The 72,089-nt window shown below is 33.5% G+C and overlaps 1 protein-coding gene across 1 annotated transcript; it reads left to right on the top strand.

Annotated features, from left to right (window-relative positions):
• The first annotated feature begins 16,538 nt into the window (after positions 1-16,538).
• LOC116337828 lies at positions 16,539-17,480 on the top strand. The gene is made up of 2 exons (XM_031762755.1): positions 16,539-16,672; positions 16,731-17,480. The coding sequence occupies exons 1-2, from the start codon at positions 16,625-16,627 to the stop codon at positions 17,208-17,210; spliced, it is 528 nt and encodes a 175-aa protein (XP_031618615.1). The 5' UTR covers positions 16,539-16,624; the 3' UTR covers positions 17,211-17,480.
• Positions 17,481-72,089: the final 54,609 nt, after the last annotated feature.

Raw genomic sequence — 72,089 nt, 5'->3', positions numbered from 1 at the left:
ACATATTGTGCCTCGTTGCATTCATCTGCTCCTAAGGATTCACTTCCAGAACAAGCTATCTAAATGAGCTGGAAGTTCATCCTGTGGAGCAGGTGGATCCGACCTGGCCCAAAGTGTTCTGGAAGTTGAGTAATCAAGGAGTGCAAAATTTCGTTATTTTTGCTATATTTCCATCGGAAATGCGTGAAAAATCTATCGGGAGATATTTTGTGATTTTGCCCTCTCTTTCTGCTGATATATGGCACGCTTATATGAAACTCTCGGAGACTCGGTATGATGCATGCAAAATTTTGTTGTGTATGAGAATTGAGTCTATACCTTATCTCTTTCTGTTCAATTTTTCTTTTTCAGTTAATAACAAAAATAATAAAAGATTTAATAACTTTCGGTTTTACTAGTTAGTAACATTCTAATAACAAATCTAATAAAATCTCGGTTTTATTAAATAGTAAAATAATAACCCTTTATTAGTTACTAAATAATAATTATTATTTATTGATATTTTATTAGTTAGTAATTATTAGATTTTTAATAAGTTGAAATTTTACTAAAATGCTGAAATAATAACAGTTTTAATAAATATTAGAAATTTTCCTATCTATGTACAAAAATGTGGAAAATCCTGATTTAACAGCGAGCGATAGATGTAATTGCTAAACTCATCCCTAAAAATAAAACTGTAACATGCACATAAATGTATCGCAATTACTGACATTGAATGAAAATAATTCTTCACTGCGAAATGAGATCACATGCTTCCACATTACATGAAAAAAAGTGAAACGAAAGCGGATAGATCGACTCACAACGGTGTGCATTCAATTGACCTCCTACATGAAAAGCTCTTTCGATAACAGCTCTTCATTATACATTCATTCAATTATTGGTTTTCACTTTTGATATCTTATCCATGCAAACAGTTTTGTTTAAGTTTTTCAAGACACATATAAATGAAATAGTAAAATCAAAAAGCAAAGGGAGAGAATTTCAAATCCAATTCTTGTTATCACTAGCTGGAAAGCTTGACTGCATTTCATAAAATATCAAAAGTAGAATGGCTAATCTACGATAAGATATTTCAATTTTGTAATTTGTCTGAATTTAAAAAATTAGCAAATGAAATATTGAATAATCTCACAATATATTTGTCAAAAGCACCAAAAAGAGTTTTCAATGAAAATGAAAAACAAAAATTTTTGGAATTTTTCCATAATGACAGTCTCTTTGGAGGACACTCAGGAAAAAAACGAATGTATTATTTTATGCTAAAATTAGGGATGAATATTATTGGCGAAACATGTCAACAAATTGTGTCAAATTAAAACGAAAGTGAGGTTATGTCAACCACCTCATTTTTTATTAATTTAATATTTTTGAATATTGTGCAGTAAATCTCACGAAACTACCGGAAACTACAAAACAAAACAAAGAATTTTTATTTTTAAAAATGTAAAAAATGAATATATTTTTATTTCTACTGTTTTAATAATTATTTAATCGGTTTATCACGATTGTGACACGAAAGTGAGGTTATGTCAACCAATTCATTTTTATTGATTTAATATTTTAGAATATTGTGGACAGAAATTCTCACAAAATTAAAAAACAAAAGATTTTTTATTTTCAAAAATGTAAAAAATTAAAATCTATTTATTTCTACTGTTTTAATTTAACAGTTTAACGCAATTTAATCGATTCATTATGATTTTGCCAAAATGTGACGGCCATATTGGCACAAACTTCGATTAGTATTCGGAATAGGCATAAGAGGTGTTGTTAGTTACGGGCATGATCAGGCTTCGTGACAAATTAAGACAAACTTTAGAGGGTCCATTTATTTTCACTGAAGATAGACACCCTAATGCATTATCAGATTTAGGGAATGGCAAATTCTACGAAATACACAAAAATAGAACATTGTCATATTAAGTATATTTTAATCATTTTCTTTTATCCTATCAATCATTTGATTATTACAATCATTTATATTACATATTTGTAACAAGAGAATAAAATAACATAAAAGAAAAAAAAAACTGTAAAAGAAAATAACAAAAAAATAGTAAAACTTAAAATTGGGGCAAAAAAATGTCTTATTTTAACAATTTTTCTTAAAAAGAAGGAATGCTAGCCCCTTTGATTTAATGAAGTAATTTTTGAAACGACGCATTTTTGAAGTTAAGAGGAAAATTAGAATATAAGAGAAAATTGTTAAAAATAAAGAAGGAAGGTGTAAGCGCACGTAATGACGTTAAGCGCATGTTAAACGCACGTCAACACGGCCGTATAGAACGGAACCGAACTTAATTCATATCTAATAAAGTCATAGATTCTGGACTTGAAATTTGAAGGGGGGGTAATTTGGGAAAATATGAAGGGGGTATTTTGAAAGTCCATTCTATCCAGTGTAAATCTTTTCATGTTGTCCTTCCCCGGGGGGGGGGGGGTATCTCAGTGAATCTGGCTCGAAAATCCCTAGCAAATCGAAAGATTTTCCTCTCGTTGCCCAAAACCTTAGCAAATTAAAAGAATTCTTTGAAGGACCCCCTAGTCAGAATCTATGAATAAAGTACATGCATGTCATAATTATATCGCCCATACACCTGTGTAGTCAATTTCCAAATTAATACGCAAAAATCCAAATAAATTTCAAAACTTTGACTTTTCACTATTGATACTTTTTCATTTATTTATCAAGCATTTTTTTTTTCTCGTTTAGTTGGATCACAATGAATTTTTGATTAACGAAACGTTATTTGAATTCTCAAAATAAGAACAAAGAGAAAAATGAATACGGAGAGAATTTCTTGATGATTGCTCATAATCAAAAGTTTCAATATGAAAAGAATTGAGATAAAACTGAGTCCATGAAAATTAAGAGCTTCTTCTGCCAAAGTGGTAAGCGGCGACATAGTACAAAATGAAAGAGCAAAAATACCATATTTATATATCTGGGTTAGGATAAGATCAACCAAACTTATGTGTTTTTGTATGTGTATGTGTGTGAATGGACCTATTATTGTATTACCTGTTAGCAGTTTTGTACATGCCACATCGGAATGGAATACTGTTCAAATGAGCATTAATTTACAAATTGCTTGCAATTATGCACAGAATGACAGTTGAGAGAGGTGATGAGGTCTATGTAAAGTTAAATTTTTGTGGATCAAATTGTATCGATAAAGATGCGCAAGCGAGAATAATGTATTTGAAGTGATTCACGGACGACACGAAGTCTGTTGAACATTGGCGTTATGCTTGTTTTCGTTGTTTTTTTTTCACATTCATCTCAAACCATTTGAGCTTTTTCGGATTTGGTGCGTTCCCTGTCTGCAATGCCGGTTGTAATGAACGGCACCGCCAAACAATGCACTGGTCTGTAAATAAGCGAACTCCAAACGAGCAAAGTTTTGCTCCCATGAATTTTTCGATGGGAATTAAGCTTCAAGTCTGGTATTAATAGATCAATAAAAAAAAGAGATGTATATCTGGCGAACATTATAATTATGCCCTTTTTGCGCACGGCGACCACTTTTATTTACTTGCGTGTTCCTCTACCTCGCTCTCTCTCTCTCTTTCTGTCAGAAGAGTGTCTCGATGCTAAAAAAAAATTCGACTTAAGGATTCTATGCGATCACTAATTGTAAAACGGTATTAAACTTTTCCAATTGAAGTTTCAACCTTTCTCCTTTTCGTTCGGCGAGCATTTCCCTTTGTATTTGCATTCCTCATGCTGCGGTCGATATTTATTCGTTGGTTGGTTCGTCCGCTTTTTTGTTGTTGTTGTCTATTGGTTTGTTTGGACAATTGCCCATTCAAACATTTTCAAAGTACTCTAATAGTTTCCTCGAGATGGTTTTTCAACTTAATTCAACTATTTGATATCGTAAATTATTATGTGAACTTTCTTCATGCACTTTGAATACATTAATTAAATTTATTTGATTCTTTGTCCGAACCAAGCAATGTCATTTTGTTTTTCACTTTTGGCCCAGCATACGGCAATGATATAAATACAATTTTTGCAACAAGAACTTTGCAATATTTATTTATACTTACTATAGAGTTGAAAACTCTCTTGAAAATTGTTTCTTATTGACAAAGTTGTTGAACGCGCGACACACATTTTTCCATCCACTTCGACTTTATATATATTGACTTTAAACTTTATTGATCATCAAGAAAAAGAAAAATTCAGATGCAAAAAGTTTAATAAGATGACGAAAAATCAATATTTCCCATTAAAATTGCTTTTATTGGACACACATAGTGCAAAGCAAAAGTCTTTCTTGTTATGTTTAAAAATGAAAAAACTCATCATATTGTGCATTTTTAAAGAAACATATGATCAAATACGTATGTATAGTTTTAAATAATTGTTTAGACTAGGTTCAAATAATTGTACCAAAAATGTACCCCCCGTGAATTTTGAAGGACATGCTCTGCAGAAGAACACCATCGAAGTAATGACTTTATGATGATGTTATTTTGACGGTACATTTTAGGTACAATTATTATCAGCCATAAAAATTCAAAAAATATCTTTGAGTTTTATTTTGGCTAGTTGACCGGCAAATTGAAGTGCCCCGAAATTTGAACCTCAAATATTAGCCAAACGAGTAAGGTACAATTAAGTACATTTTTGGTACAATTATTTAAACCTAGTCCCAAGTTTCGACTTTCACATGTGCGGACATTCGACTATACATCCAAAGGACTACTTGTGGGTAAAAAATATATCGATGTATGCATTTTGCGAACTCAATACCTTTTCCGTTGATTGATAAAGATGGATGCAGCAAATAAAAAGAAATCATCCATATTTTGCAAATTTTCACAAATAAATTATTATAATTGTAACGTAAGTAAGTGTAATGTAAGTATTCCATGAAATTAAGAAACTAATCGCAACGCAGCGATGCCGCATTATTTGTATTTCGTAATGCTCTGGTCTACAAACATTGTAAACTAGATCGAATTCCGTTTTACTTTTTGATTATGTGTTGTGTTTGTCCATGTAATCATTGCTGGGAGTATTATTTGTGAACATTTTCAATTCGTATATAGTATTTCACTTCACGTTGTCATGCATCATTTTTTTCTCTCGTTTAATTTTATTATTTACTACAAAAGTACAATGTAAAAACAAAATAAACATTTTATTTGTTGAAACGAGTGGAAAAAAGTGTACACAAGGAAAACGCTAACCTAACTGTGCGACCGGAAAAATGCTATGCAAAATATTTACTAGGGGCAACTCATTTCCCTGAATAAAATGTGTTTAAATTATGCTGAATTACGGAAGAAATAAATTCAGATTAAAATTATATGTGGATTTAGTTCTATGGGGTAGACACCACCACCTCGTACATATTTTAGATCTTTATGAATCCTTTTAGATCCAAAATTCCTGAAGATCTTCCATCACATTCTTGATAAAATTGGATCTTTGTGAATCTTTCAGTGTCAGAAAAAATCAAAATGGCGGAATCTGATAGTTCAAAACAACAAATTGTTAAAATATAGTCGAATCAATGTAACTTATTCTGAAACAATTTAGATCTTTTCAAATCTCTGTAGATCTTTGTAACTCTGAATAATTTTGTAGCAATATTTTGAATCTTTGTATGTCATTAAATCGTGTCTACCGCCTAGATTTAGTTTCATTTTCAAGGTACTCCGAGGATTTCCGACGAATTTGAGCTTCAATTTGCATGAGATTTTACGAATGTGATTCGCGACAACCGTCAAGCCCCTCGGAATATTTAATCGAGAGAAATCGTGCAAATTGAATTTTGAAAAGAAGAGAAACAAATGATAGCGGCGGATAAAACGCTATGGATAAAAAAACGCTATAACGCTATGGATAAAAAACGTATGTATATAAGAGAGAGAGAGAGAGAGAGAGAGAGAGAGAGGGATGGAAATGTGTTGGTGAAGACAAAAATCGACACAGTATTTTGCATTTGACATTCAAAACCAGAGTCCATTTAAAAGATAGCATCGAATGGCTACTCGTTTGATTTTACCTTTTTTTGTCCATCTTTTTCATTTACTACCATCAAAACAAAAAGCCAAAATCGGGATCATTTTAATTTGGACGAATAAAAAAAGAGAGCCAAATGCAACATTCATCCTTATGCAAGCGACAGATGTGACTAAAAAAATCGCATTGATGCGATGTGAATCAAGTCAAAAGCACATTCCGATACAATGTCATAAAATGAAAAGTTTTTTAACGATTGAGTTGCTTGCAATTGGCTTTGGGTGGTCATTCGCATATGTTTATTGCATTGTCTGTGTGTGTATGCACGCTTGTTTGTTCATTTGCTTGCACCCACATTCATGCCAAGGTTCAATGCATTCGAATCTCACTGATTGTTTTATCTTCAATAACGATCCATTAACCTTTATTGAGATTACAAACGACATTTAGTTTGCGTCGATACAACCCTTTTATAATTACTCATTCATTCAAATGATTTCCACTAAATTCTATTTGTTATATATACAAAATATTTTTCCGGTCGATTTAGAAACCGGTTTTTATACCGCTTTTTGTCCCGCTCTCGTTCACTCGAAATTGCAATCAGAAATTAATCCGTATAATTTAACCAAAAATCGTTTACGATTTTCATATAATATATGTATGCAGGCTGTTTGTAACGAAAGAATGCAAACGATCAATTTTTTGCTGGATATTTCAAGTGACATGTACTTCAAATATTTATTCGTTGAATTTTCTGGCATTTTAGAATACCAAAAGAGATATATATTTATGCTTGAAGAAGGAAAAAAAACCGCAGAGTTGAAATATATTAAACTCATTCATTTTCAGTAATTAAACAAATATTTTGAATTCCTCGTTCATAATAATTAAACAACGTTGCAATAAATGTACAAGCACAATCAAAATTATAAATTATAATATGACGTAGAACACTTTATAGTGGATAATAAAGCGTTTATGAATTTTGAATGAACGAAAATTCATAGTCGAGATGTGGGGTGACGTTTTGTGTGGGGGGATGGAGGGAGGTGGAGTGTATGCGTATTGAATGTGTTTTGTGCCCGGTTCGAATGCTTTCATCAATCGACGAATCAGTCGAGCTTAATTCCCGGAATTGCTGACTCAAAAAGCAATACATATACGCCATCGAGCATTTTCATTTGCATTTTACGTAAACATCATTGCCGTTTGCATTTTATTTGTTTTTGCGTTATTTGCTGTTGCTGCTTTTGCTTACTCATTCTCCATCCCGCTCCATCCAGTACATTGCATTTGATCGCAACGATTTTTAAAATCAATTTTCTCTTCGTTTGCCACAGAGTGAATTGCAATTCTTGCCAAAATTGTGTGTGTGAATGAGATTCGTTCGTAAAGGAGGTGAATTTTATACGTTCGTTTTCATTTATTATTGAATCGGTAAAGTTATTATTATTGTAAAGGTAGTGTGTGTGTGTGTGTATAGTCACAGCCCATAATTATAAAAATGGTTAGTGCTTTTACTTGTTGATTTCATCGTACGTTTTGATTTCGAGAATTTGACTGACTCTCAATGGTATTTAAATTTACAAGATTAATTTTTCCCCCACAAAACTTTTTGCCCGAAAATAAATTATTCAATGTGCATAAAGATTGAAAGGCACAGAGCTTTGGAGAGTTTTTGGTTCGGTTTTTACTTATGCTTTTGTTCTTGTTCGCAATCTAACCGAAACTTTGGTGAACACACACCATGCACCGGTACATCGTCGAAAAACCACAATAATATCCAATAAATAAATCTAAATAAAGTGAGAACTTACACGCTTTTTACGGAGCAACATGCCAAAGAACGAACGAAGATGGGAGAAAAAAAAGAGAGAAATAGATTGGTACTGGGATTGAAAAGTTATGACACTGACTGTGGCATTGTATAGTTCAGAGTCGTCAGCGAACAAGTCGAGAGAAAAGATAGATAATTCTTCAGGCAAAATTTCATTAAACACATAACAAAGTTATTGAGAAGTTTCTTTCCATTTCGACCATTTGTGAATATGGCCATGGATGCGAAAGTACATTGAATGATGAGCACAACCAAGTGCAAACGAGAAGAGCACCGGCTTAGACATTAAGACAGAGGAGAACGGCAGATAGTGAGACAGAGAACGAACGATAGCGATAAAGTGTTGAGAAAGAGACGCAAGCGAAGTGAAAAAGAGAGAAAACTATTTTATAGAAAATACGCGTGTGAGACAGCGACTATATCTTTCAATTGCAATTTTAGTGAATTCAATGAAAAGTTTCTTTCGCAAAATTCCCTTTATTCTATCAACTGTAATTCAAGCTGAAAGCAAGCTGCCCCACCATGTGAGTGTATGCATTTACGTATATGTTGGAATGAATAGTTTTTAAGTTTTCTCGGCCAAGTTTTGCCATTTTGTTGTTATTCTTATAAGCTGGCATTGCACACTAAAAGTTATGTTGACTACATTTTGTTCGTACAATGCTCGTTGCCGGTTTTTCACGAAAACAATGCACGAGAATGAAAATCATAAAGTTATTGTTTCATAAAAGCTCGTAGACATATGTACGTGCATAAATCACGTTTCATTACAATTTGTTTTTGGTGATGTTAGTATATATGTGAGTGCTCATCATATTTACGAAAAAAAATACACTTCATTTTATAGTGTTGAATTAATTTTCGAAAATCATGCGAAAAAAGGTAAGACAATTCGAGGAAATGTCTGCTTGAAAGCACCGAACTCGTTATGTCAGTGCCTTTCTTTTGAAAACCAACCAATTTTGAAGCTAGTAGCAAATTTCCATTCGCAAATAATTAATATTCGCAGCATATTCACAATTTTCATTCAGTTTCGGGGCAAAAGGAGGGCAGCTGACCCAATATTTTTGATCCGACGAAGTTTTGCAAAAAAGAGTGCCCTTCTGCTCTCAATTTCTAAAAGGGGAAACTTTTATTCAGAAACTTATTGTTTCTGCACTTTATATCGATCTGTATAGGTAAATTCAAAAAAAATATATGACAGACCCAGACTGGGTCACCCAGTAAACTATAAGAAAACTAATTATGAATGAGAGTTATTGTGACTAGAGGTTAGTTAAATGTTTTCTAATAATGAATTCACACTCGTACACGGTGAATTAAATGCTTGAATGATGAAAATATGACATTTTTATGCTATGTTTTACGTCTTGGTCACATCAGTTTTGTTAGAGTCTGATACTCACAATTTGCTAAACAAAGAATGGTACTTTATTCAAATAAATTCTCTGCTTTTATACAATTTCAATGGCATTACTAGCTACAGAACTGTGAAAAATTAAGTTGTTACAATATCAATTGAAAAAAAAAACTGTCATACGTTACAATAAAAATAATATTAATAATGAATAATAATAATAATAAAAATAATATTGATTAAATTCAGTATTGATCCGATAACTGGAGTAAAAATCTTACAAATTTTAACGTTTCAAAATTTAGTTCCCCAAATGATTGTTAAAGAGACCGCATTCTGAAGTACGAGAAGCATATGTAGCACATCCTTTTGATCATCTTTTGGTAAAAGATACCATTTAAAGCCGTATAAAGCTCTGAGTAAACGATCATTCTATGCCATTTAAAAAGTATTAGAATAGAATAAAATTATATATTCTGATAGAATTTGCATCCAACAACAATGCATTCGTCCGTTACATATTCTATCCGAAATATTCTGTCCCATATAACACATGACAGCCATTTGAATGTACGAAACTATCCGCAATCCATATCCAGCCGGATAGCCCATCATCAGATAGTTTGTATGATCAAACAATCTTGTTTTGTGCAATTTTGAGCAGAAAAAGTTCTATCAAAATTAACATTTTGACAATAAATCGATATGGCAATTAAAATAGTAAACGGCGGTGGGGTCAAAAAGTGTCTGCAATACATAATTTTTCCATGAGATTTGATGCATCTAGATGTAGAAGGTGTTTATAAAATAATAGTAATCGTTTGAAAACAATAAATACGACTTGCTGAGAATAAAAGTGAGATGATCTTACTCATTATTGTATGCGATTTTCATGTAGATATTCTTCAGTTTTTCACGTGATTTATGAATGGTTTCCGATTCATTTTCGAGACAATCTGACATTTCATCGAATTCCAATTTACACAGATTCGATGAAACGGTAACGGTGTCATCGATCAAAGTGAGTGTACCTTCCATAAGAAAGAGTCCAAAACATAGCAATCGTTTGCCATATTGAATTTATCATAAATTCCGTGTGCAAATCATTGTGAAGGTAAGGCAATTTCACAGAATAGAGCATAACCAATTTTCCATCGTCAAAATAACGATAAAATGTTCCAATGAATGAAATGATAATTACCGTCATCCTTATGACGTACACTTCAATAGAATGGCCAATGCTTTCCTCACAAATTCGACTGTAGTTTGTTGGTTGCCGATTATCACGGTAAACGTATTTTCTGGAAATATTAAGCAATCCGTGCCATTCATATATGGTATCCGTCAAAGTGACCAAATAAAGTGCATATGACTTTCAAAAAGAAAAAAATCATTTAATTTGACTGTGTAATAACACACGGTATAAATCAGCAAATTGCGGAAAAAAGTGGAAAATATCTAATGATGAAATTGTAAAAGTTGGACCATTTTTGTAGAGGTGTTTTGTATTTTCATGACATTTTTATGTCTTTAAATGAAAAATAAATCATAATAATTTTTGTTTGTTAAAGCGATTGTACGCGAGGAATAACTGAAATCAGCTGAATGATTAGAAACTTGAAAATGCTTGAAAAAGCACAATATTTTATTTTTCTCTGAATACGAAATTAAATGTGCAATCCGTTCTAATTGTCTGCAATTTCCGTTCAATTTTAATTGGTATTGTGCAACAATAAGATGCTTTATTTATATAGAAAAAAAATGATGTAGAAAATGGTCTAATTATCTACCTATTGTTTTTGTAATAAAATTGATATCAATACGAGCCCAAGACAAGAACTAAACAAGAACAAGAACGAAAAAAATATTCAATTTTCAATATGCTAAATTCAGCATTGTAATTGTCATTTTTATTTATTGAATGAACCACCAGCAAATTCCAATTGACTGAATAAATGCCCATCGAATATGCAAAGAAAGCTGACATTTTCCTTGTGAATTTCATTACGTTCAAAGTATTTTTTCAACGAACCCTTCGACCCAGTACGTTTACAGTACCGTTTAGGAAATGAACTAATTTCTCTGTTTTCATTAAAACTACATCTAGTAATTTAAAATGAAAACTTTTGTTTGACCATCATAATTATGAGCGAAAACGAATTTAAAGAAAAAAAGAGTGGAAAAGTCGATGTTTATACAGAAACTTTGAATAAAAATCAGTAAAAAAGTTCGCCAAGCGTAACATTCAACATAATTGAGTTGTTTAATGTAATTATGTGCTCTTTTTCTGCTCACATGCCAATGCTTTGATGGAAATTCGTGCATGTAGTTTAATGTATATATAAAATTATTGATGAAATTATTTCATGGGTGAACCTTTCGTTCAATTCAATTTTATTTTCCGGAAATGAATTTCATTTTATTTCACATTCATTTTTTATTGGATATCCAACTGAATAATAAATTATTTTTTTTAAACAATATCATTTATATCATCGAATTTTATCGAGAGAAAAAATCAACAAATAAACCAACAAGTCAGTACTCAACATTTGTTGCTGTGAGCGGTGCTGGATTTTTAACATGCATACGAGTGAAAATAAAAATTGTGTGAAAATCACCTTTTGATTGAATTTTGAATAAAATTTGTATCAATGGTGTTATTTGACCGTAATGCATCTGAAAACCGCTTAAGAACTCATCAATATGAGCAGCAAGAAATTGTTTTGTTCGGCCCGGAAAACAGTAACAAAGGTAAATTTCAATTTTATAACCAGATTTCAATAGCTTGAACGCATAAACGATTGCATACCAGAAAATCATTAAAAAACCGACAACAACTGCAGCAACATCATTTCATTACGTATTCAAATTCACATTTGCCACTAGCTCATAATGATTTAATTGAAAACAATCTACACAAAATAATAATTACATAAATAACACAGTCATTTTTCATGTACGTGTGTGTGTGTTCTTGTTGAATGCGCTTTGTGCTTTTTTATTGGTATGCTTTTGCATGCGGGAAAGGGGTGAACAAGCGCGATCACGGGTTGCCGCCGCTTTCTTGCCATGTGAACAGTGAAATTTACGCGATTGGAGATAAATATGCTGAAATAAATCATGTTAGTCAATTTGCTGCACTGTTAAAATTTTAAACAGCGAATGCAAAATGTTAATAACCATATTATAAGCAAATGGCACAGTGAGAATGGATAAAACACCGTTGGTCCCCTCAATGCCAATAACCATTTTGTGAATCATAATAATAATGTTAATGTATATGCGCCACGCTCAATCCATGAACTGTTACTCGCTGTTTATTCTTTAATATTCGTCAAACCACCAACCTTCTCTGCCCGAAACATACAAACGCATGCATGCATATGCATACATTTGGCATTTTGTGTGCACTTTTCCGATAAATTAATACGTTTACATGGTATCCCCAAAATGCCGACCATAAATATCACGATTCATGATAACCAGCACCAAATGTTATGTTGAATTTCATTTTCAGGAAATTAGAAAATAAAAATAGCATTCGGAATTTGACTTTATTACATTGTTTCAATTGTAATTGTTGGAATTTTGCAATTGGATCTATCTCTCACAGGCACACAGACGGCATACACAAATGGTAAATCACTATTGCCTAGTTTAATTAAGTGCAAAACCACACAGGAAAAAAAAAATCCCCTACACTCAAAAAGTTTACAAAGTTTTATGCCGGAAAAATCAATATTGGTATTCAACTCATTTTGCTGCGTGGGGTTGCGAACCACACACACACACTCTGGTCTGGCATTTCAATATGGAAATGATTATCGCTTGGTGTAAAAATCGGCAATTGTGCAATCGTGCGCGTACGTTTAATTAAGATAAAATGAAAATTAATTTTAACTTTTTTTTCCATTAATTAATTCGTATATAAAGAAAGCTCTATCACGATTACAGGGTAACAATCAATGGATTTGATGAGAATACAAGGAGCGACAATGAAAATTATGTAAAATACTTTTCACATTTTATTTTTCTTTTAAATTTCGATCGGAAATATAAATACCAAGCAACAACGGCACAGAACCAAAATAATTGATTGAAAAATCTAGCAAATGTTGTGGATGGGCCTGCATGAAACTAATGACTATCATATTGATTTTTCAATGTTCATCACAAAATCGTTTTTTTTTTTTTTAACAAAAGAATTGCGATCAACAAACAACGTTGCCCACATATATGCAATTTTTTGTGTTATTCTTTTTTTTTTACAATAACCATTGGCAATTATTATCATAAGTGATAATTTATTCGTGGACTAATAATCTGATGTAATTAGTCTCGCGATGAAATGAACTGTGCATAACGATTTTATATTTTTCGGGTGTTGTTTCAGTTTTTTTTTTTTAAATTCGCAAACAAAAGGGCGATAACCAAAAAACCAAACAATCGTATGAATGCCATAATCGAAAAACGACAAATATGTTCCATCCATTTAGTTTTGTTGCATCATGCAGTAGTACATTTTTCATTTGACAAATAATTTTAATTGAGCTAATTATTTGTCATTGTTATGCCAAATATGCTATATTACGTATTTACCGAGCAAAAGATGAGTAAAGTGTTTGCGGAAAATGTCTTATTTGTGTATGATTGCCAATGGCACCGAATTTTATCAAGTTGGTTTTGGTCCAGAACATGATGATAGTACTGTCCAACGCAGTGCGCATTACAATTATAATAATTAAGTGACACGATGAAACCTGTATGAACGTCAATTTGTATATCATTAAATTATTAATTATTTCAACGATTAAAAAAAGCATTTCATAAACACGAATGCACTGAACACAAGCACACGAAAAAAAAGCAGGAAAAAAACGAACACCCATACGATATATTGTATAAATAGAGATTTATGGATTAAATATAGCCCAGATGAGGCGTATGCACGCATATACATAAAATGAAAGTCGAACATATTTTCATGTGGTTTTTTCTCGGTGATGGAAACAAAAAAAAAAAACCTTTTTATCCATATTTTAATCCGTCTTCCTGGAATTTTTTTAAATGGACAATTGTATAAAGAATGAGCAATGTGTCACAAAATGACAACAATAATTTGAGCACAAACGAAAAAGGGAAAATTTAACCGTGAAAATAAAAACATTGTTGATCGACACACAAACATAACCCGATAAAGAGGGCACACAATTTCTTTGGCGTGTGTGTTTTTTTTTCACACGCGATACACGTATGAAACTGACCACATATGTATAGTGTATACACACTGTGTGGCCCATAAATGATGGCATGCTATTGCTATGGGTCTGCAGTGCATATACCGCATGTTTTACATAAAATTTGTTTAATTTTGCGTATGCAATTTTCGAAGTCAACCACATTCATCACAACCATAATAATATGTCGCTGTCATGTTGTTCCCTATTTACATTACAAATCTGAACATTTTGCACAAGCTTTCTCTATCACAACACTTCTTTGTTTTTGTCGCGTCCGTGTGTCGATACAAAAACCAATTCGAATGCAAAATATGGACCACATCATTCGAATAAGTGTGTGTTTGCTCGTCTTTTTTTCATTCACTGATTCGGAAAATTTACGATGAAATTATAACATTAACATGCGCTGATGAAATTAAGCGACTATAAAATTATCGAGGGAAACATACACATAAACACACAAACCCAAAGAAACAAAAACAAGACGTCATTGCGCTCAGCACAGAGATGCACACACACTAATGGAAGAATGATAGAGTTTTAAGTTTCTATACTCGGTCATAAAGTTTATTTAACATTAAATTAACATAAAATTACCATTAAACCATGATACGATGGCGATGGCCAGCAAGTGTTTTTGTATTGGTGCTAAAATCAAAAACTCATTCTCACCACTTGCACATTTTTTTTTTCTGCACTTGAATCGTTCAATGGCCAGGATAAATGTTTAGTTTATGACAATATTGACAGTATCTGGCTTTCTAAACGATGTGGCGTTTTTTGTTCACATTTATGCTCAATATTGAGTTAATGTTTCGAAGAAGTATTCCCAAAAAAAAATTGTAATGTGCCTGTTACATCAATAAATGACTTTTATTTAGCGCGTTTCCTGTTTTCTTAGCTGTGTTCGTTTTTTATTTGTAATGCCATCTTTACAAGCAATCATCTAAAGCAATTATTTGAAAAAAAACTCTCACCGGAGCACACGGCATTACGGTTGTACCTTGTCAATTAATACCTCCACGCCAAAGTGAGAACCAATGAAAGAAACAAGAGCTCGGGAGTGAGAACCACTGCAGAAAATAATATCAAGAATGGATATTGCCCATGCATGCAGAGCTGCATAAAAATTGAGACGCATTGTCAATTTCAGACCGATGTCAAAGTTCGAAAAATTGTTTATAAAATGTGCAACTATGTATAGCAATTATCATGAATATTTAGTATGTACATTAACATTTCTCTGCAATGTGCCTTTGAAAACATGGTGAAATAAATTTCAGGAAAAAATTTACAATCAAGCATATTTTTTTATACTATTCGAGCGAGACACGAATAAAGTACTTGAAGGTGACCCTCATTCATGACGGTTCAATTATCATTTCATCACTTCTGTTGATGGTAAATATATTAACATTCATTTATGTTGAAAAGTTTGATTGCGACAAAATTTTGAATAATCAGCCAAAATACCAATAATAATAAAATCGTTAATTACGTTTAAAATATCAGAGAAAAACAATAAACCATTGAAATCTCGTAACGAAAAATAAGTTTTGCAATTTTCGATTGTATTTTTTTTGATCGATGTGGAAATGGTTTTTTCCGTCCAGTAACAAACAAATTGGGCATTCAAAATTAAATTTCATGTCGAAATGAACAAAATAACAGATTTTGATAAAAAAAAATCCGAAATGTGTTGATTATTTTGAAATGTAAAGCAGACATGAAGTAATAAGAAATGTAAATGAATGATGGTATTCACTTGGAATGTAAATGAACTGGAATCAAATAATCACCTTGAGCTGAAACAGATCGCAGAGGAAAAAAGTAGAAAGAATATCATTACAACTTTATTGACCTAAAAAAACTTATTTATTACAGAATTTTATACAAAATTCTACAGTCTTGAATGAATATAGGGAAATTTGAAAAAGGTGTGCAACAGATTACAACAGTATCCACAAAGCAAATAAAATATTTCATACATTACGACTCAAATAAAGGTGTTTTAATGAATGCGTCTTGCAATCAATGTATAAAGATGTACAATCACACGTTGAATAAAAAAAATCAAAAAAATCTCTCATTTAAATTCATTACAACTGTTTTCGAATGAATAAAAACAGAACAATCGATTCGTTTGTAAAATCAGAATTAAACTCTTTTTAACTTGGCCGCTCCAGCTCATACGAACAATGATTCGCTTTATATTGATTTTAACGTCTTTGGCTGCCTTGAATAATGTAAGTGAATTTTTTGAGTTGAAATTTTTAATTAATTTCATCCTCCTTCTATCAATAGGTATTTGGTCAAGATAAAATGGTTGTAGATCAACCAATAAGAGAGAGCGAAGAAGCAAAATGTAACTCGGTCCAATGCGATGACAAAACTGACGACAAATTAAATAAATTGATTCTAGAAGTGGCAGCATCGTGCAATTGTTGTTATGGATGCAAAAGTAAAGTTTATTATGATTTATGCAAACTTTGTGAAGATTATCGGAACTATGATCCAAAAACAAGTGGACTCAATCAATGCATTATAAACAAATTATCAAATCCTTGTTACAAATATTACAAATCATTCCAACAAATTTTGAATAGTGGATGTGGCAATTTATGTCATAAAAGTAATTTCAACATTTATACATTCCTCTATGATGTCTGCTATGGATGTAATGGATGCCTTTGGCGTTGTTATATTCAAAACGGTGATACAATCCACTTTGATCAGCCGTATGCTGCAAAAGCCGGACCCACAATGACTTCAACATTAGCATAGGCGTATATAACCTGGTTTCCGCATCCAGCTTCCAAATCAATATCTCAAATATAAAAAAAATCAATATCTGATCGATAAATGCAAACTTTTACCTCTAATTGTTTATCAAATGAAGGTTCGGTTCATACTCGTAATAAATGGTTATCGTTTTACCACCCGATTTAGATTGAGTCGAGCTCATAAATAAAATTCAACTAGCATTTAATTTTATGATACTAAATACTTTCTGAAATCACAGCAATAATAAAAATTTACATTTTGCAGCATGAAGATTTTTAATTTTTTTCCAATTTTAAATTTCGATTATATTTCGGATGAATTTTTGTTCGAAAACTGATTTCGCTTTTTTCGGGATTTTTTTTAGTTCAATAAACGTAAATTCGACCGAAAATTGACTACTCATATAATAATTGTGTATAGTGTTTATAAATTAGCATTGCATAATGCAATTTTTCTCATTTGCTACTTATATTGTACGGTATTATGTGAAAACAACAGCAAAAACGATCCAACAATAGCAAAAGTATAAAAGCAATAACAACATGAATTGCTAATAGCAATATTAAATCCACTGGCAGATATTCGTGCCTGTGTGTTTGAATGCATACATAACAGCGGCAACTTTGTTGTATATATTGCTCAATGCTTATTCGATCACTGCAAAATATCCGGTTGCGATTGCAATACGTTACACTATCTGTTCGTCGGGCTTGTCAAATGATTTAAAAATTTCAGCTGTGAAAAATGGAATTTCTATGTCCATATTTTAAAACCTGAAATGTGTATTCGGTTATAGGGTTGGCCAAGTGAGTTAAAAAAGAGAGACTAAATATAGAACGAGGTTCAAATTTAAGTTAGTACTCACCGGCTCAACTCGGTTCCGAACAGTTTCTGGCCAGCCTTATTCTGGTGTGACATTACATACAAACCGAGAGAGACCGACTTATTCGTGTAATTTTTTGCACTTCGTAAAATTCCATTTTTTCCCCGTCCATTCGATGTAAAATACATATGGAAGTATTCATGAGGGAAAAAAAATCAACATAGGATATACACAGGAACAGGAAGTGAGTGTATATGAATTAATTCTTATTGAAAAAACACATGTTCACTACATATTGATCCGTTGATTTCTCTCAAAGTGAGCTTTTTGTTTTCACCAGTCATACACGAAAACTATTTTAGCACGAAATCACCTCTTTTGTTCCCATTCGTTCTAATATATGATTGCGTTCATACATGAAAGGCGTAATTTTTTTTATTGTTGTTGAATATTTTGCGACGGCTTTATTTTAAGTTGAAATGCATGCTTCGGAAATTTAAATATATAATGCTTAGCTTAGCTTCTGAAGTGGCGATTCAAGAAGGGTCATTTCAAAATGGTCAAATAGTTTAGGGGGTAATTTAATCGTCGAAAAATGTGTAACATTTCAATAGAGATATGTATAAAATATTCGAAAAATAAATTTACTTAAGAATAAAAAACTTTTTTTGTATTTTCCATGAATTTTTGTTTGAAACCCCCTAGGAAGCCAAACTCATTCGTTTAAAAAGAGATAATTTCACAATTAATTCTCCAGGGGGAGATGGATAATCTGACCACTTGGACCCCTGGTCTCTAGCTACGGTGCTTACCCGCCAAAACATAGAATTTTCTTGTGGTATAGAGTCAGGACGGGAGGGGAAAAAGCAAATATTTTAATGATTTTATTTTATTTTCCATTAATGCTTCCACCGCAATTAATATTATTACTAAGCAAAAGTTTCACACGCTACGTTGAAATTAACCGCACCAATTACAAACGAAACATGAATATATCCTTAAGATCATTTTTAAACGTTATAGAGTTTATAATATAAAACATACAATGTAAAATTATTCAAACTCATGAATTTATTTAAAAAAAATATCAGGATAGTTAACTCTTTCAAAAGAATAAAATTTGAACTATTTGATACAATGTAATGAAACGACAACAACAATAACACGCATTTTTTGTTAACAAAATGTCCATTCTAGATCGCCACGACATTGGTGTTTGTAGTTTGAACACCATCATCTAGTAGGCCGAAATTTGCATGGTAAGATGTATAGAATCGAAAGTACGTACAAAAAGAATGCATAAAACCATCAATGTACATTATAATAGACACTAGAATATTTTCTCAATGTCCATCATAATGTACCCGACTTACTTTCAAACAACCACTATCAGTGTCATGGCAATCTAACTCGTCAGTATGGGTTTCATTATTTTGATTTGATACAAATTGATTGAACTTAAACTCCGATGAAAATTTTCGAAAAAATACGTCAAATTCAATCGAAAATAAATATTCAGTTCGATGTGCAATGTGCATATAACTGGCCAATACAGTGTTGTGGTTGGGGGAAGACACCTATTTCTCCTAATTTTCCATTAATATTCTCTAATATCTTCTAGTTTTTTCTAATACAGTGTACAAATACATTGATGTTTTGCTAATGAAGTTCTGTTTTGCATTGGTGTTATTTTGTTTTTCAGTGGCTTCAAATTTTTATTGAAAAATAAAACAAAAAATGTATAAAAAATGGTTTGTGCACTGTAATAAGTTCAAAAATTTCCTAGTAAATCTAAATTTTAAATTCGTGTTGTGTAGTGTACTCGGCAAAGTGTCAGATTTTATTAAAATCTCAAACATTGCTGAAGACAATTTTCAATTATCTAAACCGTTCTTATAAACATTTAACAAGTCCCAAAATTCAACATTGAGAATTTCCGTTTGATGTTTTACATAAATTCAATCATTTTCAGTCAGGTAGCGAGTACAAAAAAGACTCAACGCTAGACGGTGTGCTCGAAAAGCGATTTTCAAACTTAATACACTCAAAGGTACCATCTCAAGTATATGCATATATATACATATAAAATTTAATATCCGTTTAATATTTGTTTAAATCGAGCATTTATTAGTTATGTTTCGAGCATATGTAAATGTATGCTTGATTTGGCATGTTATGTTGTTATAGTTTCCGTTAAAAAAAAGTTTATTTACCCAGAAAAGTTGTTCGTTCTCGTTGGGGTAAAATTCAATAATCACTTGAAATGAAAAAGTTGTCGGATGAAGGCGACATTTGACATTTGCCAGGTGAACTGAAAATTCATTTCACTATAAAATAATGTCGATATGCATATTGGTTTTTCGCTTGCGTTTACATGCTCCATGCATATTCAGGTGCTTACTACAATTGGGTATTTAATTTTTATTGAACATAAAGAAAATTATGCGATGGCGCATGGCAAATGGCTTTTTCATCTTCACCTCATTTTCTTTTCATTTTCCCTCGCTCGATCCCGTTCTCTCATTCACCTTAACACTGTTTCACATTGTGTGTACCTGTTATTTTCAAGCTTTTCATGAAAAAATCATTAAGCTACTTCATGTGATGTGTTCGAGGGATTCGGCTCGTTTATGCCACCATATCAGAGGCGGATGGCGGAAAGGATGAATTGTTCCCCGAAGAAAATATGTTCACATTCGCATATCCACATGCCCATATTATAGATCCAAAGAGGAAGAGTGTGAGATGGGGGCGCACCGATCTAAATGACCATTATATTATGTGTGTGTGTCTGTGTATGTTGTCGCCAGCAAAATTTCCAAAAACATAATCAAAATCAAAGAGCCATCGTTTCGGTATAAATCTATGATATGTAGGATTTACGGAAATTGTCTCCCTTTGTCTCGTTTTCTCTTTAGCTGTTCGACACACGGGGACCAGGTAATAATAGGATCAAAATATTTCGATGGATTCACTTTGTGAGACCGATTCATTGCACTAAAGCACGGGGCCCGAAAAGCACTCAGCTTTGGGACAATCGTATTTTGTAGAGTAAGCCATTGATTTATAAAATGTGCTACATATAAAGCGCAATCTGTTTATTTCTTATTCTTAATAGCTCAAAACGACGAACCAAAAAAGAAGAAAAAAAAATATTGCATATATGGTCTTTTTCGGTTGGTTCTCTCTCATTTGCAGGATACACACATGTGTGGGTACCGTATATTGAAGAGGAAAATGCTGTGCTCAATTTCCCTTGTCGTCTCATTTCTCGCTTCAATCCAATGGAATGCAATAACTTTGTTCGTTTTACGCAAAACACGCACACACACACCATCACAAAAGTTGATTTAACATCAACCTTATCCACTTGGCCTTATTACGCGCTAGTGATGGCCCCTTTTGTTCCCGGGTTATTTCATCTAAGAGCTGTTGAAACGTTGCACAAAAACCCAAACGAAAAGCGAAACAATAAACACAAACTGGTGTGTGAGCGCACCCGCGCATCTTTTTTTTTATGTTTGTATAGTAAATGTTATCACAATATTGTCGCGGTGAATAGTGAAATGACCTGTTTTCCTCTTCAGAAAATTAAGAAAGAAAAGGTTTCTCAATTTATTATGAATGATATCTTATATGATTCTTTTTTTTCTACACATACACAACTTCCTTTGTATCAGATAAATGGCAGCAAAGCACATAATAACATTTTGACAACATCCCTACTCAACGAATTTATTATGAAATCCTTACTTCTTTTTCTACTACTACAACTGCGGCCCACATTCACTTCAGTCAACCGAATTAAAAATAAATACAACCAGCAAAATGATGGTAGAAAGTCATAAAACCGAAGAAATAAGAAGAAAAATCGTCGTCGACAATTGCAATAGAAAAGACACAAAATAACTAAAAAAAAAAACACCCGAGAAGATGTGTTGTCGATTCAAAGTCAGCGGAAATATTCTATTGATAATCACAATGTTGATATACTGATAAAAATGAAAGAAAGAAAGTAACACTCATGACCATCTCAATGCTGTGCCAGCGGCACGTCTATAAAAATTGGCTGCGAACTAACAACTAATTCGAAATTGCACCGTTTGAACATATTTGAACACACATCACGTCGGATCACGTCATTGAGATCACGTTCAAATGAGTACCACGAAGTATCCGTTTTTGTTTGTATTTTTCTTATTGCATGAAAAATTTAGAAAGCCATTCGTGCCATTTTTTACATCATGCCATTTTCAGAACATTTAATAAAAAGGCTTAAATCACTACGGTACCGTATATACGCAAAATCTGTTGACTGTGAATTATAGAAGTTTGTGTTAACTGTTGTGGCGACAATACTGACATATACGTGTTCATACTGTCCACAAAAATATCGAGCTACAACAGCATTACATTTTTCGAATGGGTAAAATGTCATAACGGCGCCAAAACTCATTTTGTATATATTGCACTCTCTCTCAGTCCTTGGTTTTAGTGAACTATTTTATTTGAAATGTTACCCCTTCACACTGTGTTTTTCTCAAATTAATCAATATGTGTTGTTCATAAGTTGAATGTTTATTTAAAATTAAATCGAACCTCCTTTGATAAAATTGGGCAGAGAACAGTCCATCAACTTAAATAGAATAATTACGTCTTATGTTTTTGACACATCTTCACTTAAGTTTACTAGTTACATCGTCACTAGATTGAATACATACACCTTGATGGCATTGAAACTGTTTTTTATTTTGAAATCATTCATTGCAAGAAGACGACGAAGTCATACATGTGCATCCCTACTATCTTTTTTTGTGTGATATAAAGCTCAGTGTATTTGAGTGTATGCATTGTATGTGCGCCTAAGCATTTCATTTCGTAGTTATGTGCTGGTTGACATTGTTTAAAAGATTGGAGCATCATGTAAACGATATGATTTTCCATGACTTTCGCATCACTAGCATTGACGATCATTAAAAACAGATAAATCCTTATCGCATCTTATACACTTTAGCTTCGGGCATACTGCGTGTGTGTGTTTTTTTCCTTCAACTCCTTTACATCTAACATCTTAAATGGGCTTTTCTCTCCCTTTTGGTTGCATTCTTCGTATATTCAGTTCATGGCATGGAACAATATTATCTCTCGTTTTCTATTTGCGTTGAAACAATAAACACATTGAATATAATGTTGCTTTTATGTTGATAGAATTTGAAATTGCTTGTTGCTCGCTCACCAACCAACACAAGAAATGTCTACTGAACCATATAGAAATCGATAATGCGATATGAACATTATCGATAATGATCTAATGTTTGCGTTTTAGTTGACGTTCACTTGGAATGCGATGCTCATATTGGTGTTATGCGTTTTACCATCATCTTGTTGTATGATGAGAAAAGACCCATTCTTAACAAAGAAAAAAAAATACCGAGAAAGTATGGCGAATCTGTCACAAACCACATATACTGTATAAATGCAGTCATCGACTTCAACATACACACAATGCATGAATTCTTCAGTTAAATTGTATATGCAATTTGACGAGACACCGCGATGGGTAAAACGATATGGGACACACACAACAATTTAGATAGATTAGGGAGAGATAATCGGTAATCGCAGGCAAATTTCCATTAGTATTGTTTAATGAAGTTTAGTTATAGTGAATTTCATTCTTATGCTCACGATATGGGGATTAGAATGCGATTTTCTCCTCGCTGAATTGCTGAACCACCATTTAATGAGCTTCGAGAAAATAGTTATTTTCAGATTTTAACCGCTCAAAATGATGACGAAACATAGGTAAGTGTTTTCTATCCGCGTGTGCTGCTCTCGGTGCTGCTCATACTAACATTTATTCCGGCCAAATTAGAAGAAACTCAAATCAATATAAATTTTTGAAACAACTATTTTTTTACCCGTTTTGGTTCTTTTTCTTCATTCTCTCTTCTCTCATCCAAATGCACAATCTTTTCAGAAAATGTGAAAGTTGTTGAAACGAAATCCACACCGTGAAACTCGCATATTTTTGTTCGACCGACGAAAAATGAATGTGCACGCAAAAGTTGGATTGTATGAAAAATAATCGTAATTCATATCGCTGAGTTTTTCGCAATTATTTTTATATATGAAGAAACAAAAAAAAAAAACACACATTAGTGAAATCGAGAGAATGAAAATGCGCGTGCGCCTCCCGACTACCGAATTGGTGCAAACAGTCATGCTTATGAGCTTAGTTATATGATACGAATTTTCACAGCCAAACAACAAGTGTGTTTCAGGCAACGGTGTTTGAATAAAGTTTGTGCACAGCATGTGTTTATATATGTGTGTGTGAGTGAGAGAGACAGAGAGTGAGAGAATATGTAAGAGTTTGGTTGCAAACTTTTTCAAAGTGAAATGTGCTTAAAACTCATGCGTGCGCGCGCGCATGTGTGTGTGTTTTTAAGTGGCGTTGAAAATGTTTTTAACAAGTACAAAATATTAGTTAATTTCAATGCAAAATACCCGCTTACATTTTGCACCCTTTCATTTATTTCACACTATCACTTGAACATTCTCACTCGGTGTTTATCGGTTGATGTGTGTGCGTGTGAGCGTGTGCTTGTGGAGTGGTAAAAGAAAACTTGTACATGACCGAGATCAGAATATTTGGAGTAAGTTGCATTGTTAATGATACCTATTTTCCTTTTTGCGCTTTAAAAGCAAATTCAAGTACTACTGTTTGTTTCATAAAATTGGGTCGATGCTCCAGTGCCAAAGTATATACGAAACATATATATTCATTTTAAAATGCAAAACGGAAGAATTCTTAACATCGCTCGAAGAAGCAAAAAAGCAAATAAAAATAAGAAGAGAAATCATTTTGAAAATGCACAAATGTCTCTTGATACATGTGTGTGTGTGTTTGTGCAGTGTGCAGCGCGTTCACATTCAATTCTGTTGAAAATTTCAAACAACATAGAACAAATACGCGCGATTACATCTGTGACTCTTTCGATTAGTTTTCATTTACATATATGAACTCGATCTCAATATTGTTTTGAAATTTTAATTATTACCGTTTCCGATTGCATTTCACATTTTACGCAGTCGCTGACTTTTGTGTGTATAACTGTATATATTTGTCGACCAAAGCGAATAACTTTAATAGCATTCAAACTAAATCCACAAAAACTTTTCGGTCTCACATAAAATATATTGAGCGGTGTAAGTGTATGAATATACTTATAAAATCATGTACCAATTGCATAAGTCTTGTATGTAATTAGTGCGAAATTAGCGGAAGTCGTGAAATTGAATGGAAAAATGAAAAGATGAAATGCAAAAAACGGTTCTTATTTTCGGTAAATAGTTTTGAATATAGAAAATGTGCAATTGGTTTTCTACTACAATTTCTGACGATGGGGAAATGCCAAAAATCTCAGAAAGCTTCAATTCAAACCAATTGTTATATGGATTGGAAAGGATTTCGGTCAATCTTGAAATCTTTTGCTTACTGCAAATGCTGTCGAAATTCGATTACAATGAACATCTATGTTGGCTGTTTTGCATCGCTTTGCTTGGCTTCGCCAACTCAAAAACCAAATGCTTCCGTGCATGTTTGAATAAATGAACGAGTTCGTTTGTACACATGGTGTGCATGCATCACTTTTGTTCAATTAGCCACTGTTTGCAGTTGCATATGAGCTTGAATATGTGAATGCTGTGGACGGATTGAGTATATGGTTGTGGCACTGCAATTTCTATATCGACATAGTCAAAACGGATGTCGTCATTGTCGTTGCCGTTGCCAATGCCAAGAGAGTTCTTACTCTCTCGATGAAGAAGAAAAAAGACGATAGAATTTAACAAATGGGCTGCATTAAATGGGAACCTTTAGCGATTTTATCAACTTTTGAACTTGTTCTTTCCTGCATTCATACATTATTACATTTGATTGAACAATCACACATAGCCAGGGCATTATGCTTTGTTTGCTCATCCTTTTTTTTATGCGCACTGTCGCCAACACTCTACCATACCGTATTAATGCTGTGTCACCCATTTTCGGAAGATTTTATTTTCTCAAACACCTTGTTTGCATCAATTGTTGGTCCTTCGATGGACAGAACTTTGATCCAAAAAGTTTTGCCACTGGAAATTTTGCGGTAATCGTCTAAAAAATATTCCACATTCCATGACAACGCATTTATACAACTCAACAAAAAGCTGGATGAATATAACAGCACCATTTCAAAAAACTAATACAATAAAATAGAAAAGTTTTTTTTGTCCGTTGCAATTTACAATAATTTAATTGTGATTGTTCATTGAATTGCAATCATTTTACATTTGTTTCAAATGCGCCCTCACTTTATCACTCCATTCGAAGATACTTTTCATTTGTTCATCAATGCCTCGACACATATTGACTGCATAAGTATTTTGCATGCAAAATTGTAAAATGCTGTGCATCTCGTTAATTAGCCAGTTGATGCTTGATCACATAACATACAGTTGGAAGCAGTTTCATTTAAAGTAAGTCTTCAAATTGAATCGATTGTGTATTGAGTGTTCAATGTGATCAACTCTGAGAGTAAAAAGAAAATGACACACACGCAAATGGGCTACCAATTCGAATTTGTTGCTTGCGTTTACAAGCGCAGAAAATGAAAGAAAACAATGAATGAGAGAAAAATTTCGAAAAGAGAAGAAGCAAATTCATGTATATTAACTCACTTCTAACCCGTTTAAATTTTGCATGAAATCACAAAGCGCACACAATATGCTCCAGAGCTCGTTAATAATTCACATCGTACTTTAACCGAGCAACGCCACATAAATTTGCGAACTAGAAAATTTGTGTGTGAAACTTTTTTTTCCTACTCTAGTATACTTCTCCATTCTTACGCTCTGTTTCATCTTTCAGTGGTCCGACCACATTTTGTCTTCCTTTTCTCAACACGACTCATTCAGCGCATACAAAAATACATACAAACACCCAAAACTAAAGCCCGAACCAAACCAAACGAATTTCATGAAATCTCTCTTTCCACAAAGATACAGAGAGAGAAAGACACAGAATTCAAGTTGAGTGACTCAAATACACACACAAACATACGTTTACAATGTGACAGAGCTCAAAAAGAGAGAAAAAAAGGGAAAACGTTGAGTTCAAATAGAAGAAGAATCTGCATGAGAGTCCGTAAGCAATAACCGCACTACGCCACATAAGAATTTAATAAAATTAAATTCATGACACGCTTCTAAAAGCAAGAGGAAAAAAGAAAGAAAAAAACAATACAATACACAACAAAAACCATTCTGATGAACTACAAAGTGATATTAAAAGCAACAATCATAAAACAAGAGAAAAGTCTTTGCGCACTGACGCATACACATACACAATACATGCAATGTACATATATGTTTGTATGGATATTCTATTGAATATTCTATGCACACGCCAATTTTCACTTTATGTGCCGGAATTCAGAGAAACAAATGATTTTTGTTTGCAACTAAATAATTCAACTAGGCTGATGCAAGTGATTTAACTCGAATGTGTGCTGTGCATTTTTTTCTCACATGTTAAAATGGTATTTGAATGGCCTTTGAATGGCACGGAAATCGCACAATCTGTGAGGGATGCTCGTTTTCTATCGCCCATTCATCGTCGTCATTGCCGATGCAAATGGTCAAAAGATGTCCATAGAATGAGAGATTGCAGCCGTGTGTATCGGAGCTAAGATTGGACATAAAAATCGGTGCGGACCATGCATATGTAAAATAAATGGAAAGAATGAATCATAAAATGGATGCGAATGTACCATTGCCAAGTGATGTGACCATGGATTTTAATTTCATTGTTATCACAAATTGTTCACACATTTATACACTTATTTACTTATGGCATCGAATATAACAGGAACCAGAGTTGTTATAGCTGCTTTTTCTTAAAAATATATATGGAGTAGTGCCCGCACGTATCCTGTGCCAACAACAACTCTCTGGCAGAAATTGTAGATTTCAAAATTCCACAAAAATTATATCGACAATTACCACTCAATAGCAAAGCTTTTCTCTTTTATTTATTGGTCGGAAAATATCATACACCACAATTATAATTTTGTTGCATCAGTGGCCATCAGTATTTGGTATTTCTCACACAATCTGCGGGTTTTTATTCAAAATTTTATTCGTATTTAATTAGGCACTTTATTTTAAGCGATAGGTTTATGTATATACTGCATTTTACTATAATTGTGGAACAAGGGAGCCCAAATGAAATAAATATTAAAATAAGATAACACATACGATTTCACGTAAATTGTGCTTTTTTATTTTAATGTTGTTTTCTAAAGGTTTTTGTCTGGGGGAAATTATCCATTAGCAAATGCACAAAGGTCGTTGAAGTTGCATTATAAGTCGTAACTTCAATAAAATAATTCAAACAATTCTCAATAAGTTGTCACAATTTGATAAATAAAAAAGATACAACCGACTTTTTTGTTAATAGCAACTTCAATAGCAAATTATTTGGAATAAAATTCGCAAAATATCGTAGAATTCGCGATGTTCTGATCGAGATTCGATCCCCTAGATTTTTTTACTTGATTTTCGGACGAACTCATTTCACCTAGAAAAATTTCAGCTTAGTCTTGAGTACACTCAATGCAATACACAGACAAACATAAGAGCTCCCGTATATAAAGAAAGAAAATGTGAAGGAGCCGAAAAGGTTCAATTTTCGAAATTCTGAACGTCACATCTATTATATTATATTGTACAGTAACTGAACAAGTGTATAAAAATAGGATTGGTTCGACCATACAAGAGACATCTCATATACCTCTCGATTCATTTTTGTGTGAATATTTTTTCATCCCTGTCTTACTTTTTCACTAGAAGTTTGTATCACTTGAGATTCCATCGTCTTCTGAGTATATGAATAACTATCGTAATGATTTTGATGTTTCATATGCGCACGTAAATAGTTTCTCTTTATTTTATTTCAAAAAGAAAAAGATTTCATTGATATTCCGCATCAATATCAATATTTTATTTAGTGATACAAAGTACCCCGTTGTAAATTGGATGGGATAAATCGTCGGATCGATAATAGCTTGTTGACAATAAAACTGATTTGAATAATTTTCAATCCTTTTCGGATGCATTCGATCCTCATTTGTCGAATTTACTTTGGTGATTTGGCATCATAATAAGGTTGGAAGCCCAATTTACATTTCCATAGTGTGATCATTATAGTTTTGTTTTGTATTAAGGTCGAGTGTTGATTATAATAATAGGAAGAGTAATCAAGCATAATATTGAAATAGACAGTTGCTTCTTCTTTTTTGCCTGATTTCAATATTCTCTGCATCCGTTATACTCGAACTTAAAAGCTTTTATGTGCGCGTGCACACAGCATGTGAATTTCGATAATTATAATTTGTCGAACGGAATATGTAAGAAAGTTAAACGAACGTGATGCAATGGCTTGTTATGGAAGTTTTTTTAACAGCATATATACAGTCACATGAGAGAGAGAGAGAGAGATGGGATGCGCCACACAACTCGCATATGAGTTTTCACTGTTTTTATTTAATTTTTGAAGCACTTTGTTTGATATGAACAATTTGTTTGTGTTTGAGCATCTCTTGACTTTTTGAATTTTCCTTCTGTCATAAGTTCTATATACATTATACATATATACATTCTCAGAAAAGCGTAGTTACTCGGCGAAAACTGAAACTACAAAGCAAGAAATAAAAGCGGAAAAGGACGAGCGTGCGAGAGAAAACCAAAAATATCTTTCAACTGTAGAATGAAGCGAGCATACAATCTGTGCATTTCATTTCACATTCATTCATTCATATGCGTATAACTTTTGTCGAAGTTTAATAAGTCAAATTGATTTTGCAAAAGTCAAATACACATGCAGTAAGAAATGAAAAAAAAATAAAGTGAAATTGTACGTACAAAATTCACTCAATAAGGCAATCTTTTTTTTTTTGCGTCGAGATAGCGACAAAAATCATGAAGTTTTCATTCGGTGCGTACGCGAATGCGATGAATAGAATCTGTTTCAATGGAACGGGAATCGAAACAAAAAAAAATGTAAAAAAGAATTTAACCGGGTTGACGAATTTGTTCCACTGGAAAAAAATACGCATGGCTTTATTTGACAACGGTTTAAGAATGCAAACATTATTTTTCGCTTTATTTTTTTAATTTTAATATTCGATGATAATGGGCCAACAACTATTTTACTTCAAGGTTGAATTGACATGAATAAACTCGATATTTATATAGTTATGTTTGAATCTATAATTTATTTATTCTCTATATCTGTTTAATCTATGGATGAAATTCATCAAGTTTCTTGAAAAAATACTTTTGTGAAGAAGAAAAAACAAACACTTGTTTGAGAATCCGTACAAATCATTTGAGGTAATTAGAATGGTCATTTACTTCTAATTGATTGCAAGAGCTCATAATATCCACCATTTGAGGATCCTCGTGTGTGTTTTTACCAATGCGCTGTAGCTGGTACTTTCAGTGCCATCTAGATTTAGTGCTTTGATTTATGCAAACCGCAATTCAAACACTTCATAGTAGTATAGCTGTCAAATCTTGTCAAGATACCCACACTGTAGAAAAGCGCCACCTACATTTAATGAATTAAATCAATATTTTGTGCCAACATTTCTTACATCTGTATTGAATGCCTGGTTTTTACACACGAACACATTAAAGAGAACTATAAAATAATAATATGTACGAAATATATGAAAATACGTATTTCTGCTGTACAGACGCCAGCACGACGTTACATGCAAACGTATTTGCTACCAATTTCACTCAAATAATCAAAGTCGTCTTAGCTGTATATATGAACGTACATGTGGTTTTCTTTAGCTTTCGTGTGCTTGATAGTAATGCTTCATGCGAGAAAAAAAACACTCATTTTATGTATAGCCAATGTGGTAAGTTTAGTCATTTGAAACTCAATGCTTTATTTATTCAATTTACTATTTGGTGTAATTTACTTCACAAGTATCTCTCCCTCTCTCTACTCGGAGCCTTCTATTCGTTGGCATCCATTTGTAATCATTTCAATTAAATTTCTATGTTGCGTGCTTTCGTTCTTTTCCATTACAACCAAAAAAACCACTGATGTCGTTGTCTTCTTTATTTTACTCACAATTTGATTTTCAGCTGTAAATGCTAGAGTAATTTATTACGTGACTAATTTTTTTAAATGAATGTGCTTGCAAAAACATAGACGGAATAGGGAACGACGATACAACATTGTTGGTGGTTAACGTTGTGTATTTTTATTTTTGCTGAGGACAGGAATGCAAAAAAAAAAAAAAACAACAACAAACAAACTTACACAAATATCACCAAGTTTCAAGATTTGTATGAATAGGGCTGGACGAATAATATGCTACGGCGATGGAAATTCAGCGAATATTGAAAGTCATGGAGCTCTATGTATCTTTGAGACTGATACGCTTTTGATATTTCTTCTTGATCTATACACGCTTTTTTATCGTATTCAACTTTATCACACGCTCAACTGTGTAATTTTGGAAATTTTCTCGTTACTTTACACTGAACTTTTTGGTGAAGTTATTTGTAACTCGAAACTATTGTCAGCTAGCTTTAGTTGGGGTAAAAAATGAGGATAATTTGAGTTCTTCAAGTGAAAATGACAAATTATGGCATTAGACAAAAAATTGTCAGAGATGAAGAAAATCCGACAAGCCTAGTACGACCATACTGTATTCAATTCATTTATGCCTAATTTGGGTATCTTCAAATTCAATGTTAGGCGATCAAAACTTAATATTTCCTTTCTATTTCTATCATACCATACAGGCCAATTCAAAAGACATATTTATGATTGAAATTCTTTTCAATATGGCTATTTCTTCCCCGGTATTTCTTTATTTTCTCTTCTGCTTTCTGTCTTCCACGAATCAACAACAATTCACAAGATTAAATTTCCGAGAAAGAAATTTTACTTTCTTCATGTTATACCTACATGGTATGTATTCCATCAACCACCAACTCTTTATCGACACATCATATCAAATTTTCGTTTATAACTTCGAACGTCTTATAAAAAATGTGTATTCATTTTTCTAATTCAACATCGATTGAAAATTGCTGAAATGGAATTTGTATAGGATTGTTTGTAGACAGGTACCACATTGTTCTGTCACTTGTCGAAACTCTGTCGTGTATGCCCAAAAAATTGGCATAGATACCTGTGGGCTGTGGCATCCTTAATTGAAATGGAATAAGAATAAAAACAAAGAAAAACAGTTAACTATCGAAACAACTTGATTATTATATCCGATACGAGAACACAATTTTTATCTATCCATCTATTTGACATAGCCAAAACATTATACGATCGTGTCATGTTCTTTGTATATACGCTTTGTGGTGTAATAAGGTAATAGTAAGAATTTGGATACGGCCAATGTGGCCAGCGATTGTGTCCGATGACTTTATTTGGTTTTATTGATATCGAGTTATTACACTACTCTCGGGCTTCAAGTTTTTCATTGTTGTTCTGCTGTCACAATATGTTGTACACAACTTTCGTCTTTCATTTATACTCAATAGGGTGCGATGCTTGTGAGACTTTTCTGAACTTTCAGCAATATGCTCGTCAAAAGGACGGCCCGTCATTTGGATCGTCTAATATCAGAATTTCTAGTACCTTTTGCATATAAGTTATGTTTTGTGTAAGGGATGCTGGTTTGAAATAATATAAACTTTCAAGAATGCTTTATTTTGACTAAAAATTACATTTTCAAAGTTTTATAACGATATCATGATGGCTGTTCGTATGTTATTAAGCACATTCAAACAGCCGACATATAAGAAATCTGACTTCCGATTTAAATTTTGAAAAAAAAAAAAGAAAACAATCTTAAATGCCTTGCACCACTGCTTTCATTTTTTGGCTCAAGCATTCTTTATAACAAATGTATATAGTACGCACGCATACTCTAGATTCAAATACATTCTTCGTAGAATGCCTTCCGTCGATGAGTTGTGCATTTAACTTTTATGTAGGAGCTTTTTCGATTTGCGATAATTCACTTTGGAAACTTTTCTCTAGCACGATGATGCTTCAGACATTACGGCTTTACTTCAAATATGTTTGGCTTGTCCCATTCTCGTATTTGGTTTCCTCCTCTCTTTTTTTTCATTCTCAAAACAAAAATAATGAAAAATCAATATTTTGATTAAGGCGATTTCCATCCGATACACACATAGAGAATGAAAAGAAGAAGCGCGATAGAGATAGTGAAACAGCAGTTACAATGTCAAAAGATACGACGCACACATTTAAGGCGAATGAATAAAGGAACCGAAAATATGTATGCTTTTGTGGTAACTATATTCCAAACACATAAAAAAGTTTCCAATATGGCATGGTTCACCGTTAAACAAATTGCTGTTGCAAGAGAGTTTCATCTGATGGCCGCATTTTTCAAACGTTTGTATCTTTCTGTCAATTGGAGTGTGATGCGGCTTCGACACTCACACACACATAAACAAACAAATACATACACAGGACACATGTGGAATCTTCATCGTTCTGCCAATGCTAAATAAACAATGAATAAGAAGAATCCATGTAGAAAATCATTCGAATCACTTGAGCGACTTTATCGATGAATTATTTTTCTGTGTAGTATCACCCTGTAGATTTGAAAATGTTTGTCGCCATATTTTGTTCACATATTCCTTGGGTTTCGATCAATGATACAATGGATTAGTTATACTTCGCTTCTTCTTCTGGGTTCTTTTGAATTGTTTTTTTTTTTTAATCGATGGATGACGTTACGGACATGGACAAACCATTGATTTTGGACGAAGGTCCGTCCGTCCAAAATTAACTTTTCGGACGGACGGATAGGACGTTCGGACATTTTGTCCGACTTACCTTTTACGTTCGGACACATTTTCGTTCGAAATAAATTCATCCATTTTTATTGACATTAAATGTCAATTCCTCCCTAATAACTTCTAATTACGTACAGGAGAGACACAAGCAGACCTCAATATCTTTCCAACGAGCCCCGGTGTTATGAATGGCCCTGTGTTTCGCTTTTTCTTGGCTTAATGGAGGCACGTAGTTTGATTTTAATGCTCGTAATACAATCGTTGAATGAAATGATGTGTTGTTTAATTGAAATCAACACCCATACCAAAACTGGCTTTTCAAATGGCCATATTTCATATTGGATGGAGATTTTGCGTTGAAACTTCAATGCATATTCATTATAAATGTATACAAATACATCAAGAAACCTGATTTCGCTGTATGCTACTCACGTTTCGTCTTACCTGTTCTCAAGGTTTTTTTTCCGGCGCTATGCGCATCGATCGTAATATTGCCTTGTGCCTTGGAAAAATGAATGCTTTTCACAAATAAACTGTACACGTTGATTGAAATTTAATGCTTATATAAAAAACTCATGTTTCAGACGCCATAGACCATTTTCAAATTATTGTTCATTTTCTGTCTATCTCCCTCTCTACCTCTCTCTCTCGCTCTATCTCGTTTGCCGATCAAAATTAATCCTTTAATTTACGCATGCATTTTAGTCCATTTTCTGTGTTTGATGAGCTGGAAAATCTAAGCCACGTATAATTTTCCTTAAAGTTTTAATATTAATTGCTAATGTTGGCAGCAGTAGCGAACATGAACATTTTAACCGTGCACATCAATGATGAGAATAACGAAAATGGAATACTCTAAAATGAAATTATGATATGGTGTGATCTGATATTGTACAAAAATCATCATCCTTTTTTCATCATTCTCAGCAAAAAAATAAAAATAAACGACAACGACGACGAAGAAAAAAAAGAGAATATGAGTGAAAGAATTGCAAGTACAAACTCAATTCGAAATTTGATGATGTGAAAGTATTGTAGCGAATACGAGGCCGCATAATGAATATCATGGATCTTAAAACCAAAGCAATTTGCGTAAAGTTAATTAAATAAAATTCATTAGTATATTATATCTGGATCAGTAATGTGCGAAGAGGGGGGGGGGGGTAGGGGGGTTTACCCCCCCTGCGATTTGGATGAGAAAATTTTTTTCGCGAAAATTATTCGAATTTGCTAGAGTTTTTCATGAAAAAAGTGAAGACCTTTTTTTTTTTTTAGCTCATCAATATAGAAAATTGAGGAGAATTCTTTAAATTTGCTAGGGTTTTTGGTTCCGAGAGTTTTTTTTCCGATTTGCTAAGGTTTTTCGCGGAGAAAATTCTTTCGATTTGCTAGGGATTTTCGCCTCAAAAAGTGACTTCCAAAAAAAAAAAAAAAAACGAAAATTTGTTTGATTTGCTAGAGAATTTTTGGTTTTTGAAAAATCACCCCCCCCTGTAAAATGTAGCTCGCACATTACTGATCTGGATATATGGTGAATCTGTCTGTGTGCAGACTAGAAGAGGCGAGAGGGGGCTGTACAAATACACACGATGCCTGCTACAATTTTCTATATTGGAGATTGTGTAAAAGTTCAAAACAACATAATCGTATCGGATATGGTCGGATTTCATTGTTCTTCACTTTTGCGTTCGCTTTACATTTGCTAATCTTCTATAGGACAATCTTATGACTGCCAATAATATTCTGTTGAACGGAAGATTGTTTTGGGCCCATAACTTCGGCAACGTCATTTCTATGTGACGTTTATATATGTGGAAAATCGTGATTGAAAACAACGAGACAGAAAATTCATTTATGCCATTGAATAATTGACATTGTTGTAGAACGACATTCTATATTATAAAAGTTGATCAAGTCTTCCATGTCTGATTATTGACTCACACTATCTTCTTCCATGATTCTTACATTTTGGCTAAATTTTTTCTCAAACGAAATTATTTTTACGAAAAATTATGTTCAATTTCAACCGAAATCCGAAGTGGTCCAAAGCCAAACCAAAAAAAAATGTGACGAAATTATTTAGACAGAGTGAAAACATGATCAGTGATTGGTTTAATACGTGTTTCATTTCGGTGAACACACTTTTCATTCGGAAATTTCTCATAAATTCAAATGACAACAACAATATATTTATTTGGCGGTGGCCGTTTTTTCTCGGTTGTTGCTGGATATTTTCTCCCGTTTTGCGGTACGACTTTGTCATGCTCTCTGCCCATCTTCACAACGATTATATATATATTCGTATACCGCACATTCGTTTCTCGTCTTTTTTCATGTTCTTTATCTATCTATCTCTCTCTGCTCTCTTTGGATTCATAAATTATTATTTTGTGGATAAATACATCATGGAGAGATGGCACGCTTTTTTCAATCGTCTCTTGTTTTCCGATTTTCACATTTTAAAACATTGAACAATCGTTGCTTCTTTGCACCAGCTTGGCACTCTCATTGAATTTTTCATAACGAAATACCAACACTTACGCTCCATCTCGTTCATATACACACATAAAATAGCTTCAGCATATCCAAAAATCCAGACTCCGAGAATAAAACATAATTTGTCACCCATTCATACCATATGGATATAAAACAGTTCGGTGTCCGCAGAAGAAATTCAGCGAATAAAATGCAATGCCGCATAATTCTTGTTTCTCTTGCTCTCGCTCTCTTCTCTCGCAATCGCTTGCTGGTTTACCGGAGCCGTGCGGCAAATATCGTGAATTTCAGAATTCACTTTTCACTCATTCATCCATTTATATGTACATTATACATATATACGAGTGCATGGTATGCAGTATAAATCTAACTGAAGTATGTTTTCTATATATAACCGGGTATACCCGATTTGAAAATAAATGACTCCCCTTTTTGTCGCGCGTTTAAAAGGTGTGAGTTTGACAATGAAGCCGATGCAAGTTTAGTGTCGAATATTTTACAATCTGGCGATAGCACAAAATGGACGAGCTAGAGAAAGAGAAAATTCGACAATATTCGAAAAGAGAAAGAGAGAGTGCAATTGAACAAGAAAAAAGACTGTTGTTAGTGTATGTGTGTGTGTGTGTGAACAATATCGACCATCATAAATAATTCATCTTTCATAGAATTTTGTGGCTGTGCATTATGCCTGGTGGAAAGTTGTCGTTGTGGCGCTGCTATATTTTAACCGTTAAGTGACGTCAAATTGGAATGTGTGTTCCGAGACTAAAGTGTGTGCTTGAGTAATTCTCTCTAAAATTTCTCTCCTTTGCCGTCTTTCTGTATGAAACGGTTGGTTTTTTTTTTTATTGTCATTGTTGTCGCAATATTGTTGTTTTTGTGATCATGACATTTCATCGCATTTAACACCTGCCACTATATAGACAGACAATGACAGAGAAAGATGTAGAGTATGGGGAGAAATGAGGTAGGTAAGTTTGCTTATGTTGAACTGAAAACCAAATTCTATGCATTCTATTCTAGCAAAACTTTCACATTTTACATTAGCTGGACCCGAACATTAGAGCAACCAATTACACGTATGTTGGCCACATATCTATGCATCGTTCATTTTCAGGAATGATTTTTTGATCCCCACATACATTTGTATCAGACTGAATGATCATCGAATGACAATGCTCTAAATATTTCAATCCTACCGACTATTTTCGATACTAAATCACTTCTGGAGAAAATTGCAACCAAAATGAATCTGCCAACATCTATCTGCCTGATAATCAAATGAAATATCTTCGACAAATTTAAAATTGGGTAAGTTATCGAGCAATTACATTTGGATTTGGTTATTCAAGTCATAAACTTTTTAAAACATATTTGCTTTAGGCATCAGAAGGTAAATGCAATGATGAAATGCCTAGCCTTCAAGCAAATTAAGCGTTATAAAATATCTGCGAGTTAACGTCAAATTAAAAGTCAATCCATTTTTTTCTTATTTTGCGTCGTTCATCGCCACAAAATAAATAATAAACTTATCGATTCAAATAATCATCTCAACCTTCGTATACGACATTATATGGAAATTATGAGGCCAACAAATTACTCAGTAGCAAAGGAGACGAAACTTTTGAAATAAAATTAAATTATTTGATGAACTATACATTTGTTACAGTATTTTCATGGTACATGCTACGAAATTATATGGAAAGATAAACGAGTGAAAAGAACTCTCGAAAGGAACAGAAAAATTAAAATATTGCAATTGCCGTTTCACAATTACAAACTTACAAACCTTCAAATTCAAAAGTGTTCAGTCCCATCGTCAGATTCAATCACTAAACCAAAGTCAAACGACAAACAAAACAAAATTGACACAACAGACAGCAATCGGTCGTGTGTGTGTGTCAAAACTTTTCCAGTTAAGCAAAATCATTTTCAATCACACATTTTAATCAATGTTCAACTCATTCAACGTATTGGTGGAACGCTTATGAAAATTCATTTAATAAATTATCGAAAATGATAAAAAGAGAGCGAAAAAGGGGAGGACGCACATGGCAAAAAGTGCAAAAGACTAAATAATTAACAGTTAATCATGCTGGTTCCTGGGGATGATTGAGAAGGAAAACATTTTTCATATCCAACCGATTTTTGATATTGCCGTTCAGACCTCGAAGCGGTTTCAGTTTTTCGCTTAATGAGCCCATCTAATTACCGACATATCCAAAAACTCATCTGTTTACTGACAAAATATTTTCTTCATCGTTCTGCATTATGTTAAATCGAAGAAAAATGATAATGTTTTCCCCAATTTTTCTTTTTTTTGCTCTTTTTACATTTCAAGCGCGTTCATTATCCTTCGCAAGACTATCGCATCCACGTTTTTTTAAACACTGTGTGTGTGTATACTTGTGTCTGTCGTTCTCGACAAAAATCTTACTTTTAGTATAAAAGATTTTAATAAATTAAATAGCATTCTGTCGTTATCGCTGGCACAGGTGTCAGTAATTTATTTCCGTTTTTCTGCTATCACCAACTATTTTTCAACACATCGATTACTATCGCTATAACTGCATCAGTTTTTGCCAAGCATTCAACCGTATTTCACATTGCACGATGTCCGTACTCGGGATTTTGCTTATGAGTTCTCTTTGTATTCTTTTTTTAATATTCTTTCTTTCTTTCTCTCGTTCTTTTCATTTCGTCAGCAAACGTTGAAATTATTACGTGCGTTTCAACATTCATACATACTACACATTCTCTTCTTTAGTTAGAAGTATTATTTTTTTTCATGCCTTTATCGTTTTCTTATTTCTCAATGAATGCTCATAATTCATAAATAATGGTCGTCATGCAAATTTACATTGCGAAAAAAGAGCGCATAATAAATCTCTCTCCCTCTCCCTCTCTCTGTGTAAATGTATTTTTTTTTTCATTTTCTCTTGCTTCTCCAATTTTGTGTCCGCTGGGAAAATGTATAAAAAATTACACTTTAGTAAATGTAGTCCCAAATGAATTGTTTAGGTTTTTAGAAAGTATTTACTAAACGGTGCTTCCACCATCTTCATCATAATATCAAAGGCTGATTTTTTTTTGTTGAATTCAAACACAGCTTTTTTGTGTGTGAGTGTAAAAATTAAAATAATTTTTTTTTCTCAACATATATGCAAACGCTTAATGACTTTCTGTCTGCCATTATGCTGCTCGAACTTGTGCATTCGCTACTGATTACTATTTGGTCTGTACAGTTTTCCAACGGTAAATGAACTTGCAGCATACGAAAATAAAAAAAATTCAAACGCTTCCGGTTTCGTATCACATTTTTTTTCGGAAGGTATTTAATTTTGGTGAATTTAGTGAATGCAGTTAAATCACATGAAAAGAGTGCTTAATGGCCATTTTCAATGCCATCGAGTGCATCAACATACACACTTCATTTTTATAATTATTTTGAATGCATTAAATAGATGCCCATTTCGGTTTTGTTCTTCTCTGCCAATCCCATTTTCCAGACCATCCAATAAAAGTGACAGTCTGGCCTATTTTCGTTGTATATCCATTTTAAAATTCATCGGTAAATGTCATAATTGACAACAGACATGAGATATTCGAAAACTTCCGGAATTATTATTAATTCCAGATTCATAGTGACAAATGAAATGTGTTTTGCCGGGTACATTTCCATTGTGATTGTATCAATTATGCACGATAGAAGGAGCGAGAGAGGACGAGAGATCGTTATTAAATAAATGAATGGGCGTTTGAATGAATATGTAATCAAAATAGCGACAAACCAAATGTCACTGTTCATTGTCGAATAGGATGAGAGTGAGAAAGAGGGAACGAGGTAGGGAATGAGTGCGGTTGTATGCGATTTTTATGCCATTCAGTTGTTCATTGTTGGCCATGAAAGGGAAAGTAGAGTCGCCATCTAAAAATCATCAATTCACATTTACACCAATAACGACTGACACTCAAATGCCTATACACGAAATGCATGCAGACACCATGACCGTCATACAAATGACGAAAGCTATCGTTTATCTCGGTTTAAATTACATATTCATTCTTTGACTGCTTTTTTGAGGGTGAAAATATTGCATCATTTTTTTGCTCGTAACGGCTGCAACAACGATGTTGATGAAACGGGAAACTGAGATTTTTTTTATCTCAGCCGAGATAAAATGACAAACAAACGCATAAAAGAGTTCATATACAGAAGTTATAGTCACAAATTATTTGTTGCATTGTGACTGGCGGTCTGTTTTTACGGTCATCCATTGGATTTTTGGTTTTCCAATGGTTGTAATTCAAAAATGTGCATTCTCTCATTCAAAATAATTTGCTGACTTTTTTTTTGTGTAAACGCGAAATAAAACAGTTCAAAAGGAACCAAAATATTTATTAACAAAAAAAAACAGACATTATTTGCGAAAAATTGTTAAAATATTTACGATCCGTTAAAAAAAGCAGAAAAATATTTACGATCAATGCAAATGGACTTTTTTTGTGCAAAATTTCTTGGACTGCGTTAGCTGTCAAAATAGCATGTAAGCTTTAATAAACACAAGAGACTTTTTTTGTCCAATGCCAATCGGGTATTTTTTATCATTCATTATTTTGATAACACAAATCTACATTAAAGCTCCGGATTAATTTCTTACAAAAAAAATTGATTTTATTTATCAATATTTGTCACCTTTCAATCTTTCTCACCACTTCACAAAATCTGACTTTTTATCAATAATGTCAAACCATTGGCACTTTTAATGTTATCAAAAACAATTTAATAAGGTAACTTGCGATTGTGTTGTATTAACTAGAAATAAATCTTTGAATCCTGAACAAGGGTATCCATTGTGTATCAATGACTCAAATTTGACTCAAAACTTCTCGAAAATAGTGTGAGTATCGATCTGAATAAGAAGTTTAAACGAAAATTAACTATCATTTGGTGATTAAAGCATCAAAAAGTGTTCCCAAAGCATCCAATTATAAATGTATTTTCAAATGTCAATATAGATGCACACACACATACAGAGAGAGAAAGAGAGAGAAAACAAGTATGTTATGCAATATTCTGCTTAAAAAGTTACCTTGACCTGTATCAAGAAATCAAATTAAAATTCCATTCTCACTCGAGATTCAATTTTCGCCATTCGTCTGTAGCCAAAGCATTCATTTCATTTCTCACATTTTATTCATTATTAAAACTGTAAAGTGATATAAATTTTGCGTTTATTAAATAAACGTGCTTGATTCTTTCAACGAATATGAATATTTGTTATTCATAGAAAGTCATCGTTCGACAACTTATAATAAAATGTGAAAAGTGGAGCACTGAGCGAAACAGAATGAACAAAAAAAAATATCCCACTTTGCTAGTGAAAAACGCGAAATAAACGTGTGAGATGACACAGACAACGGGCGAACTGACAATAGCAATAACGGCGATGACGATGATGATGGTGGCGGCGTCGGTGACAGCATCAGTGGCACGAAATAGCTTTCACATCTATTCGCACTGTGAAGTGAAGTGTCTATATTTCATTATTTGACATGGTAGATAGATAGCTTCGTTTGGCGCCTTCATCATGACTATAATTTTCATTATGACTGTGCCACCGCAACCTTATTGATGCAGCAATGTAAAACATTTTGTCGGGAATTGTGCGCAAGATTTTGCCAGCATCGTCGTCAATGCAATGATGCCCCCAAAAATTGGGTAGTGCCAGAGCTAACAAATCATGATATAAAATAAATTTTAAACTTTTGTTCTTTTCGTCAGACTAAAACAACAAACAGACCATGCACTTTCTTTCAGTAAACTTAATTAGAGAAAGACAGAAAAAGCCATTGTCTTTTGACACCATTTTTCAGTTGTCGAAAAAAAATGTTTTCTTTTTTCAGTGCAAAAATTAAACAATATATATACTATCCCTTTTAAATGCAAGCTTTCTGGAATAGACCGAGATTGTTATACATGAAATTCATTTTGTCATCATTTGTGTGCCTTTTATTTTTGTCACGTATTCATTGTTCGTCCAAAGAAATTTCACGTTTGCTTTTACTTTTATTGGTGTGTTTTTTCGTATGCTTTTCTGAATGGCATTTTCGTGCACAATGGATCATAGAAACAGGCTATAGTCAATGATTCGTCAATTATGCGCATGATGTACGTAACGTGCGCATTATCATGTTTGAATAGATTCGTCGAGCTTCTTAGGAGAGATATTTAATTAATTCGTTTGCAATGAAAATATTTGTGCATGTGCAAATCCGACCAAAGCCACTGTTTTACTCTCAATCTATATGTGTGTATGTGTGATCCGGGTATTTTATGTATTGTGTGGGAGAGATTGGTCTTGTTCTTGGGCTTGGGCTTGGTAAAACTGTCATCAGATTTTAGTTATATAATAAATACTTGAACGAAACTTATTAAAATCGATTGATTGAACACAAACTGAGACGCACATAAAGCAGCTGTACATAAATGCTGGCTTGGTGACATTTCAAGTGCCTTCTTCATATTGCACATGGGTGCATACATATATTTGTCTATGCACAAAAACAAATCAGTATTCGACAAATATTGTACACTCAATAGGTGCGTTGAGAGTATTGTGGAATGGTTTTGCTTTAATTCCCTTGGAATTATCATTCTCAAACGGATGTTTTGCTGACATATTCATAAATGTGCACTTACGCCCAATGTGCACATATAAATGTGCCAGGCTGCAAATTTTCTCTATGTACGAACAAATAATAATAACAACAACAACATTTTACATATGCGAAACATTAAAATTTACCGGAGAAAATTTCTACACAAAACTATATATGTGCGCAACGATTTACATAAAGCGATTTTCAAAAGACAAATAACCAATTTAAAAGCAATACAAACACACGGCGCGCAAAAGGATTAGAGAACAGCCTTTGATTATTTTATCAACGTCGTCTTACACACATCAAGCATAAGCTGGGTTTTTAATGAAATAGAAAGATTCATGCCTGCCATGCATCGCCATACATTTTGTACGTATTTTGTTTATCATTCGAAATTTTGTTGTTTATTTATCCAAATTTTCGCACATTACTCTTGACTATTTCATCGTCGTTATCGTCAGTTCTTCTTTTTTTATTCCGCCCATTCCACGTGTTGGTGACAAGTTTTGCATAAATCCCAATAAGTCATTTAGCACAACATTTTCGAAAATGGTAATGCCAATCATATATGCAAATTTATGAGAAATTATTATTCAAAATTGAAATTGGTTGCGTATTTGAATTCTTTGTGCTCAACTGAATTGCTATAAACTCTGACAATTTGCGTTTGGTTTTGGATTTATTTAAGGAAAGGAAATGCACAAAAGACACCATTATTAAAATAGCAAATGAACATACATGTACATTATATGTTTAGTTGTCCATTCACTGTATTGAATTCAATCATTTCAATGAATGAAATCGGAAAATATCAGCCTTTAGATTCAATATGTCTTCTATGGCAATGCCAATGTCTGGAAACGCTATATGTTTGTAATGTTTTCTTTTTTCAACACAATTTGTAAGTAAAAAGGTAAGTTAGGTGGCGCCACATAATAATGAATAATCATCGATAGAAAAAAGTCAGAGGATTTACCAACTTTTGCAAAAATTCATAATATACATCCAGAAAATGAGTTTCTTTTGTGGTTTTTATTGTCAAAGAACTTGTGAGTGTGCAATAATAATAATAAAATGATGCAGAAAAATGAAATCACAACATCAATTTTACTTTGGCAAAAGAAAAATGGAGATAAAATACCAACTGAGCATCGTTTGTAATCATCTATTTTCAAAACTTTGAAAAGGGATTTTAATCTTATTAATAAGTGCTTTCAACTAAAACTACCACAAACATTTTTCGGAAGAAGAGAAGAACGTTGAATGAAAAAGAAAGGAAAAGAACTCTTAATACACTTCAGCATCTAACGATTTTAATGTCAATTCAGTGAGTGTATGAGATATTTCATTCACAAAGAATTACATTATATTATAATAATAACATAATTGTCAACAACTTTCGCTTCAAAATACCTATATACTCAATGGACGCGACTGTTTTTAATGTTAAATGCAAATAAATCCAACAAGTTCTTTAATATCTTTGCCATTTTTCAGTTTTGACACTTTTACATTTTCCACACATATAGAGTTGCTGGATATAAAGAAGTTGATTCTTATAAGCTTCGAGGCTGATGATAGTTTTGCCAACAACGGCATATAATCATAATAACGTACACATAGGTGTGTACGTAGACTTACGGTGTTTGAACATTTTCGATGTGTGGTTATTTTTATGATTTCTTCCTTGTCATAAACGAGAGAAAACTGTTGGCAGTTTATGTGTCGTTTATGCCAATGTTTTAATAATTTATTTTATTGTGCTGTTTTTCAACGGGAATGTGGTGTAAAATAGTGCAAATTTGAGAGTGAATTTAATGTATTCAACAACAACAACAAACATTCTCCATTATGGATATAATGCACAATATACTAAGTACCAGCATCGCAGCCACCATCACCGCTCACTGCTTCCTTCATCATTTTCGTGTTCGCCTTTGCACACACACACATTTATGATTGAAATACAAATGAAATGAGGATGTATGCGTGTGTGTGTATGCAGGTGCCGGTTCGAGCTCCAAAGTTTGAGTGCGGATTTGAGGTCTTCTCATTTCACGCGTCTAGATATGTACATGTGTACAATATATATATTGTTGTAGTGCATTATTTTGTGGGTATAAACACAATTTTAATGATAACATCAGATTCATGAAATTCAGAGAGTTTTCGGTGACTGTTTTGCTATCCTTTAAAAGCTATTTCTATTATTTCACACGTGTGTAATGCAATGGCATTTTTAGACGAGGCACTTATTAACAAATTTCGTTTAAAATAAAGTCAAAATTACATTCATAAATAAATGATGTTCAAGCTTTCGGAGCCAATTTGTCTATATTCGGTGAAAGTGCTTAACAAAACATTGTTGCCATTTATTTACCTGCAACCTACCATCACTTACAATGGCAAATAATGTAAAAAACTGCATGATGGCGCCATCTCTATGTGCTCATGAAAATTAGAACAAAAAGTTTGTGTAGAATGTTAATTGTTTGAAGTTTGAATACGGAATCATTTGTTGTGACGTCTGTCATTTTACGCTCGATAAAGATATACCGTGTAAATTGAACAAAAACCGATTTATTATTTGTATTTAGTGAATTTGTGATGGAAAATAAATTGAAATTACTTTGCACAGTTAGTGTCATCGAAATTAACTGCGAGGACGTTGCATATCACATGGTTTTTCTTCACACAAAATCAGTTGACATTTTTGACTTTTTCGCACCAAAAAAAAAAAATGTTTTAATTGCCTTTGGTGCTCGTTTGGATCGCGAGTTCAATGCCAAGCACATAGAGATGTCGCTCGGAACGTGAAGCTCAAAAAAAATATACAGGTGATATAGAAAGCAAGTGATGGTAGCCTGCAACAATCAGTTTGACCGATGTTTCATCTCGAATCTTTTTCACTTTATGATGGCAACAAGGTTCTATTTTTATCTACCTACTAACGTTATAATGTTTGATATAATTTTTCAACTAAAATTCCACTTGTGATACAACACATTCGAGCTCACAACCGTCTCTTCTGAGGCGCCACCATCCTACCTTACTTAAACTTAAAGATCGAAACACATTAACAAGACTAATGAAATAAAATGAAATATTTTCCTTCATTTTTCCGATTTATTATTTTTTAATTTTCATTTTTTTTGACTTCGCGGGGATTAGCGATACTTTTAATTCATTCCATCATAAGATATTACGTAGATTCTCTTCTTCTTCTATCTCTCTCTCTCTCTCTCTCTCTCTCTCTCTCTCTCTCTCTCTCTCTCTCTCTCTCTCTCTCTCTCTCTATCGGTTTGGAATGGCTCAACGGAGTTTTTCATGTCCAAAAAATTTGGGCCAACATGAAATGAAATCCTTTTGCATGGAATGCGAGTTTTTGCTTAAATAATTTCGTGATTGAATTCAATTCGTTCGCCTGCGCGCCAAATTGTCCGTCACCTCGAGCTTTTGTGCATTTATCCAACGATTATGGATTCTCTACTGATATTACTTCTTTTTTTTTTGGTTCAGTGACAAACAACAATCACAATTTATCTGACATGAAATTTCATGTTGTCATGCGAAAATGGATGGTGTAAAACGTTGCAAAAATTGCAATCCATATAGTAGATTCGTTTTGTTATTAAAACCAAATAATTCTACATTTTTCACATGCAATCATGCTAGGGGAATTATGGTTCTCTGAAAAATTCTTCAATTGAGCGAGCAATTGTAATTGTAAAAGCGAATAATTATTCTTTTACGGTTTGGCATGAAAAAACATGGCATATTATTTCAATTTAAATTCGAGTAAATTGAAGATTTGAATGTGAGTCAAAAGCTGACATTCAAAATGGAACGCGTTTGCTATGTAAATAAATCAGTTCAACATATGATATGCACACCGAGACATATTCGAAGATAGTTTCGCATACTTAAGTATATTTTCCAAGGTATCAAGAGCTAAAATAAGTGAAAAAACCAAAATAAGTGGCATTCGCTCCATTTTTTACAAATGAATTTGAGATTTTCGCGTATATCCATGGGCCCCTAGCAGTTGCGTGTTACGGTTAATAGAAATACAAATGCAATCAATGCATTCCCCATTCTCTCATCACTGTCCATCTGTGTCTGTACAATTTTTTTTTCTTCACTTGGACTTTATCTTCAATTCGCCTCTAAATCGTTAATGGTAAGCTCTGATGAGCAACACAGTTTTTAGACAGAGGTTTGATTGCAAAAATTGTTTTCAATTGATCAAAATAATTAATCTGGTGAAAATGAATTCTATACACGTGCGCTTCATATTCAATTTAATTTTTTAAATGAAAAACCTTTTCACCTCGACAAAAATGAAACAAATTGAGGATTCTCGTGCATCATACTCTTTTTTGTTCGCGCACATTCTTTCGCCTTCCCTTTCTCTTTGACCGACCCAAGCGAAATGTGAAGTTGTGGACGATACTACATTCACTTTTACATCGTATAACTATACGTCTATGAATAAAGGGTGAGTTTGGTATGATTACAAACATTATATATTGTTGCCGTCGTGTCTCTCGTGCACAACGGAAACACGAAAAATATCGAATAATTCATTTCAGTTGATGTTTGTTTTTATTTGTTTGGCTTCAGCTTGTTTCTTTTTTTCCTGCTTCAGTACATGTGTGTAAAGTGTGTGTACATCGACTCAATAAAATATTGAATCTTATTGAAAGACAACAACTTCAAACACACTTTGGATTGTATGGACGTATGAAACATTGTACTCAAACAACTAATCTATACGAGTTGATCGAGTAAATGCAAAAGAATGAGTGAGCGCAAGCGAGCGAACAAACAATTGGGGTGAGTGGAAACGTTGAAAAGAAGAAAGGAAGAGAGGAAATAGTGTAAGGGGGAGAGAGAGAGAGAGATTGTGTATAGTTCATGCATGAGAGATATTTACGGTGCATTGAAATAAATAAATAAATAAAAACCAATAACACAAACAACATTCGAATAAAACACAACAACACCAACGATCGGAGAGTAAACCCGATTGCAGACAAACTATAAATTCTATCCACTCAATGATATCAATAAATAAATGAATAAGGGTTTAAGTGAAAAGAATGAAAACAACGGAAAACAATTTCTCTATTTTTACTCCGGTAAAAAAGTTTGCACAGTGCCATTTCAAAACGCATGCACACAATATTCAGCACAGCAGTAGCAGCTCGAGCGCACGATGCGATTGTAGTTCGTTGATGTGATGGTCGAATATATATATTGAGCTGCAAACATTTCGATGAAACAAATATGGTTATTATTAGCGAATGTAAGAAACATTATGTTTGTCGATAAATTTTCTTATTATCCAATTCGATCCTTTTCCACTTAATGTATCGTTCACGCCAATCTGAAAGTCAGTGCGCACTGGAATTGAAAATGCAATGTGTGCATTTTATGTGTTGCCAATTTGAGTATATATACGAATGTGTGTGTTAGAGATAGAGAGAGAGAGAGAGAGAGAGAGAGAGAAAGAGGAAAAGAATTCGCTTGTAAATCCAACTTCATGTACAAGGAATAACTAACCAACTCACAGCATTTATGTCTAAATAAGAAGAATTGCACTTATTCTCTAATATTCGATGTGCATTTTTTGTAATTTATCTGTATGTCACGGTATGCATTCATTGCGATGTCTTATTTTGACATCAATTCGACTTGAGAAAAAAACACCCGGGTACATTGCGCTGAACAAACACATTAAAAATGAAATTTGTTGTAAAACAATAATGAGCAAAAATTCCCTTTCGTTTCGAAATCTATTCAGGAATTCAGAAAATCATGCACAGTGTGGCGGCTATAAATTCCACAGGGACTGGTTTTGAATGATGCCACACCAGCGAATATCACTACTTAGTACCATCCCGTACACCACACCAAAAATCGATCATTTAAAAGAAGCAATTTTTTTATGCGTGAGTTTTTTTTAACAAATACCTGAAATGTTAACGAGAAGTCGGTACAGGCGAGTGGGAGAGAGAAAAGTTTGAATGAGTGGGAGAGTACAAACACGAAAGAGAGAGAGAGATGCCCATGCATGCACATAAAATGTTCCCTTTGAACCGAACACAATGCGATAAATTATAGTTTTTGCGTTATTTATTACCGATTACAGAACAATGAGATATATGTAAAAGAGCATCATATAAATTCGCCGCTGTAAAAATGTGTGCTCACCTCGTTTTGTGGGGGCTGAAACAATAGCAGTAAACAAAGATGGAAATCTTAACTTTTTGAGCCAGCGTTTGGTAGCGCGGTGTGTGTTCCGTATGTAATAAACGTCACCGTTGGCACACGAAAAACTTAAACAATTATTTTTATGAGAGAAATTTTTTTTCCTTCGTTCGTTCATCCCCAAAGGAAAATGTTATATCAACGTTTAGTATGTCTGTGTATCTTTACGAAGAGGTGGCTGCACACTGCATATACCCGTGTCGCTCGAATAACTTTTATACGGTTTGCACGTTGCTATCTCCTTTGCTTCTTGAAATTGGCTATGTTTGTTTAGCATGCACATGAGATGATCAGGCGTCAAAATATCAACGTACATTGCTTAAATGGAAAATCATCAAACCATCGCTCAGCCCAATGCAATCCATTCAATTGATTTTCAATCTAAGCTTCATTTTTATATCCAATCTGTACAAGTCCATAACGTATACATAAACAATCCTATTGAAATTGCTCGCTCGCATTCTGTGGCCATACATTTTTGTTATTTCTCTGGGGGATTTTGACGCGGTAAAATTATTTTTCGTCACCATCAAAAATACAATGTAATTTGTTCAAGCCGAAACGAGAAGAAAATTAAAACTGGTGGAGAGTTACTTTTTGGCAAAAAAGTGTTTGTACATTGTAATATGTTTTTGGTGCTGGTGAAGAGTCGTCATGGAAATATTTCCCTGTGGTTGGGTGTTTGTGGAAATTCGAGAGAAAATTTCCCGTAAAACGGCAATTTATTCAATACACATATCCTTTCTCGTGAACGTTTCAACATTGATGCTATCGATTCATTTATTAGCATAGCCACAAACGTGAAATACCATTTCACGATGTTCCAATTGCAATATATAGTCATATATGAAAGTCAAGATACCTCGGCTGGAATCTAAATCATCGTGTGTATGTGTACTGCTTAAAACAAAAGGCCCATTTCAATCGTTTTGTCAATAGCAAAATGCATGGTACACGCATAGCTAACACCATTTTTTTTACATTTCAATTGGAAGGCACGCACAAATCAGAAGTCGTACATAATTCTCTTCCGAATAATTTTTTTGTTCCATTTTTTTTTTTCATTCTCTGCAGAGATTTTTGGCTCAAAACTCGGTTTGTCGAGTGCTCTTGAAATTGCTCATTCTCTCATGCGTTCTCCCTTCTCTTAGCCTCGGATCGGCTTAGACGCGCGTTGAATACAAGTCAAATACAATTGAAATAATTTATACCAGTTTTATGACTTTGGCCATAAAGTTTTGCCGTTGTAGTATTTAACATGGCTGTTTTCGTGTAGAATATAATTTGTTGTTCGAGCCATTTGTGTTTCGGTACACTTTCGATTGTTGGCATTGCTATCGGTATGATGTCGCACGTTGTTCTCAAATGTAATCACGGCATGAATATGTGAGCTGCATGGTAAAACAATTCATGCATCCATCATTTGCTGGTGCCATATTCGGGCGTGTGTGTGTGGCCCGCCAATTGGTGCAACTCATATTCGATTCACCGTAAGAGAAAAGCGGTGAGACGATGTGTGTGTGTGTGTGTCTTCGTTTTATGCTCTCGATGCTTTCGGTAAAATTATGCTTTGGTGAAATGCATTTAGACATCTACATTTATGTTCATACGCCATACTACTCGATTAAATTGATCTCAAACAATTGGCGTATATATAATGCCCGACACATACACATACGTTTCGAATATTCCGGTGTAGAAAATGCGCATTGCTCAAGTCATTTCCAAGTGGTTCGATATGTAACACACAACCGGCTAAGCCTATGAAGAGACAAAATGCGAATTCCCCTCATCTGTGCCATCTTGTATTCCATAGTTGAACTCAATTTAGTTACAATGAATTGAATCGAAAAAGAGAAAAAAAACAACAACAGTAACATGGCTACATAGATCTGTTGACCAGTGAGATACGTATAGCAATGGAATGAAAGAATGAAGAAAGCGTATATGTGTATGTATGCATCAGCACGCATAGATGTACAGCTCTGTGTGGCCGTGCTATTGTTGTTGTTTTTTCACTTTTTCATTTCAATGCTACAGAATTAAATTCAGTTTTTGCATCTAATTCACACTAAAATCAGATGGCGCTCATTAGCGAGATTCGCAAAAAAAAGTCTCCAATCTCATACAAATATACACCGGCTGGTAACACACAAAATACAATCCATTTCGTACCTATGTGTTTTGATGTCACACGTTTTATTGTGCATATATCTCTGTGTTACGCACTAATATTTTGTTTTAATAGCGCCAATTTACACCCATCGAATCCAAACGGAACAATCGATGTGTTATATATAATGTAGAGTAAAGTAATGTCGAAAACAATTGCGATAGAAACGCGTTACGATCCAATCAATAAGTTATTAGAACCCATTATATACCGGAATATAATCGGGCAAAAATTTAAAATTAGGTGCAAATATCTATTACATATCAGTAAAAAGGTGCAAGGTATACATAGCGATGCGGCCATGTACAAGTGGTGCCACTTTTTAACTTTCTCTGTTATTCGCTTACTCTCAATATCTCGTTTTCGTACTCCTTTTCTATTGTACGCACACACATACCAGTCCATCGTGCGATGGAAAAACTTGAAAGACAAATAAGTAAGCCGATTATATTAAAATTTCGAAACCGTTGTTCGTTGTTCCATTTAATAAGTGTGCATGTGCGTGTGTATGTATGACTTTTGCATTTCGAACATTGCCTTTCATTTAATACATGGAATACATTCAACTGCAACGACAATATCATCCGAGAATTAAAAAAAAGAGTGTAGAATCAACGAAGCCAACGAAAGCTATTCCAAAGTTGGATGCTTGAAATTGGAACGCTTTCAAGCATCCCGGAGTGCCATTGATGCATCTATAAATTACGTAATATTGAAAAGGAGCTGCTCCGTGCAGTCCCAGCTGCAAACTTATGTGTATATCAGTAGCACGTTAATCTTGTTCGCAAAGTTAATTGTTATAATCATGCCGACACTGCGGTCTAACGTCCATTTACTAGTGCAAAAACAACATGAGATCCGTAAACAATGCACTCAATGGGCCAATAGATTTACACATTTTCAATCAGATTCGTTTCGATACGTTTCGTTGGCGTTGGAAAGTATGATATCATGCAAGTATATAGCCATACATGTTTGGCTTTTGTTCTATAATTTCATTACAGCATTGATTACAACTTAACCGTTATACTAATAACACGGTAATAACGACAACCGTATCACCTGCTAGAAATCGTATATTTTTTTTGTTGCGAAAATACGTTAAATGGTGTTGAAGAATAGAGAAAAGAAATAACGTTCCATTGGGTGCAAAATGAAGAATTGTTTCTTTTTTCTATCTTATCTATAATATTCTGATTCTGCATACCTTTTACATTATATGTTGCGAATATTTCAAACATTGTTGATAAATAAATTTGCTGTGGATTAATTTTCCCATTGTAATTAATTAAAATTCAATTATAATATCGAATCTGTTTGTCGTCCTATAAATGTGACTTTCACACTAATTCAAAAGCGTTATCAATTGTTTCTTAATTGCTTTAGATGTCACAATGGTAAAATCGGTGGGTGAGATTTGCGTCGAGAAGGCATCGATCCATAGACGAGAATAAGGTTGACTTTGGAAAATTGGATTCAATCTAACTCACTCTCACACATAATTCTAATTGGATTGGTGATAATACCTAACAAGAGATTTGCGTGGAAAATGGCTAATAGATGTGATTGCAAAGTGCTAGATAATTTGTATGCTAATTAATGCAGTCATGAAAACCAAATCATTGAAAAATAATCAAGTAGAAGCGCGCGCGCCCGTTGATTAAAACATTTCCTTAAGCTGTTTAATGCAAAAGCTACCCCCCACCCCCAACTACCTCGTCTCCAACGCTTTGATTCTTATGCCATATTGAATTTGTATTTAAACGTTTTTTAAATGAAAAAAGAAAATAGCCAAAGTGCTCCCAAATTGATTGCAACATTTTTTCAAGGATCGACCACAGTACTTCTATTTTCTTTTTTCTTTTTCTTTTTCAAATGTTTCAAACACTTATTTGTCTTCCTCTTTTTTCATACATATAAGTATACTATGTGTCAAACATATGAATCCTTTAATGTATGCAACACTCCATGAATATATGGTCTTTTTTTGACGTTCGATTCCCATTCCCGCTTGCAACAGCACTGATGATGCATTTACTTGTTTGTTTTACGTTCGCTCGACTAATGGCTCGGTTGTGTTGTGGTAGGTTCGATTGGTAAACTTGCCAGTTGGTTTATAGTCATAAACATCAAATTGGAATGTACATTGACTCGTTCGGTTGAGTATGTTACATTTGGCTTTTGTTGAGTGAGTGTGAGTGTGTATGTTGTTGCCAGTCGTGATTGAAATGCGAGAAAAATCAAGCATTAACTTGTAAGGCGTAACGACTTGCAATCAAAAAGACTGACTCACTATCTCCGTCTCGTTCCCGTTCTCTTCCCACCACTCGCTCAACCTCACAAAATAAAAGTAACGGTAAAATCAAAGCTTTTTTCAGAGATAAATTGAATTAAAACCTAAAAGCATGGCAAATTCAATTTTAATTCGAAAATGCTTCACATTTATTGTTGGGATGGCCGGAGTGAGTAGCACGACGGGCATCATTGACACACCATTACACTCTGGCACGCATACACACACAAACCGTATGAATGGAAGCAACTTTGTTATGCTAATAAACGATTCGAACATGTATTAAAGTTCCATCTCGGTGCTTGGTCCTCGTCACCCTTGGCCATTTCAATCGACCTTACGTTATATTCGAAACCAATATTCAAAGGTATATACTAGTGACTGAGAACCAAAACAACACTGTACAATTGTATTGGTGAAATGGTTCATACCTGGATACAGTCGGATGTGTTGTAATATGTGTGGCTGTGTTCCAAAAAGGCAAATATGTCAAACAAATATGTCCAAACAAGAGAAACAAGCAAGCTAAATTTACCTTTTTGAATCAATCCGTACATACCGATTTTTTTTTTACTCTCTCATCGAAATTGGCCACTCGATACATATCACACATATGGGCATATGGACAAAGGTACCTGTCAACTGGCACACACAAAATAGAAACTTTAATTTTGCATAATGTTTTTCGTGGGCCACCCCACACTTACTGTGTTCCACACTACAAATTTCAAAATTTGAAAAACAGTCCTAAACAAATACATAAACAGTAAAATAAACAACGAAACAAAAATATGGCATTGATATAAACCGTCTATTCCATTCACATTCTATAGTGTATGTGTATATGCTGATTTTACATGTGTGCTGATAAAAGTAATCGTGTTTCTGTACGAGAGAGAATGAAAGAAATGACAGAGAGAAACACCGAAAATTGTTAGTTTTTTGAAAAAGGAAGTTTTTCTGTACAATGTTTCGATATAATCAAATCCAACCGAATAAACATGTTCATTTCAGCCTAATAAAACGAAAACCAAATTATCAATAGTTCTTGTCTTTGTATGCTCTCTCTGTTTCTGTTTACAGGGATTGCATTTATATTTCGTATTACGTGGCAGAGCATGTGGTTTTTCCGAATGACATTTTGATCTTGTTTAATCTGATTGGATTTCATCAGCTTATATTCGACACAGAGCCGAAACACTTTTACTCAATATGCACCACATTTTTGTAGCATCCACACATAAACTTTATTTCAGTACTAAACTAAATCAGGGAATGTAAACGGTGGATACTCGGTTTTAGGGATTTTTTTTTGTCAAAATTCGTGTGTTATTATTTTTACATGAAAATTTTCAACAAACTTCGGATAAAATAAATTATTTTAAATAATCCAAAGTTAGCTCGCTTGGGGTACAGAAGACACGTATAACAAATCGAAAATATCAATCATATTTGATGAGACGAATTTAATCATAAGTCTATGGAAAAAGCAATACATAAGCAAAAATCCCATTTACCAAAGTATATCATGACCATTAGTGCTTCTTTCTAATAATTGTTTTCATTTTCAACTAAAACATCTGTCCTCGTGCCTAAAAAGTGTAAATAACAAAAAAACCACTTTATCTCATAATTTATAAACACTCTGTTGAATTGAGTGGCTACATTTTTTGTTGAATATGCGCCGAAACATCAAGAGTCTATCTGTGTGAAAAAATGTTTTTTCAACGATTATGCTTGTCACATTCTTATACTTTCTCTGTGAATAACCCTTGATTATTATTTGCAATATCGATTCGAGCTTCAAAGTCATTGTTCATTTTTGCATGTGATCAATAACAATAATATTTCCATACATTTTTTTTCTTTTGAAAACTTTGCCAAGCCAAAAGAATATGGATCATATAGGACAGAGCAGCAGTAAATGGAAACCACGACAATGGTGGATGGGACGAATGATTCTATTTACGAAAATATGGTGTGGTATAATGCAAGCATTTATCAACGGAGAAATGGATTTTCGTTTAAGTAGTAAATATATTGATTGATTGAACCATGCTGTAGAAACGATTTGGTTTGCTTGGTCCTACTCTTTATTGTGCGACAACAAAATTTTTCAATATTATAATTGGATTTATTTTACAATTTAAGAAAATCTTTTTGCACTTTCTTAGTCGTTAAACTATAACTGTAAGATTTTTATGAAAATATTTTTATGAAAAAAACTGATTTAGGTTTTTTTTTTAAAATAAAAAAGAAAGTGGAAATAAATTTGTCTTTAAATATATGTTTATACATTTTTCAACGTAACTTTTTTCTCAAATTCAAAAAATCCAAAATAACTAATAAGCGCTAATAAATAAGAAACGACATTTAAAAAAACCTAAATCAGTTTTCTTTTTTCATGACAAGCACAGATAAGCACAGACAAGCACCGACTACAGGTAGTACTCGGAACGGACAAAAGAGGCGCGTCATTGCTTTCGTGGACGCTCACACTCGGGCTCCGAAATTCAACGAATAATAATACTAATAAGTACAAATTTAGTACTACATTGTGATATTCAAATTGTCATGGTACAAAATGGTGATAAAAATATATATTCAACCTAGAATTAACTCCAGTAAATTATTGCAATTGCATTTGAATGAATAGCTAAAGGTAAAGTTTAAAATTTTAATAAGAACTCTAAGTATGATTCTGATTATTCACAACATCTTACGATGAGTAGCAAAACATTTGAAGAGCATTCAAAAAGAAAAGTGCGAAATAAAGCTTTGCATTTTAAATCGATTTTGGTTTACCACTCTTTGATTTAATTTAAAGAGAATCGTGAATAAATTATTTTCAATTTCGATAGAAAGATGCGTTTAAATTCTCGCCTTCATCAATATTAAATTCCGGGATATTTTAGGGCTCAGTGCCTTTTGAATGAAATCGATTTTATACTTACTGAATCGCAATGCCTTAATACAGTTTTAAACAGATTTAATTAATCCAAGAAAAAATAGTTTCCCATTCAATTTTAGAACAGAACGATGTAGAGTACAAAAATAATTCACCATCCTTTTTTAAATAATACATCATTTTGGACGATTAAAAAACGTCTTCAAAATTGTATGTCATCAAAATTTATTGAAATAGTAATTAACGGCTCAATAGAAAATAGTAAAAATTTGGAATATTATAGCTTAAAATCAGCTTCACAATTCATGAAACGGTAATAAAAAAATATAAATATGAAATTCGTTTAAGAAAAAAGCTCATCGATGTTGTTGAATGCTGCAGCTCGAGTAAGCTGTCGAACGCGATACAGATAGATAAAATTGAATCAATGAATATCAAGAAATATGAGCGGTAAAAATGATAAAAAAAGATCTCATTGATAGAATCTGGATCAATTCAATGAAATATTGGTGTCTAACACACAATTCGTATTTTTTGGATTAAATCGGTAACGGGAACAGCATAAACACCGAGCATGCACATTTCGTTTACTGCCAGCAATCTTTATTGTGAGAGTATAAGCGCGAATCTTGTCAGAGAGTCAAAGCAAAAAATGAGGCAAGCATAGAAAAACAGATCGCTTTGGGCCATTCGATGAAAGCATTTGCGAGCAACCAAGTAAAAGGAATGGATTTTAAGTACGTTAAGTGCTAAACGAATATATTACGTAGACGTGTGTATTTTCACTTTCGTATTCTTCATCATGTCGTCTTTTAAAATATACTCTTCGATTGGTTCGAAGTTTGCTTCACATCATTCTACCACAACCGCCACCACGCCACCACTACCATCACTACCGCCGACGTCGCTATCTCTCTCATATTCTTTGTATGTATTCACTTAGTTTTTATTGCTCGCATTTGGCTTTTTGTTCGATACTGTGTATTTCGGGTGTTTTTTTGCTTTTCTTTTGTTCATGGAGTCATGAGCATTATAATGTTACTACCGTTTTGAAGTCGGTTTAAAACGTTGTCTAAAATATTTTACTCGCAATATTTACCCACTTAGACTTTAGCTTTTCGATTTTCGATCAGATCATGCTACATCATAGCGCATCAATACAAAACACACGCGCGCACACACACTTGTACATGAACCGTCACGAATGGCATCACAAAAAAATAACCGGAAAAGCTTCCTAGCTTTCACTGAAGTAGGAAATTTCTTTTCTTAAATTCGATATTATTCGCAAATTGCATCAATATTGTGTTATTTGAAGAGGAAAGAAAAAGATGAAAAGTTTATATCTTTATCTTTGATACTTTTGGAGCATCTATGTTGTTTATCTATCATTTGGTTGATATATTCACTGATGATGGTTTTATGCTTTTTAGAAAGAGAGCAATTGTCGAATTATATATAGTTCGAGAATGAATGTGAAACGGCACTGAATGGTTTTATAGAAAGGAAACACTGTAATGAAATGTGCTGTGAAATATCCTCTGACAGTCAATGGCATTTGTTGCATTTCTTTCATGGTTTCTCAAAATCATGGCGATTTTTTAGTACGAGATCATATAAGATTTTTTTTTTCAAAATTTTCTTTTTTGCGGGTCAACAGTTTTGTTTTCGAGTAGATATGGTCTCACATTTATTCTCGGACATTTAAATGTAAAACATGGACATGAATTTGATCTATGATATGAATTTCCATCATAATCAATTGATTTTCATATTTTTCATTTCACATGTCATATGCCGTTCATACTCTTCTTATTATTGAATATTTTATGTCAATGAATTATTTCGTCATCAGATCGTCATTTTTTTCTCTTTGATGTACTTTTATCCCCTCGTTCAAACCCCAAGTAAATCATAGTATTTTTGCCAAAAAAAAAAAAAATTAATAATCGAAAGGAAAATAAACCGAAAAAGTTTTTATTAGCAATTATTGTTCAATGTAACGGATACGATAATATTTTAGTTTGTTATATTTTGCGGATATGTAATATTGTATGACTATTGTATCCATGCCAGCGATAAAACGCGATATTTATTGTCAGCGAAAATAGAATTGGTCCAATAAAATGATGCTGTTGCGGCAATAATACATTGTTTAAAAACAGCATGTTTCATTTTTTTTTTTTGTTGGCTGTACTCTTTCCGGGCCCAATGCTGTTGATATTTTCTTTTGGAGTCTTATACCCTCATTCCGTATTGAGTTATCTTGATTAACCGAACTAAATCCGTTTTCAGACGTGAATCAAAGCGACGAACATTATATGACGCGAAATACGATTATTATAAAACAATTAACATACTTCATAGTGCAAATGACTACATATGTCTCAGTGAAATATCTAGAACATTTATGGAAAATCTTAAATAGAGAGAAGAATATGGGTGCTATTATTGGACGTGTATTCGTCGTGTGCTCAATGGGACTTTGATTCGTTGTTACAACCACCATAATAGCATGTAATTACAGCGCATCTTGAATTGCGTATATATTCTTGGTGGAATAATTGAACAATAGGCAAGTGGGACGCCAAAAGCGAGCCACTAAATGCACGGGCAAGAAAATACACAAAATGGCATTAACCATTGCTGCTGATTTCGACTAAACAAACAAAAATAGTTTTCGGTTATTGTTCACATATAACGGCGTTATATTTGCCGTCATTTGGGTTTTTGTGCGTACACTCAGAAATTTCGGTAGTGAAACTGTGCCACAAATTGTTTCAAATATTTAGAAAACAATTTTGAACGAAACTTTTGTGTACACACCAAAGAAATGTTAAAAAATGTCGCTGTCGATCGCTGTAAATTTTGTTTGTCAATTCATAAAATTTACGATAAAATCTATGGAAATCAACGAAAAAAATGTGTAATTTGTCTCAGTGTATGTTTGCATGTGTGCCGGCGCGACAATCATGGACAATTTATTCGAAAATAAACTTCTGATTTAATTATATGATTGTGCGCGCCACTTACGATGTAAACAAGTTAGACAACAAGGGCATGTGGATCGGAGCAGACATTGATTTTACACAGAAAACGCATTCACCACTCAGCCCATACTGGAAATAATACGATGGGATGGAATTTAAAATACCGAACAGAGACGAATGCTAACAATTTGATAGAAGTTAAGGACGCAAATTACTACATGCTGCCACTTTTATCACAACTAACAAGTCAATTACACAAACGAACGGCAAAAAAAAGAGAAGCGAGCCCAAAAATGTGAGCCATCGCAAATAGACAAGACAAGATACCCGAGTCAAGTTGGCTTGTCGTAATCATATTCAGATCTGTATTTGAATGCGCCGAATTCGATGCTAGATTTTAATCGGTCAATGCGAAAATCGCGAATACAGCCAATTTATTTTTGTTGTTACCATGTTTATGTTGATAAGCGTTTGCTCTTGTCTTTTCATTCTATTTATATATGTGTAAACATCGTTCTCGCTGCTCGTCTCGTCTAGCCGGCGGTCGCTATTCTTTTCTTTTTCGTGTTTTCTTCCCTCGTTTTCTTCTATTGTGTGATCTTAATTCGTTCGATGGCCATAAAGAAATTATGTAATGATATAAAATTTAGCGAAATTGTAAGCACCAAAGAAAAACTAACAGATTAAAAGCCACCAAAAAACACATCCGAATCCGAACCATATCTATTTAACGGAATATTAAAAGCTGTACGTTTATTTGATGCAATAGTGATTCAAAGTGAATAAAACGATTTACATTGTTGAAACAAATATTGCGGTTCTGCACCTGAACATTTCTACATGCTTTACTGTAGTGTGTGCAGGAATCAGTGCGTGGTTGTAGTCGTTGTACATCTTCCATATTGTGCTGTCATTTAAAACAAATAAAGTTAAACATGCAGTCACATTTGTTCAACTAAATCTCAATAGAATATTATTTTTTGTGCAAATCCAATGTGGCAAAGTGAATTCTCTGTCGTCAAAAAGCCAAACGTAAATACAAAAGAAACACACAATTTCATTTGAGTTTGACGATAGTAGTGGTTCGTTTTTGCCTGCTGTTGCACATGTGTACTGTGTATATTGTCACTGAAACTTTTTTGCGGTTGTGAGATGTGAACGTTTTTCTCATTCACTCGGTTTCTCACACTTTTTTCCCGACATTATTGTTTTGTTGGTTTATTTTCATTGCATTAAATGCATTTAATTTCCTCAAGATATTCACACTGCAAAAGTGATATGTGTATCTGTCATTACTCATATGTCGACAATTCCACGTGAAATTGAATAAGTCCTTGTGTGCGAGTGTTCAATCTGATGTGGAAAAAAGTATGATTTTCGATTTTAGTCATTTTTTAAAATTGATGCAAACTTTGGCTGTCTTTGTTTTTCACGAATTCCAGCATACATGTAAAAAAAGTTTCCATATCTTGATTGATTTCACGTGGAATGTTCGATATATACATTCACGACATAACCGCTATATCTCATAATACCAGATCCATATAAAACTGTACACAATTCGCGCGCATACACATACAGATAAATTAAATGCCACCCGAAATGAAATTGGTCTCATTCAATTCGTTGCCCTTTCTTTTCCTTCTTCAACAACAACAACAACGAAAAAACCGCTATCAAATGTTTAAAGGCAATTTTCATATGTTGCATTCATATACATGTATTAAATGATATGCGTAGAATAAGTGAACGGAAATCCAGAGAAAAATGCGACCGTACATGTTGCTGCAGTGCAATGAATGAAATCAGCACACATTATACTGTTTGAAAGTGAATGCAGCACTAAATGTTATTTATATTTTTGTGGAAAAGTTCTCGCAAATGCTTATTTCATCATCATGAATAGCGGTGACAGCGGCAACGTCAATGGAAGCGATGATAGTAGATTTCTTTCTATAATTTTGCCGTTTATCTATTTCTTCTTTTGAATATGTAGCATCATGTGGCAATGTATGTAGAATTGACGATGACAACGACGATCGCATGATGTGAGAGTTGATGACTGTGTACTGTGTTTGTGTGTGTGTGTGTAGAAAAATAAAGCAGCGGGAAGGATGCAATTTAAAATAAAAGTGGATAATTCGTATGGCATGAAATCAACAAATTTATAATATACAAAATGTTGCAAAATGCAATGCATTTTGTCTATTGTCTCATTTCCAACTTAATTCACTCCATAAGTACATGAGGATAACCATACAATTTATATCCCATTAGATGCAACAATTTTGCATTCTTTTATCTTCATGATCTTCCATTCGAACAAAAATGGCAAACAATTCTTTATAAAATCGACTCGACGTTGTTGTTGTTGTTTCTTTCGCCGAGTGCAACACCATCAGATGGAATGTAAATAAAAAGATGCACAATTTTAATGTTTCACAATAGAAAACGCGATGACAAAAACGCGGTAGACATTGACGAAGATCTGACTAAATATAATTTTGTCATCAGCACATGGACAATTTTCCCATTCTTAAAACAGGGAATGAAATCGTTCGGTTTTCGTACGATTTTGCGATATTGGTTCATTTAGATTTAAAAGCTAGCTTGAAACAAAAATCTATAAAATGCTGTGTTCCGTTCTGTTAAGATTTTTATTTCAAGCCGGCCTTTTATTCTAGCCCAAACATTTGTAATGCAAAAGAGATAAGTTTGCATGGACCAAGCTGTTTGCCTTACACTTTAATCCGAAAAGAGCGAGTAATCATAATGCAGTATATTTTATCATGAAAAGAAGGAAAAAGATGAACACGCACACCACACACACACAGACCTACACTGAACACAGCAGCAACAGCAAAAAAAGTTGAACTAGACAGAATAATAGCGTGATGAGTGATGACAATGAGCCACAGCACAAAAATGAATTTTAATAGTATTTATGTCTGTCTGCTGGGCTAGAATGGATAACAAAGACGAAATGGATGACACGGAAAGCAGTGACTAATACATTTTCACATACTCACAAACACATAATATTGAATATTTTCTAACTCGTTTGGTTTTTGTATGTTGATGGTTTTGGTGATGCTTAGTTGATCGTCGTCTGTGTGTGTGCGTTATATCATTCGGTGTGCATTGCTTATTATGTGCCAACACATTTACGTAATTGGTATGAGAGCTATAAGCTAGCAATTTTGACTTCAACATAGAAGTTGGCTTTATCTTACAAATTCTTCGGTTCTATCTTCCGTTCTGATTTCGTTCAACTTTTTCTTTACAAAACACACAACCAAATACAAAAAAGCCACATTGAAATTTCTTCATGGTTCCGTTACTTTGTTTAGAATATTGCACATTCAAAAAGATATTGTTCCCATCGTATTTTGTAGGATTTAACTTAACTGTTGAAGTTTTGTGCCCGTAATAAAGGTAGTTTAAATGGTATAACTGTCGCATAAAAGCTAGTTTGTCATAATGAATGTGAAAACACTTTATGACAAAGCAAATGACTTTATTATGATCTATGTGAATTGGTTTTTGTATTACATTTTTGTGTTTGTTGAATGTGTGTGTAAGTGTATGCGTGAGGCAAAACTGAGCTGAAAATTGAATGAGAAAAGGCGAAACAAACACACAAATAGATAAAGGAACACCAGTGAATTCGCTGATGCGAATGAGATGGATGGATAGAGACCGACAGACAGAAAGAAACGGGCAAATTATTAAAGCGCGCAGGAATCAACATTCAATCTAAACTTGAGCGAAAATGAACAGCCAAAAAGCACGAATAACCAGGTCAGAAATTCACATGAAAAATGAAAACATTGTTCGGCTTGAACAATGCGTACACTTTTTACGAAATCCGATGAAGATTTTATGTGCATACTAAAAGTTAATTTGGTTTGTCGTTCATATTCCGCACACACACACACACTCTGATTCACCCTATCGCAATATAGATTGTCTTTCATCTGCCACGCTGACTGTAGTGACTTTTGCCAAATTATATCCCTTCCATGAATTTGTATTCTTTATGATTTTTTTGTCCCAATTTTATTTGTTCATAATAATTTAAAATAATTTATTTTGTATGTGTGTGCGATGACGACAATAGGAGAGAAAAAATGCGACGACGACAAGCGAAAGGAAAAAGGAGGGGGAAGGAGAAAAATTGAAATAAAATTATTTTCGATGGAAAAACGAAAGCGAATAACGAATTTTCTTCAATATTGAGTGAGCGAGACCAGACCGAGAGATAAAATGCCGATGTGACGAAGTGCACAAGAGACTGAAAGAAATTCACTGTACAATAAATGGCAATGAAAAGATCGGTCGTACACAACCGCAAATGCAAACAAAACATTCACGTGAAGAGAATGATAAGCTTTTCATTCGTTACGCCAGGATTTCCAACCATTAAATCTAAATAAGTAAATCTCAGTTGTTTTTTCGCTGAATCAAGAGTATATGTGTATTTCCAACAGAATGAATATTATAAGCGTTGAATAATAGAACTACCAAACGAATATGAATTCGAGTGCTTGCTGAAAAATGTGCTCGGTGGAATGGCCAGAGGAAAAAGGAAAAAAACATTTTTTTTTACATGAGCGATGAAAAGCAAACAAACGAAAAAACAAGAGGGAAAAGAGCAGATTTTATGATATATATATAAAAAAAAAATCTACGTTGATTTTTTGCATTCATTTCAGTTAATATTATAACTTTGGTTTTTGGCGGTTAATATAAGTGCTGCTTTGTTTCCCGATGAGATATTCGCTATCGTTTCCAGTTACTGAATGACTGCACTCATGCGCGAAAAGAATGGAAAGAAACCAACACTTTACATCGACTTATTCTTCGGCGTTGCGATTCTGTCAATTTGTACATTGTTGCGTGTTTTTTTTTGTTCATCGTTCCTCAATTTTTCTCCCGTTGCTATATTGTGGAGGTTGAGCCGGTTTTCCGTGTGCTCACTTTTCTCATCGTGCATTCATCCTTCTTTTTTTCCCATTCTCTTTTAAATTCATTTGCATTTGTTTTTAGTCTTGTTTTGTGCTACTTTTTCTCTTGTTCATTTCATGGCTGAAACTTTGTTCTATTGAAATAATCAGATTACATAGATACACTCGGTGATGGTTACTATAGCATTTCTCGCATGCGATCGCACATGAAAATGTGAGAAGAAGAATGAAAGCAAGAGTAAGAGTAAACTACTCGTGTATACACACGTAGATTTAATAGCAAATGAAATTGTAGACAGCTCAATGCAAAGCCAAATTACTAAGTAATTGAGAAATAGGAACCGAATTTTCTCGGAGTAAACAGTGAATTGAATTGCAGGACGAATTTCGGTTTTTTTTCCTCTCGTCAGTAGACTTTGCATTCGGCTTTTAAGTTATGTGTATTTGTACACGTTTATGGTATGTAACAGTAGTAGCGCACTCGTGCAGCAAAAATGATTATGAAAAGCAAGTGAAAAAAAGAGTAAATAAATTGTGAAGCTATGTAATGAGTAACAATTTAACAACAACATATAATTTTTTTTTTTTTACTTACATTGAATGCGCAACCAACATTGTTGAAATACAGACAATTGAAACAAGAAGAAAAAAATGTGAAAATCGATTACATAGTTCTGTGAAATTCAGTTTTAAACATTTTGAACAAAAAAAAATGAAATTCTTCTTCCTCATTTTCAAATGAACAAACTACACAGCCAGAGCTGTGTTCGTTCGCAAGAAAAAAATTGTTGTTTATTTTATGTGTATAATCATTGTTTCTTTCAGTTTTTTTCCTATACTTCATTATTTCCAGATTACAATTCACAAAAATTATTTTAAATTTCAGCAATAAAATTTATCAAATTTATTTTATATCATTTTCATATTTTCTTACAACGAACGGATACCTTACAAACGAACGAACAAAACAAAATTAAAAAAAAATGCTACGAACGTTGACAGCTCTGTACGCAGCTCTGTAATAATCTTCGAAACTGAAATATACAACGGCAACAGCTTATATGTACTGTTCTGTCCATTAATGAAAAGAAGACTTAGTCAGTTTGCATTCATTTTTAAAAATACAGTACATGTGGTCATATCAATGATCGCCAGAAGATGTGGGGAAAATTCATAAATGCGAAATTATTAAGATAAATGTGCGTACATGGCCATCTTTATATCATTTCCAAACGAAATGCAAAAAATATCTCGGTGTTTCATGATTAAATTACCAACAGACAATCATTGTCCGAATAATTACTGATTGAATATTTTCCAGAATATTCTCATTCGCACAATCCTTATGGAATGCATGAACAGAATTTAAATCGATGGATCTAGCCTAGATTTTAGCATAAGAAATAGATCTATGTTTCGTGATAGACAAACAATTCCAAGAATATAAAAAAATAAGAATGTTAAAAATTCGTTCGTTGCACAAGATGAAATTCATAAATATCATTTTATGATATACTTTCATGAGTGCATCGTTATGTATATGGTATATACTGTGTAGTAATTTAAATTGAAAAATCGAGATCTCATGTATCCATATGAAAATTTCATCGGAATCTACTAAGCATTTGTTTGCGAATTTCACAATACTTACAATGAATTCTCTCTCTCTCTCCCTCAATTCAATCGAAATTTCATATATAATGCAGGGAAAGGCGTGGGTGAGTACAAAAAATGAAATAACTGAATATCACATGTTCATGTTCAAGGACTTTAAATTGTTTATTCATTCACATTTTCCTTGTATGCATTTGCGGTATCATAGGAATATGTACAATTCCAACTTCTCGACCAAGACGCATTCTTTGAATATCCAACATTCGAGTCTGTCGTCGATGGTGAAAAAGTGAAACGCAATAAATGCGATGAACCAACCAACGAACGAATGAAAAGCGGAGTAAGAGAGAGAGAGTTTGAAAAACCAGTAACATCAACATTTGCCATTCTTTAAAGAAATTTCGAATGCACATGGATTACGTTAATCATGACGACTAACTATCTAGCGTTTTTGTGAGCTTTGTTTGTTGGAAATTATGCATGCGCGAGTACAACATGTTATAGTGCATTGTTTGTGCCATCGGCACAATGTGCTGATGCTTATGCTATTTTTGGGCAACAGAGGGGCGACTAAGACTTCATTTGCGTATACAAAATGTATAAGCCAAAGCTAAAACTCAAAAGCGACTTAGTATTATTAGTGTGTTCCGCTTTGTGTTTTCTTTTGCAAACGCGAATTAGAGAGACACACCACTAGAAAAGAGCTGGCATAAAGCAAAAGAGACGAAGAGGTATAGGGCGTATACGAAATTGGTGCCGCTAATGAATACAAAAAAACTTTAAGCATCGACTTTGAAAAACATATGCTTTGAACTTTATAAGCAAGTATCCAAGTTGATGAGGTCGTTGTTTCGAATCAAAACACGAATTTTCTCATTTTCCGCATCTTCATTTCGCACATCGGCAGCACTTCAGAAATACGATCATACGATAAGTGAGGCTTTCACACCACACACACACTTATTCGATATAGACACAAACGACGATGTTATTATAATCACAGAATTTGAATACAAACACCAATTGTGAAAATGACTTGAGACGGTGGCGACATAAAAAACACTTTTATGTGTGAGAATACAACAAACTAGAAACATTCACCGCCAAACCAAATATTATGTTTAAAAATTTTACCAATCGAAGTACATGTCGCTGAGTGACATAGAATGAGCAAAAAAAAAACCAAGAAGAGAGAAAGACAAAGAGAGCATAAGCGACATTAAGATAAATGAGATTTTCGAGTTGAAATTAAAATTTCAAGAAATTATTCGTTCGTTATATGGAATGCGTGTCATTGTTTCTCCCACTGTGTGACACACAGTCTTGGAGTCAATACAGTGCGTTGCCAGGGAATAAAGAACGAATTGATTCATATGGAAAATGAATGTAAATGTTCCAAGTAGCAATGAATTTAACAAACTTATACACACACACAATGAGCATAGCATTTCTATGTGCCAAAAGGCAAACGGAATATGGATTGTGCCAATGCAATCAAAACTAAGAATGAAGCAAAGAGAGAAGAAGAAAAAAATCAAATGGGATTACTTTCGTATACTTCCTTTGTTTGGAGTTCGACCGTTCGAAAATACAGTACCACGAACAATTTGTCGAAATAAAGAGATCTTTTGCATTTGTTGAGCTTGAATGTTCTAACATCTATCCATGTATATCAATGTGCATATGATTCAATGTTCAACGAACAAAGTTTTGCCAAAGAATTAATCCGATTCGTTGTTTTTGCTCATACGAGGCAACTTCCCCCCCTCTCTCTCTCTCTCTCTCCGTCTCTCTCTCCGTAGTTTGTGTGTTCTCGCTTGAACAAAAAGTTAAGCATGCTAATAAATTGTTGAGGTTTTGAGATCAAATTAGAAAGCCATTATGTCTTTCAAAGAACACCAAAATTCCAACATATTTACTCTGTAGCTGTTGTTGATAACTACAAGTTAATATTGGCTGCATGTGCAAGAAATAGAGAGAGAGAGAGAGAGAGAGAGAGAAAGAGACAGAAACGGTCGTTCTTCGTGACATGGATGCGTGTGAGAACGCAATATCTATTCAACTTAACTGCTAACACTTGGATCCACAGACAATCGAAGGATCTTTAACTGGATCTTTCTTTCTCTTTTCTCTCTTTTTTATTTTATATTTTGGTGCACACTTCTAATTCCATACATGCAATGCGTTTCATTCGATTCACGTCGTTGCCATGTACTTGTGCATTAAAATGTGGTTTTTACTCGTGGTGTACACACACTTTCCGATGTGCATTTCAATCAAAATTTGAGTCGTAGATTTTTCCAAGTGGTACGTAGAACTTTCAAGATTTTCCCGCACTTCTTGTTCTCACTTGTGTGTGTTGTATGTGTGGCGTCGGCCGACGCTTGTAAATCGAATTACAATATAGATAAGGCTATGTATACTTTATATCAGAGCATAAGTAAAATTTGATTTGGTCTTCTTCTATTTGATGTAATCATTTTTCTGTACAAAAAACTCTGTGTTTGCGGAGCTTTTCAAAACCATTTGCAAGTGTTGCCCCACTTTGTCTATTGTCAATTATCGCCTTCCCTTTTTATAGTTTCTCATTTGTCTGTTGTCATTGAACAATAAGTCTAACCGATTAGGCTCTGATTTATTCAAACTATTCACGAAACTATACGAACAAACATGTAAACAATTCCAAAATTTGCATGACTTCATTCTTTTTCTTTTGGTGCTGTGTGTAATACATGCTGTATATATGGAACATTTACACTATCTATGCTGAATGGTGTAATAAATTATGAAGCGAATAACATTGAAAAGTAAATATAACACCTTGATTAAACAATGCGCGACAACCACAAATTCTTATGCCGTTTTTACTAAAAATGAATTGTGCCATTGTTGTTACATCGTTAAACCACAGTCGTTATACACTTGTTTTATATTTAAGCTATAAGCGTCACCTTGAATTAAGTTGGCATTTTTTGCTTTCTTCTTTTGTCCGTTCAGTTTTTTTTTTTGCTTTTTTGTTATTACACCATGTTAATTTCAATTTAACGCTTCCATACTATTGAAAATGTTCGTTGTGCATTACAAAAACTTTAGCTCCTTGAAAGATTTCAAACAAAACAAAAAGAAAATTATATGCACGAATTCCGGAAAACAGATTACACGACGAATTATTTTCGATTTTAACATCTGCATGAAAGTTTCAATACCGCATTCCCTCGTTACCATTCCTTTTGGTCGACCGCCGATTCCATTTTTTTTTGTCATCTCTTTTCTTCATTATCGTCATGTGTTGTGTGTGTATGTGAGTTCCATCGTTTTTGCGGTTGAAACTTTCTCTGCGGCATAGACAAGCGAAATGAATATATTTCGCTTCGAAAAGAGTTCACCACAATTATTTAAGATTTTCTTCACACTATCTCTCTCGGTCGCTCGCTCTTTGGTCTCCACTGTTGAAAGTGTGAAAAAATAAGTTTCGCGACGGTAATAAATATCTCTCTCTCTATTGCCACAGATAATTCTTTTAAAATGTATTGAACTAGTCGAATCGTACATGTTTGAATAGAGTCATTCGATTATATATTGCGCAGGTAAATATTCATTTCACATTGTTTGCGTGTGTATATGTGTGAATGTGTATGTTTTTGTGTCAAGATTTCCCATCATGTACATTTAATACTAATGGATCCTATTCAACTTATCAAATATTTATGATTTTTTATTTGTGCACGCTGAGCAGCTCAGCTTGAGCTCCTTCCTCTCTATCTACGTCATTCGTTTCAATTGAAAACTGGCATTGCCATTAATGCGAAACACGAAGACAATTAATTTCAATCGTTTGGCTGTCAACCACAATTCTTGGCCGGAAATGGTTAACATGTTCAATCTATTTCATTTGCTTGTTTTGTGTGAGTGTGTGTATGTGTCTGAGATTATCAACAATTTCACTTCTGAAGGAGGTAATATACAAGCTACCGTATAGGTGAATACGTTTCATGGTGCTTTGGCAATGCTCTAAAGCGCACATGTTGCTGGTATCATTTTTAATGCTCTCTGAATGAAAGGTGAACTGGGATTTATGCACAATCTGTCTACTCAAAATCCGAATGTCGTTCAAGCCACCACAACACATGTGTACAATGTATTCGAAAAGTATTTGCGCTACTTGATTATATATGTGGGTGTGTGGGTGTGCATATAGTAGTTTGTGCCTTTCAGTGACGATGCGATGTGCGCGAATGAAAGAAAAACACTCACTTTTGCCCGATCAATTCACAAAAAAGCAAGCTTTTCGTTGCATGGTTGGTATCTTCTTATTTGTATTTTAATTTAATTTTCCACGTTCAGATATGTACATATATGCGCCGGATACACGATGTTCATATCCGCACACAAAGTGAGTACTTTGTGTTTCACATTGAAATATTTATTTATTTCTTCTTCTTCTTCTTTTTTTGCTTTTTCTTATATTGTTGGCATATATACGGTTGATGTCTTTTCGCTCGTCGTTTCCTCGGTCTTTCTCTCTTCACTCTGTATGTGTATATTTGCTATTAATGTAATAATAACAATATGACATGAATGAATAAGAACGCGTTATTCCATGTTTGCTGTTGGCATCTCGTATTCCTTTTCGTTTCATTTCATTTTACATTTTCCATTCGCTGTTCTTTTCAGCTTCATCTTCTCAGCTGCATTTTAAAAGTGTCACACATAATGGTACGTGTGTATGTGTGCGCTTTGAATTTCGTTTTCAAAAAAAAAATAAATAAATATTATATCTGCTGAATATGGAATAAAATCCAAATGAAATGAGCATAAAAGTGCGTGCATAAATGGGCTGTCCCATTTAACCGTCATGTTTTTCGTCTTTTTCTTCTCGATCTCGCTGGCTTTCGCCATGATATTCGTGTATTCGTTGCATGCATACTACATCGTCACGATTTTGAAGTCTTGTTTTCGCAACGGGCACTCGAAAAGAACGAATCATGTGCTTGTGTAACTGTATACATATCCGATTAATTTATTCCGTCCAATATAATATCATACGGCTTAAGATATCACATTTATGATTTCAATTTGCATTTACATATCCGTGTCTGATTGAAAATGGCTTTGAATCAAAATTGATGTGCTGTTGCTGCCATTCTGCGACATATTCAGTGATTTCATTTCAAAAGCCGAACTCAATCAAATGTCATTCAAATTTTCGAAAATGTGAAAAACTTACCGCCATTCACTTTTCTCTCGCACCAACTAACACGGCACAAATGTATGCATATTCACACAGACACAATACAATACAGGCACGAGACCTGGCTTTTTATCATCATTCCCATTTGTCGTGAAAAACAAAATTGGATATGCCAAACATAATGCCACGGATATATATAGAAAATTTCACAAATTAATCGGAACAGAAAGTTCTGTAACGATTTTCATTGGAATAAATATAAATTGAATGTCATTTTATTCGCTTGGTTTAATCAATTTGGATTTTCTTGGAAGATTCATTTTAAATTTGTTTTATTTCTACAACTTCTTTCGTTCGTTTTCAATTTGATTTTTAATCATATTTTAAAGAGTCATAAAGAGAAATGCACATTTGCACCGAGGAAAATATGATTCGTCGTCAAAGATGGACATGGTTACGCTTCCGAAAAATTGAAAAATCCGAATTCTTCGCCACTCGAAATCGATTTTTATGCTCTTAATATATCTTTCTGAGATACAGGTTGACACTTGATGCAATCAATTT

The sequence above is a fragment of the Contarinia nasturtii genome, unplaced genomic scaffold (genome assembly GCF_009176525.2).
Source record: "Contarinia nasturtii isolate CC-2019 unplaced genomic scaffold, AAFC_CNas_1.1 Cnas_scaffold_78, whole genome shotgun sequence".
In the NCBI taxonomy this organism is placed as follows: domain Eukaryota; kingdom Metazoa; phylum Arthropoda; class Insecta; order Diptera; family Cecidomyiidae; genus Contarinia; species Contarinia nasturtii.
This window is presented reverse-complemented; position numbering and strand designations above follow the sequence as displayed.

Coding starts and splice junctions, on each gene's coding strand:
- LOC116337828 (XM_031762755.1), top strand. CDS start 16,625: ATGATTCGCTTTATATTGATTTTAACGTCTTTGGCTGCCTTGAATAAT. Junction 16,673..16,730: donor CTTTGGCTGCCTTGAATAAT/GTAAGTGAATTT, acceptor TTCTATCAATAG/GTATTTGGTCAAGATAAAAT.